At 32.9% G+C, this 71,841-nt stretch overlaps 5 protein-coding genes across 7 annotated transcripts; 2 read left to right on the forward strand and 3 right to left on the reverse strand.

Moving 5' to 3' along the window:
- Positions 1-1,880: 1,880 nt before the first annotated feature.
- LOC114422017 (callose synthase 2-like) lies at positions 1,881-32,023 on the reverse strand. Its single transcript, XM_028388186.1, has 47 exons — positions 31,892-32,023; positions 31,740-31,792; positions 31,523-31,626; positions 31,140-31,192; positions 30,926-31,026; positions 30,160-30,395; positions 29,348-29,448; positions 28,970-29,088; positions 28,732-28,825; positions 28,499-28,609; positions 27,981-28,097; positions 27,802-27,894; positions 27,611-27,702; positions 26,869-26,995; positions 26,223-26,360; positions 26,043-26,119; positions 25,862-25,961; positions 25,240-25,362; positions 25,026-25,143; positions 24,062-24,396; positions 23,755-23,807; positions 23,601-23,661; positions 23,127-23,208; positions 22,992-23,041; positions 22,818-22,904; positions 20,919-21,056; positions 20,343-20,437; positions 20,101-20,185; positions 19,852-20,012; positions 19,635-19,758; positions 19,455-19,552; positions 19,254-19,383; positions 18,928-19,079; positions 18,558-18,667; positions 18,225-18,344; positions 18,030-18,098; positions 17,756-17,945; positions 17,512-17,668; positions 17,024-17,143; positions 16,823-16,941; positions 16,633-16,716; positions 4,861-4,973; positions 4,540-4,769; positions 3,668-4,465; positions 3,505-3,555; positions 2,809-2,994; positions 1,881-2,129 (listed from the first exon to the last, which is right to left on the reverse strand). Exons 6-47 carry the CDS (start codon positions 30,344-30,346, stop codon positions 1,881-1,883), a joined length of 5,844 nt encoding a protein of 1,947 aa, XP_028243987.1. The 5' UTR covers positions 30,347-30,395; positions 30,926-31,026; positions 31,140-31,192; positions 31,523-31,626; positions 31,740-31,792; positions 31,892-32,023.
- Positions 32,024-37,711: 5,688 nt separating this feature from the next.
- Positions 37,712-43,827, forward strand: LOC114422018 (DAR GTPase 2, mitochondrial). The gene is made up of 8 exons (XM_028388188.1): positions 37,712-38,022; positions 38,121-38,225; positions 39,422-39,499; positions 40,217-40,373; positions 40,479-40,549; positions 41,646-41,742; positions 42,701-42,906; positions 43,387-43,827. The coding sequence occupies exons 1-8, from the start codon at positions 37,858-37,860 to the stop codon at positions 43,639-43,641; spliced, it is 1,134 nt and encodes a 377-aa protein (XP_028243989.1). The 5' UTR covers positions 37,712-37,857; the 3' UTR covers positions 43,642-43,827.
- A 1,488-nt stretch (positions 43,828-45,315) lies between these two features.
- LOC114422896 lies at positions 45,316-47,323 on the reverse strand. Its single transcript, XM_028389457.1, has 2 exons — positions 47,154-47,323; positions 45,316-45,814 (listed from the first exon to the last, which is right to left on the reverse strand). The coding sequence occupies exons 1-2, from the start codon at positions 47,273-47,275 to the stop codon at positions 45,568-45,570; spliced, it is 369 nt and encodes a 122-aa protein (XP_028245258.1). The 5' UTR covers positions 47,276-47,323; the 3' UTR covers positions 45,316-45,567.
- A 4,896-nt stretch (positions 47,324-52,219) lies between these two features.
- Positions 52,220-60,494, reverse strand: LOC114422019 (citrate synthase, mitochondrial-like). Of its 2 annotated transcripts, XM_028388189.1 has the most exons (20): positions 60,328-60,494; positions 60,065-60,133; positions 59,894-59,956; positions 59,564-59,605; positions 59,046-59,111; positions 58,853-58,918; positions 58,574-58,687; positions 58,355-58,418; positions 57,796-57,878; positions 56,026-56,075; positions 55,876-55,953; positions 55,620-55,748; positions 55,388-55,430; positions 55,191-55,277; positions 54,842-54,946; positions 54,227-54,334; positions 54,059-54,109; positions 53,242-53,315; positions 53,087-53,138; positions 52,670-52,762 (listed from the first exon to the last, which is right to left on the reverse strand). In XM_028388189.1, the coding sequence occupies exons 2-20, from the start codon at positions 60,113-60,115 to the stop codon at positions 52,670-52,672; spliced, it is 1,419 nt and encodes a 472-aa protein (XP_028243990.1). In that variant the 5' UTR covers positions 60,116-60,133; positions 60,328-60,494. The 2 variants fall into 2 exon arrangements, with proteins under 2 accessions (XP_028243991.1, XP_028243990.1); XM_028388190.1 differs by lacking the exon at positions 60,328-60,494 and having other exon boundaries at positions 52,220-52,762; positions 60,065-60,115.
- A 4,831-nt stretch (positions 60,495-65,325) lies between these two features.
- On the forward strand, positions 65,326-69,943 carry LOC114422021 (GTP 3',8-cyclase, mitochondrial-like). Of its 2 annotated transcripts, none has more exons than XM_028388192.1 (7): positions 65,326-65,585; positions 66,895-67,518; positions 67,735-67,902; positions 67,997-68,188; positions 68,827-68,895; positions 69,439-69,523; positions 69,613-69,943. In XM_028388192.1, exons 1-6 carry the CDS (start codon positions 65,520-65,522, stop codon positions 69,520-69,522), a joined length of 1,203 nt encoding a protein of 400 aa, XP_028243993.1. In that variant the 5' UTR covers positions 65,326-65,519; the 3' UTR covers position 69,523; positions 69,613-69,943. The 2 variants fall into 2 exon arrangements, with proteins under 2 accessions (XP_028243993.1, XP_028243994.1); XM_028388193.1 differs by lacking the exon at positions 65,326-65,585 and adding an exon at positions 65,616-66,022.
- The last annotated feature ends 1,898 nt before the right edge of the window (positions 69,944-71,841 follow it).

Genomic DNA, 71,841 nt, shown 5'->3' on the forward strand with positions numbered 1-71,841 from the left:
TTTAATTTCAATTATTTGTTCTAATAATAAAATAAAATTAAAATACAAAGGATTTCAACTCTAGATAATTCCTTATATATTAATTATGATTTTTTTTAGTTTATTTAGTCTTTTGACTCTATTTCTTTAAAAAAAAATTGGTATCAAAATATTCTATAATTTTTATGCTAGTAATTTTTATGAGTTTTTAGTCACTACTGTGTTTTTGGTAAAACTACAACAAAATTAAGATATAAGGAATAAAAACATGCTTATTTTCATACTCATATTTTTTTAAAATAAGTGATTTTAATCTTTCTATTTTATAATTTAGATATTTCATCACTCACGTTTAAAAAGAATTTCAATAATACAAAGGATTTCAACTCTTCAAAAAACAATAAAACAAAAAATATGCAAAAAAATAACAACATATAAAAAATAATATTATTTTCAATTTAAACAAAACATAAATATAAATAATTAAAAAATAACATAAATAAATAAAAAGCCTTAAAAAATACAAAAAAAATTTAGAAACAAATAAAAAATAAAAAAAAACTTAGTTAAAATTTTTTTTCTAAACTGAGTTTTAAAAAAAAACGTTTAAAAATTAGTTTCCTAGGAACCGATTTCTAAAGTGAAAAAAAAACCTTAGTATACAATACTATTTTGTATTATTTGTGTAAATAATTTGCATTTTTATTATTTGGATAAGTTTTTATTTTTTTATTAAATGGGTAAAAACCTCTTAATTCCTGCTATTTTCTAACATTATTATAAAGGAAATATAAAAGATTAATTAAAGGGTAGAGAAAAGTACATAAGCTTTTTATATCAGTTCGTCTTACAATCGATCTAAAGCTATGTTCAATCCTTTTTTTTCACCATGACTTTCACTATCAAATAGAATTACAAAAAGATAAAAATTAGCTCCTCTCTCTCCAAGTATTCTTTATACTTGCTCCTCATGAAACTTTTCCAAAAGTATTCTTTATAATAAGTCTCTTTAGTCTCAACACTCTCAAATTGTACAAAAAGAAATAAGATAGAAGTTACTGTCTGTTTAGGATCAACTATAAAAGCAAGTGTTAAAAGCTTTTTATAGAGAGCTCAATCAAAGAATAATTACAATAAATGTAGATAATATCCACCCAATTGATTGAGAATAAATGTTAGCATTAACTCTATCATCATAATAAATTGTTGACTACTTATCAGCACTAGAAAATAGTCGTTGGAGGGAACATATACTTAAATGATATTCCATTTTGTTAGATAATAATCAGGAGCCAAAGTATAGTTTACCTAGGGTTTTTTTCCTTACTCTAGTTGCATAGTAGGTGAAAATAATAAAAATTAAAAAAAAGGAAAAATAGAGAGAAAAAATCTCAGTAAAATGAAAGAAAACAAATGAATAATATCAAAATTCGAAATAGAATTACACAACATAAAATTATAAGATTATAACGCTCTTAGCATTTAAAAATACCAGTACAAAATTTCTAACCACGTAATCATCAACATACATTCTACATTCTCACCCTGCTCAAGTGAGTTAAACCCCTTTCTCATCATCACAAAACGAAGAAAGATAGAAGGAAGGATTCATCAAAAAATGGGTAATTAAAAGGCATTTAAACGCTATATAAAATTATAAAACCTAGCACAATTTACAGAATAGAGAGCCTAGCTGTTCTGATACAACTTTTAAACTGTAATCCATACTAAAGCATGTACAAAATCGCAAGTATATATGAATAAGCATCTTATTATCTTTCATTATCATCCAATCTATGTGGTCACATTATTTAAAGAGTATATGAACCTCTTAAAATAATGTAACGACACATGGTCGAAACGTTTGATAAAAGATAATCGATGAAAATGAAATTTCAGTGTCACTCTTTGTGGTTAGAGGAGCGTTCATTACTTTGTCCACCAAGAATACGAGAAATCTGCAAACCTCTGCTAAAAGCTTGGTTGAAAAGCATTCTAGTTTGAAACTCTGAAACAAATGGGAACCATGCCAAGAAAGCAACTGGTGTGAAGAGAAGCAAGCCCATTATTACTTCATATCCGCGTGCAAGTGCTCGAACAGACCCCCAAAACCAAGTTTTTTTAATGAGAGGCTTGCAAGCTTGTGCAATCTTTTAGCGGAAAAACAAAAAGACAAGATAATGTAATGAGTAAATGCTCAAACTGGACCGTGAGAAGAAATATTGAGGTGTCACTTTGTTATATTTTGACAATGAAATCTCAAGTTTGTAGAGGATGTGACGAAAGAGAGATACCATGAAAAGAATAAAGGGTGTATACAAATCATAAAGGCTTTGATCCCTAAAGGCTTTTGTGTATACAAATTAGTCCATTGTGAGAATAAAGGGTCCATTTGTTATAGCTTTTTTTTAATACACATACCTTTGTTTCTGCTTTTCAAAATAATCAGAAGCTAAAAAAATATCTTAAATCGAATTAAAATCAGAAGGTATAGTGAACAGTCTTTCATAAAAACAATTGTTTTTCTTAGAAGTGATTTTTATTATTGCAAACAAACATAAAATAGCTTTTTCTTTTTTTAAAAATCTCTACAAAATAATTACTAGATTATTTTACATCAAAATTACTTTTTTTAAGACTGTACGCCAAAAATTGTTAGGAACTTGACAACTTGATAGGGTAAATTAATTAGTTAGCATGTAAACACATTTAGAGACCAATTTGTTTTAGCCTTAGGGATCAAAGCAACACATTGTTACTTTCGGGGATCAAATTATATGTTGAATTGAAAGAAAATGTGAGCAAAGAGAGAAAAAAATATTCACTGACCAGCAGAATTCCCCAGCCCGTTGGCATGACTGCAAGAATGCAGACTATTATGTCCTTAATTGTCATCTTGGCAACTGCTATTAGGATTATGAAGATGGCAAGGAATGTTAAGAAAATAGAACCCACGATCAATCGAAATAGAAGTTGGTAGTCTGCACTGAGGCGGCGCCTGCCAACAGATACACCCTACAAAATCCAATAGAAAGGGATGTGTGAAGGTGTAAGAGAAAAGGAGAGTATGGAGATGATGACTGTTCATCTCTTGCCTGTACCTCAGAAATATTGTTAGCCATTATGCAGCGAAAAAAGATGCACATAAATATGTCTAGTCATGATTAAAAACAAGAGTGGCCTTAGAAGTTAAAAGAAAAGATGGCATATTATGTGGACATGAACTTTTAATACTCTATTTTAGCAAATAATATTTAACTAAACCAAACACAAGGTCACAATAGTAGAAGTTTCTCAATTTATTTTTATGCAGTTAAAACTTCTACATAGGCGAATCTTGGTTTTATCTTATTGTGTCTTTATTTGTTAATTTTTCAACATAATGCTGAAAACTCATTAATGGTGTTCAAAGCAAAACATCATTTCAGCTATTGCATGTGGAGGCAGTGAGCACTCAGTAGCATTCCCTGAACAAAGAATACACCAAATCTTAACGATACAAAATATAATAATGTGAATTCTCACCTTCATTAAACCCAATATTACAAAGATTATCATCCAAGAAAGACCATAAACCTGTAAGCCAATAGCAACTAAAATTAAATCGATATCCTAGTTACTAAGATCATAAGCAATTAAGCAGTCAAAAGAGTACTCTTGTGGAGAGCCATGTGAGAAAAGCACTTACCAAAACACTTTGAGTCTTATCAGTGATTGAAAGGTGATAAACAAGGCCATATTGATAAATGAAAAAGCGGAGGGATAATATTATCTCAGTAGCGATACCACGCTTTCCGGAGTGCCGGAGATGCTCATGTTCCTTTTCCCACCAGGATTCCCAACTTTTTTCAGGAGATACACCAATGCCTCCACGGTTGCTTATCCATTTTTGCCAATCTGTGTAGTCATCAACTATCTTCTGCCACTCAAAACCTGATGGATTGAAAAGGAAGGGAGCAAAAAGCCATGTCCCTACCATGAACCACATTGTTACGGTAATTAAAATATAGGCAAGCACTCCTCTGTATTCATGGCCAAATATATGGTAGACCACAAGCAGAATCATCAATTCAATCCCTTTAACAAAATGGCTGCGGGAATAAAGCCTATAGTTATCAGCAAATTTGGCATGAAACACAACAAAACCGCGACCAGTGCTTTTGTACTCTGCACCTCCATGAAGCAATGTCCTTCCATAATAGTGTGTTTTTGTTCCAAGAGAAAATGTGAAAAATACAGGAGCCAACTGTAGTTGCATCAGTACAAATTCACTTAAAGCCTCACGAAATCCCCTCTCCAAGCCAATTTCCATCAACATAGGCAAGGCTAACAAAAATCCAATTTGCACAACTGACTGAGAAGCAAGAGCTACTTGAAGAGCTTTGTTGTCTCGAATAGCTCTTTTTTGGTTCAAACCTTCTTCGAGTCCACTAAGGGCAAGATAGAGGCGTCCATAAAGGAATACATAAACTGTGAGGACAGTTATCTGTTAAAATCAAAGTCAGTATTTGCGATGGATCATATTTATATATGCCACAATAAGGTAGGTTCCGGGTATACCAAGGTACTGAAATAGAAGCCAATGGTAGTGTAATAACAAGATAGCATTCGGAAGAAATCAAAACGGTGTCCAAGCCTGTATATGTCTCTACTCATTGTTTGCTCACCATTCCCAGCAGCGATTTTTGCTTCAAACATTGATATCTGGTTAAGACCCACATCCCTTCCTTTACCCACTTGTATGTACTCGTGATGAGTGACATTGCCTTCACGTAATGTAGAGTTGTAACCTGCAGATCATAAGTAAACTTTTACTATTTGATACCTCCATGAAAGAAATAGAAACAAATTAAATACAGGAAGAGAAACTAAAATACATGCCTGCAAATATATCCTCACTCAAGTTGATGACCTTAGAAGCCTTGCTTACCCCCCCTCTTGTCAGGTGGAAAAGTCTATCAAACACATCTGGATGGCCATAATGGAACCGCACTCTGAATGAAAGGCAACAAAACATCACTAAGATCATCAAACAATAATTGACACAGCCAGTGGAGACATGAAACTAAATATTTCTACTGGACAGCATCTGAATTCTGACTAGCACCTTGACTGAACTTAACATAAAGAAAGAAAGAATATATCAGAAAATAAAAGGAGGGAAATATAACTAATATCATTCTGGCTATTTTTGGCATGGGTTTAAATATTTATATAAACAAATTCCTTTTGCTAAAAGTTTTTTTTTCTTTTTCTGGTATCCATTTTCACTTTCATAAAGGCTAAACTCCTCATTTATCGTATTTCTCTCTCTCTCTCCAAATATATATATATATGTGTGTAGAGAGAGAGAGAGAAAAATCACTCTTTATATAGGGGACATATCTAATGAGAACAGTTATCATTTTAGAAATGTGAAAATTATAAATCTAGGTCATACAATCATACATGGATGGTTAAGATTGATAGTTTATCCTACATCAGCTGCTAGTTTAGTTGGGTACTAATATTGAGTTTGTTTATAAATCCATCCTTGCAACCAGAAGACACTATATAAAATATAAATTTGAGCAATTTAGGAACCATTTGACCATTAGTACCTGAATTTACGACATATGGATTTTGGAATCATCTATGGCTAACAATATCTCTCTTTCCTTTGATCCAAAATTGAATAAACAACTGGAAACCAAGTTCGGGTATCACTAATATTTCAGGCTCAGGAATTTATTATAACTTAGTAACAGAAATAGGGCTCTCTGAAAAGTTCATAAGTGCAATATTCTACTTACATATAAATCAAGACATTATTTTCACACGTAACCTAACAGTAGAAAAATACCCAAAAGTGTTGTGTTTAAAGGAGAACATGAGAGAGAGTGAAGGTGAGACTGAGAGAGAGAGAGGGAGTGGGAGAGAGAGAGAGAGAGAGAGGGAGTGAGTGAGTGGATCACCGTGAGAAACAGGAGGGGAGGCAAACCAAGAAGAGAACATCTGAGTGATAGAGAGGATCCCAGGCAACTCTACAGAGGAAACGGGCTCGGACAACATGCTAATTACCAACATCAAAATTGGAGGAACAGAACGGACATTACCTCTTACTATTTCACGAGGTTCCCTGATGATGCCTCAGAGAAGGACCTTTGGACCCCTTTCAAACTATGGGGGGACGTCAAGGAAGTCTTCATATCTAAGCAGAGAAATATGAGAGGTCGGAGGTATGGGTTTGTGAGGTTCAAGGGAGTGTCTGACAAGAACAGATTGGAAAAGCAGCTTGATAGCATCATTTTCGGCGGCCTGAAGATGTACGTCAACTTACCAAGGTACGGGAGAGCAAAAGCAATACCTCGCAATCGTACACCTGATAACGGTAGGCAAGGGCAACAACAGAAACAGAAAGGTGGAGCAGCAGTAGCCCCAAGTTCGACACTACGCAATGATGCATCCAACAGGACATATGCAGAGATAGTGGCTACAAACAAACAGAAGGAAGGACACCGAAGGTACTCCAGCTCTGAACATGGCGGTCAAGGAAGATCACACTCTACGGTCACCCTCAATATTCCACATGGTCCCAAAAGGTGGTATACGGACGCCTGGGTGGGAAGGTTAAAAAAGATAGATACGTTCGAAAGAGCTGAAGACGAAATCACCTGGACGTTAGGATCTGACGTAACGCTTAAGTATTTAGGAGACGATATGGTCATCCTACTCGGACTCACGGACATGAAGGCAGAAGAGTTAGTTAACGAAGAAGCTGATAAGGGCACGTCGCTGTTTTATTCCCTGGAGAAGTGGAAGCCAGAGATGAAACCGGGAGTTAGGCTGGTGTGGATTCAATGTTGGGGCTTACCGTTAGATGCATGGGATATCCAGTACCTTTGAAAAATCATGGCACCTATCAGAGATCTGGTGGACGTAGATGACGATGTAGAAGAAAAGCGAAGGCTTGACAGAGCTAGGGTGTTCGTCAGAACCCCGTGGAAGCCATTAATCCACCATTCAGTGGTAGTTAAAGTCGGAGAGGAGATTCACTCAGCTTATCTGGTGGAAGAGAACGCCAACTTTGAAGGCACGAACGTGCGCCATCACCGGAGGGACATGGGGTCGTCGGAAGATATCCCGTCCGATGATAGCGACCCCGACACTCCATACTCGCGATGGAGTGCCCGCTCGACGGGGTTCCAACATTCCGGCAGCGCGCTGGCTCGGTGGACCGACAACGCCTCAACGGAGGACCAGGGGTTCTTCGACCCATTGGGTAAAGACCAGGGTGGTTTGGCGCAATCCTCAAGGGCTGACAGGTTTGTCACAGCGGTGGGTAGGTGTCACCTACCTGATAGTGCAGCCCAACCTAGGGGAGACGAGGATGCAGTTTGTTAAAAAGAACAATGACATACAAGTTTTAGAGAGAATGCTCTTTTTCTTAATCTTCAAAAATACCATTACTGCAGTTACAAAGTTACAATATATAGACTACTGCAATTACAATATATTTAAAATGACTCCACATAACTACTCCATATAACTACTTCACATAACTCCTATTTACAAGAAACTACCACTAACTTCTTAACTTCTATTAACTTCTATTCACATCAACATTCCCTCCCTTAAACTAAAAAGAAAAACAAACATTTAGTTTATAACTGACGCATCAACCATTCCCAGCATACTCCGTAATTTCAAGAATTGTTCTAACTTGAGAGGTTTTGTCATTATGTCTGCAACTTGTTCTTGAGAATTACAGTAACTCAACTCCACAATTTTGTCTCTGGTCAAATCTCTAAGAAAATGAAACCTTATATCAATATGTTTGCTTCTGCCATGAAAAACAGAATTCTTTGATAGCTGTATAGTAGAATTATTGTCACATTGAATCAAAGTACTATTTTCCTCCTTATGACCAAGTTTCTCTAAAACTCTTCTCAACCAATTGACTGGCACAAAACGCAGTAGCTATGTACTCAGCCTCAGTAGTAGACAATGTCACTATAGGCTGTTTTTTAGAAGACCATGAAACTGCTCCAGAACCAAGTAAGAATGCAAAGCCAGAAGTGCTCCTACGATCATCCAAATCACCAGCAAAATCACTGTCGATGTAAGCCACCAAATTTGTGCAACCATTCTTTTTGTAGAAAATTCTAAGCTCAGTTGTACCTTTCAAATACCTTAATATTCTTTTTGCTGCAAGCCAATGAGATTCAGTTGGGCAAGACATGAATCTACTAATAAGACTCACTCCATACATCAAATCAGGTCGAGTTGCAGTCAAGTACATCAGATTGCCAACCACCTGTTTGAACAAAGTTTCATCAACTTTGGTTCCTGCTTCATCCTTTGACAATTTCGTGCCTGGAACAATAGGATTCTTCACTGGATTGCTTTTATCCATTCCAAACCTTCCTAGAATTTCATGAGCATACTTTCTTTGACACACAAAAATCCCATCTAAACTTTGTATTACTTCAATCCCGAGAAAATATCTCATCCTCCCCAAATCAGTCATGTCAAATTCCAACATCATGGAATTCTTAAAATCATCATACATACTTTTATCATTTCCAGTATATATTAAATCATCAACATAAAGACTTACTATTAAAATTTTACCTACTTCCTTCGACTTTGTGAACAGTGTGTGTTCACATAAACACCTTTCAAAGCCTTCTCGAACAAAGTAAGCCTCTATCTTGCTATACCACGCCCTTGGTGCTTGCTTCAAGCCATACAATGCCTTTCTTAGCTTGTAAACTTTGCCTTCTTCACCTTTCTTCTCATATCCCAATGGTTGTTGCACAAAGATTTCTTCATTGAGTTCACCGTGAAGAAATGCACTCTTTACATCTAGTTGAAAAACATCCCAATTGTTTTGTGCTGCCAAAGCAAGTATTAATCGAATGGTGTCAAGTCTAGCAACTGGAGCAAAAACTTCAGTATAATTAACTCCATATTGTTGTGCATACCCCTTCGCCACTAGCCTTGCTTTGTACTTGTCTACCTCTCCTTTCTCATTAAGTTTGGTTTTGAAAACCCACTTAACTCCAATTGGCTTCACCCCTTTCGGTAAAATAGTTAACTCCCAAGTCTTGTTCTTTTCTATTGACTCTATCTCTGCCATCATTGCATCCCTCCACTTCTTACTCTTGACAGCTTGTTCAAATGTAAGTGGGTCATCTTCAGTGAGCATTATCATTGCATTCAGACCATCTTCATCTGACAAACCTTCACCTGTTACATAGTCTATTGTCCAAAATGGTGGTCCTCTTACCCTCCCTTCATTCAAAATTGGTGAATCATTTTCAGTTGATTCACTAGAAGAAACACCAGTTTCACTTGTGTTTCTTGTATCAACATCACTGCCTTCTCCTTCAATGTTACCTTCTTCTTCATTGTTTTCTATTCCTTCTTCCATGTTATTCTCATCACCATCATCGTTCCACTTTAAAACATCTGATCTGCATTCTTCATTGCTTTTGCCCCAATTCCAGCATTCATCTTCTTGAAAAATCACATCCTTGCTAATGATGATTTTCTTGGAAACTGGATCATATAATCTGTATGCCTTTGATTCATCACTTACTCCCAAGAAAACACACTTCTTGCTTTTTTCATCTAATTTGCTTCTCTTCTGGTCTGGGACATGTGCATGAGCTACACACCCAAAAACTCGAAAATAATCAACCATTGGCTTCACATTGCTCCATGCCTCTTCTGGAGTTTTGTTCTGCACAGCCACAGTAGGACATCTATTGAGGATATGCACACTCCATTTTACAGCTTCGGGCCAAAACATTTTAGGAACCTGCTTCTCCGCTAACATAGAACGCACCATGTTCATTATCGTTCTATTTTTCCTCTCTGCAACTCCGTTTTGTTGAAGAGTATAGGTTGCAGTCAATTGTCTACTAATGCCTTGATTTTTGCAAAATTCTACAAACTCATTTGAGGTAAATTCACCACCTCTATCTGTTCTCAAAGAAGCAATATATGCACCAATCTCCTTTTCAACATGAGCTTTAAAATTTCTAAACATGGAAAAAGCTTCTGATTTTTCATGTAAGAAATAAATCCAAGTTTTACGAGTGAAATCATCAATAAAACTTAGGATGTACCTCTTGTTGCTATTTGATTCTTGTTTAATAGGCCCGCATATGTCTGCATGCACAAGTTGTAACTTGTTTTATGCTCTCCATAAACTCTTCTTAGGCATAGAGTTTCTGTGTTGCTTTCCAGTTAAACATTCTATGCATATCTTCTTTGGAATCTTGACTGAAGGCAACCCAATTACCATCTTCTTATCAAAAAGTGTCCTCAATCCGTTATAGCCTAAGTGACCAAAGCGGCAATGCCAAAGATGAGATTCATTTTCTGATACAATTTGGAAACACGAGGAAGCTTTTGGTATCATGGTAGCCAACACAGAAAACATTCAATTTCCACTCATATCTGACTGCATAATTAATCCTTTCTCAGAATGATATACCCTACACTTCCCATGTTGAATCAAAATAGTTAAGCCTTTTTCTTGAAGTTGCCCTATGCTCAATAGATTATTCTTAAGTTCAGGAACATAATAGACACCAGAAATTTCCTGAGTAAATCCATTCACTTGCATACGAATGATACCTTTTCCCACAACAGCCATTCTGGTATTATTGCCAAGTTTTACAGTTTGGCTAAAGCTTTCATCCAGTTCTGAGAACCACTCCTTGTTTCCAGTCATATGATTGCTGCAACCGGAGTCAAGGAACCACACTTCTTCCATTTTGTCTTGTTCCAATTCAACATAAGACATTAATAACAATTCTTCATCTTTTTCCTTCTCTAATTCAACATAATTGGCATTTTTCTCCCAATCAGGACATTCATATTGATAGTGTCCTAACTTGTGACATTTGAAACATTCAATAACAGCTTTATTGAATGATTGTCTTCCCCTTCCTCGACCTCCTCTGAATGAACCATTACCTCTACCTCTACCTCTACTTGCTTTGTCTTCATGGGAGATCTTCAGAACCTGCTCTTCTTCTCCACGACTTCTCATCCTCTACTCATGAACAAGAAGACTACTTTGCAACTCATCAATAGTCATCACGTCTAAGTTGTTGGATTCTTCAATTGAGCATACCACATAATCAAATTTTGAGATCATTGATCTCAAAATCTTTGCAGTAATGACTGTTTCACTCATACTTTCACCATGAGCCTTCATTTTGTTGGCTATGGTTAAAGTACGAGAAAAATATGCATTCACTGTTTCTCCTTCCTTCATTTGAAGAATCTCAAAATCTTTGCGTAAAGCTTGCAATTGAGCCCTTTTGACCCTGGTTGAACCTTGGAATTTTTGCTTCATTGAATCCCATATATTTTTTGCCGTGTCCCTCTTGAGGATTGTTTCAAGGACTTCACGATCTATTGCCTGGAAAAGGTAATTCTTTACCTTTAAGTCCTTCAACTTCTGCTCCTCGATCAATTTGCATTGTGCCTCCGTAGGCTCTATTCCATCTGCCACCATCAATATCTCATTCTCAATGAGATCCCAATATTCTTTGGAGCGGAGAAAATTCTCCATCAACATTGCCCAATGATCATAATGACCATTAAACCTTGGAATTGCAGGCTGCACGAAACTGCTACTCCCACCTTCTGCCATTCTTCTCAACTCGTTCTACTCGAAAGAAAAACTGTAGTTTCTTTCTTGACTCACACTCACTGTTTTCCTCACACACTCACTGTTTTCCTCACATGCACTCAATATCAGGCCCCTACAATGGAGCTCTGATACCAATTGTAAGGGCCAAGAACCTGAAAGGCATGATACGGAGGAGATAGCTATTGTCAGAACACCAAAGGGGAGAGTGGATTGGAGTCTGGTGGAGGGTCAGTCAATGAGCCATGCACAGGGTCAAAAGGAGAAAGGCATTAAATGCCTCAACGGGTCTCAGCAGATTCTAAGGAAAGAAGACCCCCCGTGTTTATTAGCTGTGGAACCTGATGGGCCTAACATCAAATTGGGCCATGCTGGTAACACCCCCGTGAACGATTTTTTAGATACCTGCAACCACATGGGCCTAGTAAACAACATTCAGGGAGATGATTCAAAAGGCCCACTCACTACTTACTATCAGAACCTTGCAGAAAATGGAAGTGCTCTGAAGGTGTACGTTAGGGGTAAGGGGTGTAGAAAGGAGAAGGCCCAAAACATCAGTTTAGCTTCCCCACATGCAGAAACAAGTACCGTGGCAGATTTGAGGATGGACGAGCATAATTTATTAGAAACATTCCAGCAGTGTGATGTTGGATCACAGACCCAATTGGACCATGATCTAAGTGAGCTCGAAATCAACCAGGCATCAAGTTCAACAGACTCTTTGATCCGGGATGAGGCTAATGCTCAATGGGAAGTGGCAAAAGGGTTGGGGCTGACCTATGGGGCAGAGCAATCTTTAATCATAGGAAAAATCGCAGATATGGAGATTAAAGACAGAAAGGAAGCACAAGAATTGGGAATCAGAACCAGTTCATCATGAATATTATCTCTTATAATATTAGGGGGCTGGGGAGAGGGGTGAAATGGTCATCAATTCGTAGATTGGTAACCAAATACCAGGTTGATCTGTTATGTATCCAGGAGACAAAGAGAGAGCAGATAGACAGGGGTGTTTGTCAAGCTTTGTGGGGGGACACAGATCTGAATTGGGAGACTCAGCCGGCGTCAAATATAGCTGGTGGATTGCTTTGTATTTGGAATGACAAGGTCTTTAAAATGGAAAGGAGGGTCAATGGCAGAGGCCTTATTTTGCTGGAGGGTGTTTGGCATCAAGACATGCAGAAAATGTTTATCGTCAATGTATATGCTCCGTGTGACATAGATGGCAAGCGAGCTCTGTGGGACTCTATCAGGCAGTTGAAAAACCCTCAGAATGAGGGCCTGTGGTGTGTTTTGGGAGACTTCAACAGTATCAGGCATCCATCTGAGAGGGTAAGCTTGTCCCAAAGGAAGGGGGACCTTAACAGCATCACAGAATTCAATGAGTGGATATCTGACCTAGCGGTAGAAGAAGTATCTTGCTTGGGCAGGAAACATACTTGGATCAGACCAAATGGGACCGCAAAGAGTAAGCCGGATAGGTTCTTTGTATCTGACGAATGGGTATCTAAATGGCCTGACAGCACTCAATTTATCCTAGATAGAGATTTTTCTGATCACTGCCTTATCTTACTGAGATCTAAAACCATTGATTGGGGACCCAAACCTTTTAGGGTCCTTGACTGTTGGTTGAAGAACAAGCAGTTCCAAAACATGGTCAAGGAAACCTGGGCAAACACTCACCCAGGAGGTTGGGGGGGATTCTCTTTGAAAGAGAAACTTAAGATCCTGAAGCAAAAGATAAAGCTTTGGAACAAAGACCACTTCGGAGACATATCTGAGAAGATAAAACAAATTCAGCTGGAGCTAAACCACCTGGAAGTGAGCAGCAATATCAGCCTTTTATCTCCTGACACAGCGGCAGCACGTAAAAAATTACAGGAGGACCTGTGGACAGCGGCCCAAGCCCATGAGTCCTTGCTTAGACAAAAGGCAAGGACAAAGTGGATCAAGGAGGGGGACTGTAATTCAAAATACTTCCACAGGCTCATAAATTATAACCGCAGGGTCAACGCAGTAAAAGGAGTGCAGATTGGAGGGTCATGGGTCGAGGAGCCAACTAGAGTAAAAGAAGAAGTCCGCAATTTATTCCAAAACAGATTCAATGAGCCTGATTATGATAGACCAGAAATTAACGGGGCATATTTCCGAAGTATCGGACATCAACAAAACGAAATACTGGTTGGCCGCTTCCATGAGGAGGAAATTAAGGCAGCTGTATGGCAGTGCGGGAGTGATAAGAGTCCAGGACCCGACGGCTTGAACTTTAAGTCTATTAAGCAATTTTGGGAGCTGCTTAAACCTGACATCTCCAGATTCCTTGACGAGTTCCATGTCAATGGAGTTTTTCCGAAGGGTGGAAATGCTTCTTTTATCACCCTTATCCCCAAGGTTAAGCATCCCCAGTCTCTCAATGATATCAGGCCTATTTCTCTTATTGGGTGTGTCTACAAGATTGTGGCGAAAATTTTGGCAAACAGATTGAAAACAGTGCTGCCGGATTTAATTGATGAGAGGCAAACTGCATTTTTGAAGGGCAGGCATCTGCTGCATGGTGTGCTGATTGCTAATGAAGTTTTGGAGGAGGCAAAAAGGTGTAAAAAACCTTGCTTGGTGTTTAAGGTTGACTACGAAAAAGCCTATGATTCCCTGTCATGGAAATTCCTGATTTTATGATGACATGACTAGGTTTCTGCTCCAAATGGTTAAAATGGATCACAGGCTGTCTCAGTTCAGCTTCAGTATCTATTTTGGTTAATGGAAGCCCTTCTGCAGAATTTTCTCCTCATAGAGGTATCCGACAAGGTGACCCCCTTGCACCTCTGCTGTTCAATATAGCTGCTGAAGGCCTCACTGGCTTAATGAGAGAAGCTGTGGCCAGAAACCTTTATAACAGCTTTCTAGTGGGCAAACATAAGGAGCCCGTCAGTATTTTACAATATGCCGACGACACCATCTTCTTCGGGGAAGCGACAATGGAGAATGTGAGGGTTTTGAAAGCAATTCTCAGAGGTTTTGAATTAGCTTCTGGTTTTAAAATTAATTTCGCAAAAAGTCGATTTGGGGCAGTCTCGGTATCAGACCAGTGGTGTTTGGAAGCTGCACAGTTCTTGAACTGCAGTATGCTGTCTTTGCCTTTTTCCTACCTTGGTATCCCCATTGGGGCAAATCCAAGACGTAGAGAGACCTAGGACCCGATTATTAGGAAGTGTGAGGCAAAACTTACGAGATGAAAACAAAAACACATTTCCTTGGGAGGGAGAGTCACTCTAATCAATGCAATCTTAACAGTGCTTCCTATCTATTTTTTCTCCTTTTTCAGGGTACCCGGCAAAGTAGTAGACAAGTTAGTCAAGATTCAGCGTAATTTCCTTTGGGGTGGAGGTGTGGAGCAAAGGAGGATCGCATGGGTAAAGTGGGGCACAGTTTGTTTACCTAAGGAGAGAGGAGGTTTAGGCGTTAAAGACTTGCGGAAATTTAATTTAGTTCTGCTTGGTAAGTGGAGATGGGAGATGTTCCATCAGAATGGACAGCTGTGGACCAGAATCTTGAACTCAAAGTATGGGGGATGGAGAAATTTAGATGAGGAAAGAAACAGCAGCCTTCATTCCCATTGGTGGAAGGACCTTCGGAAGCTCAACCAACAAGAGGAGCTATTAAATATAAATAATCAAATGGAGTGGAAGGTGCGGAGTGGAGACATGATCAGATTTTGGGAGGACAAATGGCTTGGAGACAACAGATCTTTAAAAGAAAAATTCCCTATGCTGTATCAAGTATCTAACCAACATCAGCAACCTATTAGTCGCTTGGGAAGTCATAAGGAGGAAGTGTGGGAATGGAACTTCAAATGGAGGAGAAACCTATTTGATAGTGAAGCTACAATGGCTGCTGAATTCCTAGAGGAAACAGGAGGGCTAGCAGTACAGCATCAAGGATCAAACTCATGGGTTTGGAAGCATGACTCGAATGGAATGTATTCGACCAGATCTGCATATAAGTTTCTGCTGGGGGAAGTAAGGGGGGAATCAGAGGATGGGAGTTTCTCGCTTCTGTGGAAACTTAAAATACCACCCAAGGAAAAGGTATTTACATGGAGGCTCATCAAAGACCGTCTACCAACGAAGATGAATTTAAGAGGAAGACAAGTGGAGATAGCTGATCCACTATGCCCGTTCTGTAACAACTTCGATGAAGATGCAGCGCACCTTTTTTTCAACTGCAGCAAGGTTCTTCCCTTGTGGTGGGAGACACTCGCATGGGTCAAATCAGTGGGTGCTTTCCCCAAAGATCCGAAAGATCACTTCTTGCATCATTGCAGGTTGAATGCTTCTCGAACAAAGGATATGAGATGGAGTTGTTGGTGGATAGCCCTCACTAGGACCATATGGCATCATAGAAACAAGCTAGTTTTTGATAACCAAGCTTTTAACGCAAGTAAGCTGATGGAAGACGCGCTCTTTTTACTTTGGTCCTGGCTCAAGGTTATGGAAAAAGACTTCGATACTCACTTCAACCAGTGGTCGTCCAATTTGTCAGATGTATTTGTTTAATTAGAAAGGGAGGGTTATTTCTGCCACCTCTTCCAAGAGGTGAAGCATGTATGTTTTTTGAGTTTGGGGTTTAGCTGGGGCTTATTTCTCTGTACCAGCTGTGTTTTAAACATTTATTTGTATCTACAGTACCTCTGGTACTTCTTAATATTTAATATATATATTTTTGCTGAGCAAAAAAAAAAAAAGAAAAATACCCAAAAAATGTAGCTACAGCTCTATTTGGTTTCAAAGTACCTAAGAATATTATAATTCTTATAGCTTTAGAAGCCTAATTATCTCCATAGTGTAACTGTTACTTTGCTGGCTTGAACTAGTTGACTAGTTGTCTTAAATTAGAATTTAACCTAGACTAATAGTATAAATAGGAGATCAGGTTAGTATTCTGCAACACATCTCATCACAAGCCTCCAATAAATACTGAAACCAAAGAACAAAAAAACTTACTTCAAGGGGTAAGCCAACAATCTTTGTCCAATTGTCACAAAACTATGCTCCTGATTAGACATAAACCACGCAAGGGATGAAACACTGCAAGCAACAAAAGGTAGATAAAGATAAACAGAAAACACAAATAGATTTCAGTTTATATCAGAAACGATACCAAGTAAATTGATATTGATACAATAGATCATACCTGCCAGTAAATATATGCTCTCTGAGTCCAAGTATTGTCGGCATTCTTGGACCATCATGTTGTTTGAGAAATTCTTGCAGCAAATTCCTCATTTTGAAAGCTTCTTCCATATAATTATCCTGTTACACATATATTTAGCAATCTGAATTTTTTTAAAAGCTAGCTTTCCCTACTTTTATATATATAAACAATGCTGAAGACCTGATTCATATCAATTGTTTGCAAGCCTTCCCCACGTGTGAAAATTATGGCATGGTTTTGATTTTCTGGCTTCCCCTCACCCAATATTGCAGGTCCTGGAAGCTTTATCTTGTAAATTACCTACACCAAAACAACTAATCAACAAGCTGAAAACCTTTGCAAGTTGCAACTGTAAAGAATATACATAGTGCTGGATATATTTGAGAAGAGTCTATCCATCTAGAATTTTTTCATTACTTTACACAATATCTAATTGCAAAAATACAGGAAAAATCATTTTTCTATTTTTTCAGAAAAGATGCCTCAGGATGTGCCTGATTCTTTTGTTGTAGAAATGGTCTGTCACTTGTGTGACTATATCAATTTTGGTTTTTTACTCAGTATTTAGCTTTCACAACTAGGCTTTACAATATAATAATGTGCAGGACTTTCATCAAATCTAAATCTATTGACTTTTGTTAATTCCAAGAATGGTCTATGAACAGTACCTGGTCTAAACTCTGAACTGCTTCAGATGAATCATTTGATTTTGCTGGTAATGCAGCTTTCACTAGAGCTGAATAATAAACCTTATCTGTTTTTCGGGATGAGCCTTTGCTATGCTCTTCAACCTCATCAATGTAAGCAACTCGAAGAGATGGGTACCTGCAATCATAACATTAGTGCTGAATGTTATAGGACAGTGTTTGCATAAGCTATAACAAAGTGAGCAGGTTAATTTGAGAGACATACTTAATCATAAGCTTTAAAATTTCTTTTGCCCTGGGATCACCAGATCGCTTATGAATACTATATTGTTGACATGAAACTACATAAGTGAACTTCATGTCAGCTAATGATTGACATTGAGTCCACAACGACCGCTCACCGGTTGTACTTTCCTTGCTCTCTAGTTCTGCAGCCTTGTAACCTTTCATTAATTCTGCGAAGTTAAATGACAACATTAAGCTCAGTCAATAATAGATAAGGTAATGATATCTCTTTCAATGAATCTTCCGCAATGTACCTTCATCCTTTGCCATATCAAGAAAAGCCTGTAGCTCCAATGCTTGTCGGATATACATCATTCCTCGGACTTCACTTGGCGAGAATAAAGTGAAAAGGCATAGAGAAAATTCATAATTATACGATGAAAATAGAACCTTAAATCATGCATCTGACATGTAGAAAGGTTGGTGGAGGGTGAGGAAGTCATTTGTACCAGTTTTGGTCAATGTCTGGCCTCTGTATGATGCCCATAAACGAAGTTCTTCTTCATTCTCTACTCTGAGTTTCTCTTCACTTTTATTATCAAAACGTTGAACAAAGTTTTTCCATTCATCTGCAGTGATATTTGAGGAAAAAAGTACACATCATTAGCAAGGATGGACCAAGCAGTTGGTAATGGGGTAATGCCCCCACCAAAATTTACAATATTTCAACCGCCAAGGACTCCTGCATGGTGGCAACCATTTTTGTGCTTTATCTTGATACAACAACGTACGTTTTTAGGTCAAACAGTTCTTTGACAAATATCTTGAGGAAATGGGGAAACCTGGAAATATCTTTTGCAAGTAAAAGAGGATAGAGACTCCATCTTCATTTGGCTCTCCCAGATGACTTAGGGAGAAAAGAACAGGTTCCTTAAAGTAAGGTGTCAAGACACTACAAAATCAAGATATATAATGGCATTAATATAGTGTATATAGAGATTATATCCAAGACATTTTTGTTGTGCATCAAAATGTTCCTTAATCACTATTCTATATATCATAATCATACAGAGCATATGTAAGTCACTATCACTATATAGTATTTGTTGTCCTTTTGACAAAACTTAAGATAATGGAGTGTAATTTACTCAATAATAAATCACAAAATGATGCTCTAATATGCAACATAAGTTGGAGATGGAATGAGCTTACGAGAAGGACATCATATTCCGAACTTTGGGAGCAGGTGGCATATCCATAAACAATGAATTAGAGAAGAAAGAAATACGCCTCCTAGCATCCAAGTTGGATGGAACATCCATAGCCGACTCCTTGACAGTAAGAAGTAAATGAAGCCTTTTTATCTGTCAAAAACAACAAACTAATAAAATGAATAAACCATATCATCACAAGGGATAAGTACACCGACAAACTAGTAATAGAATTACAGACATTCAAAATCTGGGTAAAATGAGGTTGAGAGGAAACATATAATTTTTATGTTCCTTAATAATAACATTTTTTATTTTGAAACTTACTTTCTCTGTCCAAGCATCAATATCTGTTTTGACAGGAAATTGAAGTTTGCCAAAAAATGTATATTGTTTTTCAAGGGGTGTGAACCTTTCATCTTTCCCATAAGACCCACCATGGCTTGAGTCTAGCAAACTACAAGAGAATGATAATGAATCCAAAATTTATCATATTAGCAAAGGATACAAAAATTTCAAAGGTCTTACCCCTCAATGTCTCCATCCATTATGTCTCTGGTCACAATCTCTAGCATGTCAAGCAAGAGAATCACAATTGAATCCTTGTCCTCCTCTTTGTTCTCCAACTGAATAAATAACAAAAAAATTGGTTAAAATTCACACTTGATTAAACAGAAAATGTAACATTACTGGTTACAAAATAATTACCAAACGTTCAATCAGTTTGACAAATCGTTCATATAGACTGGGGACAGCACTCAGATTCAATTCATTCAGCACAGCTTTGTTTTCTATGTGCACATCAACTCTTTGAAAAATATTCTGTATAACCCTGCATTTGTGAAACCATAATGTAACAATGCTGGTGTATCAAACTTTATCAACATTCTCTTTTGATACATATTTCATATAATAAGAAGCTTACATTGTCTCACGCTCTCCAAGAACCAAGAAGTTAATAATACTTTTAAAAGAAGCATAGCATTCCTCAACAGCAGATTTCATGTACTTGTCTCTTGACAATCTTTTCTCCAGTTCTTGTCCTTTCCCTAAACTGTCTTCGGCCATGGACACTGCTATTGGGATCTGTGCACCCAAAAGAGAGTTATAAATGAACTTTAAAAGGATAAGATTATTCTCACACAAACACACAGAACAATTGAAGTAGATGGACCTTGCTAGCAAGTAAGAAAGGTGGCCACTGGATGAGGTTCAAAGAACGGTCGGCCGAATATGGTACAAGCATGAGATCCATCTCCCTAAACGTTTCATTTGAGTCAGACTTATTTGCAACAAAAATTAAATACCTCACATCGAAACATGAAAATCTCAAGATTGTAATAATTCAAGGTTCATCATGAACAAAGAATTAAGAAGATATTGAGAAATGTTCAGCCATAAGCTCATAGCAACTACCTATTATCAATCAGGTCCTCCTCCCTCAGACTAGTGATTATTTTGTTCCATAACTGTGCAAACCTTGCAGATTCCTTATCTTTATTAGAAGCGACCTGAAACAATCGGCTCTCCAAGAATCAAAAATAAAAAATATATTGATGAAAGAAGACTACACATAGAAAGTAAAATACAAGACAGGCAGATCAGGAATGATATCCCAAAAGAAAACATTCAGCTCAAAAGTGTCATATTTGAAAAGGAAGCACCCTTAAAAAATTATCCAAAATTGAATACCTAAAAGTATGATTAAAACTACAAGCTGGTCTCATAAAAGGTGTGTAAGGAAAAATTTGCCATGTTAAATTCTAGAACCTAACCAATTGGACTATACAGAAGGAAAAGCAGCACCAATCTTAGCTACCTTACCATTGTCTTTACACTAAACCACTATAATGGACACAATTTGTTAGGGATACACGTTCTCCAAAGCTCCCAAGCAACTTACTTGTAGGTTGCTCAAGTATGTTTTAATTTAGCTTGCAGGTTAATGATGTGTGTTGAGATAATAGTTATCATGAGGAAAAGTTTCAAAACCTGATCAAATCTCCGAGAAAAAGTGGCCTTTAATCCCCTCTTTTTTTTCTTCTCAGTCTGTTCTGTGGGAATCAAGCAAGCATTAAAAGCACCGGGAATTGAATCAAACCGAGACCTCAGTAATTCCAATGTTCGAATCTGAAATTAAAATGAAAACAATGACTCAAGTATTTCAAGATCCATAACTCTGCAGTTAATGCAGCAGAAAAAATCTGCATGGCTTTTCTTTACCATAGTTTTAAGGATATTGTTAATACAACAAAATAACATAAAGAAAATAAGATCAATTCACATTTGAACATTAAACCCTGGATCATTTCATAACTTTCAATGATATCTTTACTTAGTTAAGATCCAATTGCAAGGTATGGAACTTGAGTCCAACATTGAAAGTATGGTACTCTAGCATGAGGTTCATAAGGTATTGGACTCTAACTATAGCAGATAGGTTTGGTGGTATAGTTCTCCCAAAGTTCTTATCAATTGATATCTGACTGCTTTTTCTCATCAATTTCAACTGCAAATGAGCAGCGCAGGTAAGGAAGTCGTCATTGCAGTGTTTGATTTTGACTAGTCAAAGGACTAGTGCACAACCAACTTGTGTGGGTGTTAGGGATGCAGACTGTGGTGGGATATTAATATCCAATTGCAAGGTATGGGACTTGAGTCCTATATTGGAAGTATGAGATTCTAGTGTGGGGTATATGAGGCTTTGGGTTCTCCTACGGCAATGACTGGCATTTGTGCTGTGTTTCTACTAAGGCTCTTACCATTAGATTTTCAACTATGAAATTCCATTGAGTTTGAAATTCCTTATGTCACCATGCATATGTGCCAAATTCTAGGTTTTATCCATAAAAGTGAGCTATTCATACACCATTCAACCATTGGCTGCTCAGTACTGAAAGTCAGCAGTCAAGCCAGAATTATCATCAAAGAGGGGCAATGTCCAAATGAAATTGGAAAGCTTAGAAATGTTAATATAAGTTAGATATGCAACAGCTATAAATATAAACATAACAGCTATAAATATTAAAATAAGTAGTTATCTCAGAAAAATTGAGATAACTGATATCACATAAATCCTTCCAGCACATAGCACATTTCAAGTCTAATTGTGAAAATTTCCCTTTTGTAAGTATATAAGAAAAATATTTTAGTAACATAACAAATTAAACTTGATAATTTGTTAGGAATTAGGTAGATAGAACAGTTATTGTTTTTGTAGTTATAGTGGAAGGGTTAGTCAGTTAGAGGGGATTTGAGAGGTAAATAATCAGGAGGAAGATGTAAGGGAAGAGGCATTCTAATTTAGTATCATTTGAGAATTGAGGTTTTCTCTTTGTTAAGGGAAAATTCTTTAAGGGGAAACCTTTGGACGAAAGTTATCTCTCCTATTTTATGTTCTTCTGTAATAAAGATATAACATTTTTCTTTTCTTCAATTTTGTAATTTGGGTTCCTAACATAAACATTGGAAAGAGAAATAAAAATACAAAAAAAAAAGCCTTCTTCCACTAGGCAAGGTGGACTGTAGAAAGTCTAATAAGAAAAAAATTAGTAATCTAATAAACTAATATAAAAGAACTGAGAGAATCTATGAAAAGGAAAGTAGGAAGAGTTAATTTGAAAAGAGAGAAATAGTAATATTATTTTTTAATTGAAAAACTGTACATAATCTGAAGGTTGTTAATGTCTCCTAGATATGGAAAAAAGGCTTAGCTACATTAACTACACTAATGTTAAAATCTGAGATATGGAAAAAAATCTCCTAAATATGGAAACTGTCAATCCTAATAATCTGTACAGATAAGCAAATTTCAAAATTACAAGTTACAACGTGGGTCTACAACTAGTTTTCAAACCAGAAAGGAATGCTTAATACACACAATAGACAAACCTCTCCCAAACGTCGAAATGCACCATATATGCCTCCTACTATTGTAGAGAAGATGGCATACCAAATCTGTGTATCCATAAAGTAGACCTGAAAAGGGCACCTAGTTGACTATTAAACTCGTAGAACATGGAAATAATATAATTGGTGAGACATGTGACAGAAAGATAGACGTACAAGTATGATAGGGGACCATATTGCAATCACTACACCAATATTGTTTCTGGCTGCATGTAGTAGAAGATGATATTAAGAGCAATCCTATTATATGAATAATGAACTACATTCATTTTCATTTATTTCCAGTGTTACCATGAGGGAAGAACTCATGCCATCTGTAAACTGATACACGAGCATTCATGATGGCTTTTGTTGGAGCCACAAGAGGCTTAATCTGCATTGTAAAGCAAATGAACCTAATGAATTTAACAAACACATGCATATAAGATGCTATATAAAAACTCTGCACCTTTGCAGATGTAGATACAATCCTAAACTTGTAATGTTGATATGTACATGATGAAATTGGGTGGAAATGAACCAGTTAGTGGATGGAACTCGGATAAAATTAAAGAAAATAGGATCAAAAGGAAATATAAATTGATAAGAAATATATTTTCCTATAATCAGTCAATATAAACCTCCTCCATGCAGGAAGAAATAGAACTTACTGAAAAAAGGGAAAAAGGAAGAAGAAAATAGGATCCAAAAGTAACTATGAAATGATAAGAATTCAATATATCAATAGGCAATCAAAAACGATATATTTCTGGATCAAATCTTTACCTCCAAGTAGTAGCTGAATGCTAATTTAGATAGAATTAGCATAACCCAGAAACAAGTGTACCTAGAAAATTAAGACAGTTACTTTAATCAATCAGAGTTGACCAGTGAAAATGAACATAGATGAGGATTGAAGAAATTAACTTCATTCTCTTACTTCAACAAGGAAATTGGACCCTCCTGCATTCCTCTTCCAACAAAGAGTCGAGGCTGCAAGTTGTGGAAAAGAAAACAAGAGAGAAATAAGAAATACTGAAAAAATTAAATAAAAAAAGACTAAATATATGTTGTTTTTTTATAAACCAGTGTCTCCCTATCATCTTCAAGAAAAACTAGACAGGACAATTAATATTTGTCAGAAGTATTTCTTAAGGAAGATAAATAAAGCCATTGGTTTATGAGAAGATACACATATTATAAAATATATAAGAATAAATACACAAACCAGGTATGCATCTGTTTACCTGAGACCACCACATCATGAGCTTCACAACACCATTATTAGACCTCTCAAGAAACTGGCGAATGAATGGGAACACAAATAACAGTGCAGAGAGTATATTTGGAGATAAGTAGATGAAGACAGCCAAAATGAACAAAGAAGGGGAACCTGTACCATTGCCAAACCAATTCTTTATGGTTTGTGCAAAGCCAGATGGATTTTTCCAAGTGTAAGCATAAGTAACTGGTAAAATTATGACCCAAGCTGCAGCTAAAATTGCCTTAAATATATACCGCAGCTGGACATGAAGCGACATGACTTTCCTTGCTTTCCAACTAAGGAATACGTCCAGAATGGCTGGAAAAGTATAAAAGACAGCATAATCAAGTTGCAACTTCATAAAGTAGAACACATTGTTGTTTGATAATGGAACATATAGATAAAAAGGAATTGGAAATTTTATTAAGTTACAAGCACTAGAGTCCCCAAAAACAACTCTCAGTAACTATTTAAAATGAAACATCAATAAAAAAAAAAAGAGATTTAACATCCTGTGAAGCTTTTGAAAAAGCATTTCATTATCTTATGTGATCTTGCTTCAATACATCTATAATAAGCCTCACTTGGAAGAATAGTTTCTGAATTCTATTGCTCAATTTCTGAATTTGCTGCTATGAAATGAATCCACAAGGCACAGAGAATGAATTACTATCCAATGTTAATTAAATGAAATAATCAGCATCATTCAGCCTGTTTGGCTTCATTTTCATGATCTTGACAGAAGAAATCTCCTGAAATAAATTTTTAACATTTTTCTGCTAAAATGAAGAAAAAAAATTATAGCGGAAAGAAAGACACGTATTTTGATGCCACAAAACTGAGTTATATAGTCCTTTCTCTCCATCTCTGCTTCATAAATTTAAGACAGAAAAACGATATGGAAACAAGAGCTGCAGCCTCTAGAAAAACTACATGTTTCTAACTACCTTGTGCAAGCTTCAATATTGCAGCAGTTATGAAGATGCTGAGAACTTGCTTGAAAATATCACCATCAAATATTGAGCTTAATTTTCCAGAACCATTCCAAGCAATGATTATCATCGCCTTAATTGAAAAACATGATCCGCACACATCATTAGCTTGAATGGATGCAGAATGAAGTTAAGGCTGTACATCAAAAACCAAATCTGAAACGATTACCTGTAAACAGAGTATATAAAAGCTCCACATTCTATCAAAACTTCTAAATATATGCCAAAATGTGCGTATTTCAACAAAATTAGTTTTCCCACTCCACCGGTCTGAAGCAGGACCTCTGTTTTCCTGTTTTCCAAAATCAAGCACAAGTAATTAGGATAAGATCATGGACAGAGGTTGCCTCATTCATATTTCATGTTTTAGGAAACATGTGGATTGTTCGAAAGAAACTCTAAGAGGAAAAACTCAGTTGTATTCATCTCCAATAAGTACCAAGTTCCTATATATACAGTCCTAAATACAAGTGCCAGACTGAAACTCTGTCAACAACAGGAGCCAAAAAGGTAAAAAATGTTTACAGTAGTTTAATATAAATGCACTAGTTATAATTAGAATTACAGTTTAATATAAATGTTTATGGTATCACTGAAGGTCAGGAGCGACATTGAGGATATTAATCAGTTTTCATCAGGATACACACACATACACTCTCCAATCAAGTTTCTTCTTAATGGTAATAGAATGTTTCTTTGGAGTTCCAGCAAAGCATGAAGCCTAAAATGGTTCTTGTTACACAATCTTATTTGTAACTCTAATCACACACCAGACATGAAATATGCCATACCTCGTGTTTGTTAACTTGATGTTGCTGTTGAGGAAAAGGAACAGAGAAGAAATCAGAGTCAACACGCATAGGCCAACCTAGCCGAAAACAATCAACTGACCTACAATTTTGAAACAATAATCTATTTAACAATAAAATTTATTGTTCAGGAAAACAACTTAATCAAAAAGAAGCATAATACCAAAAATATTCATTTAAATCATCATAATTTCTCCAGTGAGAATGCTTTGCTTTTCCCATATTACTTCTCTCAGCTTCCTGCAATACAGAAAAAATCCAAGGAAACAGATAAAAGAAGGCTATCAAATGTTCAAAGTAAATTATAAAAAAATTTCAGCTCATAAAAAAAAAAGAAACTCACCTTGGCTATTACATCATATATTGGTTTTACAACTTTCATAAGAAAAGCCTCATTATCACCACCATAGGCAGGCTTTACAGGTTCACCAGTCAGTGGACTAACATTCCCAGCTAACATCCCATACAACTCAAATGCCATCTAGGTAGATGAAGAAAAATGATGCTTAAGATTTGTTCGAAATTATTTTGACATTCAAATCAAATAACATAAAAAAAGAAAGACTTTACATCATGTATAATAATGGAAGTTACATTAAAATTTGGAACTACCAAAGCACATGCAAGTATGTGTTGGAAAGCTGCCTTAATTGCAGCCACCCCTAATCCACCTTAGTTTCAGCCTCTTTGGGACTTCGGACCCTTAATTGCAACCTCAAGAATGGTGGTTTATTCACACACCCACTAGAGGTATGGCTTAAATAAAGCTTGGACAGTCTTCATCTTACAAGCTGGTTTTGTGGGCTGAGTTAGGCCCTAAACCTAATTTCCAAGACTATGCAATATACATGGAAAATAAATAAAAATGTCTTAGGTATAGTATGTCAAAATGAGTGTACCACCAATGAGGGATGGGTCTAATTCTCGCTTTAGACTGAAGAAAATATTTTCCTTTTTTAATTTTTTATTTAATTTTAAATAATACTTACATGATGGTATATAAAACAAAGGCATTCTGGCATAAATCTCAAATTTGCAGCTTCTCCCCATATGAGAAGATATAGACCCATATATAATAATTTGCGCTGTTGCATTTCCTGCTGAATGGTTGGCAACCTAGCAATCATTTAAAAAAAACATAAAACTTCAAAAGAGTATATTACAAGGTCCAAAAGTATCCATTTATGCATAGCATGTAAATGAGCTAATTCCATCTTGTACCAAAAGAAGGAAAGAACAAAAATATACATAAAAAACCGCCTACTCAACACCAAACTATGCTAGTTTAAGTACCAAAACAACAAAATGAATGTAGGGGCGTACTTAAGCAAAGCTAGAGCCAAGCCAATCCCAATTTTCATCATTGGCTTAACTCCAATAATTATATGTCCATATACAAGTAAACTTTAATAATATTATTAATACAAATTTACAATACTATCATGTATCCAGGATTAAATACACCTTTTATATATATATTATATATATATATACACATTTATGTATATAACCTGCTTAAAAGATACAGTCTTACAGAACTAAGCTTGCTTGGTTTCATTTAGGGCACTCAGCTCGCATAGGGCAACAGTTGAGCCTAGCTAAGTGTGGCTCAAAAGCAGATTGACCTCTACCGACAACTCACTAGGTAAATATAAGACCTTAAATTTCAATTTGACACTCAAATAAACTAGCATTTGAAGTAACTACTAGATTAGGACATGCAAATCTCACCAAAGGCTACTTTTGCGACCCAAATACTTGCACCATTTTTTGTAGTTTCTAAAGAGTTTCTTCATCACTTCATTTAAAGCACGATCGTCCAACTAAATAGGGAAGAGTGCAATATATAAGAAACAAGAAAAAAAAAGTATGTCTAAATCAGAAAATGAAGGTCCAAGCCATATCAATACAGAAAAGAAAACCTTGGGTTGTTGATCAGGTTTTGGAACTTGTCGTATATGTACATTTGCAAGCAAAAGAATCAAGTGCTCCCTTTGATTTTCCACATTGTCCTTCTGCACATGAGTACAAGGAAGATAACCTTTGAATGAAGTATAAAATTGAACACCAAACGGTAGACACAGATCAGTTCAGTCACTACCTGGAAACCAAACATCAGCTGAAGCCAATCCAGAATGTCTTCATTTACTTTGTTGCCATGTTCCTTTGGCCAAGGCAAACCCCTGGTATTACGGAGTGCAGAAACAGCAGCTTGAATCTGTAAAACCAAATAAGTACAGCAACCATAGAAACACATTGAACGAAATTCTAGCAGAGGTTATTCATAAGCTAAAAGTAGAAAGTTCATGCCAGACATGAAAAAAGGTGAGAAAATTATTAACAATATATTGTTTCATTTCTAATTATTGGAGTTTTTTAATCTTAACTTCTGCCTGTGTTTGTACGCAGGTAATGCCTAAACCACAAAGACTTGATTTCTAGGCAATCTGTTTTTGATTCAGGTACTCTACAGCCCTTAGTCTTTTTTGTTTTCATTTGCTTAAACAGGAGTTTCCAAGTTCTACTACAGGCAGTACAGGGTGTTACCTCTTGGAACCTCATGTATCAAGCATTAACTCAAATGAAGGGGGGATTAAAACATAATTAAAGAGAACAAACCTCATGATATCTCATTATAGCCTCTTTTCCACTCTCTGGATCAAGTGGCAAAATATTATAAGGGACATATAATTGCTTCTGTTCCTCAACCTTAGTATGAGCTTGTATAATCTGCAATTAAATATAAAAAACAGAATGTTATAATCAAAATAAAAACAAACAAGGAAGAATTAATACATTATTCTCTTTATATGTAAACTCTATTCAATGACCAATAGACATAGTAATTTTACCTCCTCAGATACTGGAATATCTTCTGTTCGATTAACTGCCTTCAATACCTCAAATAAAACTGCAGCAGTTTGGTATGCTTTTGTGAGCTGGGCACTGGGGCAGCATAAGATGTTAATTTCAGTATTTTCCATTGCAATTAAAAAGAAATTAGTACAATTCACACATAATTGTGTAATATAAGAGAGAAATAATCAAGTCAATGACCAAATTGTTGATTCAATTAAATTGTAAACTCACCGGTCCTTATCAGCAGCTTTATCTAACGCTTGAATATACTTTTCATAGTACTGCCTATAAAAAGTCTGCATTTCACGAGCATCACTCTTTTTCCTTCCCTCGTGTGTTGTGACATTTTCCTGTTAAGAATGAAAAATTACTTCAATATCTTATAATTTGCAAAGAAATGTATTCCAATGTATGCTACTCTAAAAGAGCGTTCGTTCTTTGGTTTTTCGCTGCTCCATTAATATACTAAATCAGAAGTCATTAAACAAGCTTTTTCAACTCCTAATTGTGGCATTTATTAGTCGAGGTAGGGAATGAAGCTAAACGGATTGAAAATATTAAGCAAAAAAAAGAATTTAGAAATTCTTAACAAATGAAATCAGGAGTCACCTTCTCCAGGCGCTGAAGAAGAGCAGTTTTGAATTGGCGAACACCACGCCCACTTGATTGGGGATCTAGTCTGTGAGCTAGTTCAAAGGCATAAAACCGACCTAATGACAATAAAGACATGAGCATTTGATAAAGAACATTCACATCAAAGTTCAGAAAGCATATCATTGCAACAGAGTAGTTTCAGATACAAAGAAAGTAAACACAAAATAATTTGTTTTGGTTGCAAACACACAATAATTTAATAGATGTGACAAATTAAGAGCTATATGAAGAGCACTTACCTGATGACTTACCAGTATAAAGGAAAGAAGCAATGAAGTTCAGATATCAAGTAGTTTTGATTCTTTGTGAGTTGTTAAAGAACCAGAAATTACCAATTATTACCATTTGATGCATGTAATAAATTTTAAAGAATTGAGAAAAACACAATGCGTTCTAGTATTATACAAATAAAATTAAGCATTCATGATTCCTGCAAAGACTGGTCTGGAATATAACAATTTCCTACCCCCCCAAAACTAAATTTTTCAATGATCTATAAAACACAAGACCATTTTACCCTTGGGATTGAGAACATTTCCAATCAAACCAAGAATCTGATTAGTCAATTCATCAATGAGAGCTTTGAACAACATTTGTTTTCATTTCTCAATGATTATTAGCAACATGTAGAATCTTCTGAAAACTTAGCTTCTATTGGACTTCGACTTTTGCATATCCTTATAAAACATGAATTTATTCTGCAGTTATCTAACCAAACTTGTCAAATAACATACACCTTACAAAGTACACACACAGCAGCAACTTACAGAGATAAGCAACTCTTTTATTGCTAGCTTCTACTTCATTAGCGACACGGAGGATGGGAGCTATCTCAACAAGTGAGGAAGGCACCACTTCACTGTCCAAGATCGGGTCAGCTCCTAAATTCCCAGCAGTCTGAGTCCGCAGTATCCGCCTTTGCGGAGGCAGATCAGACCCCCTTCTATAAGACATCTTGATACCTCAATTTATCAATCTATATCACTTCTAGTTGTTACCACTCCTGTAAGAAGGGAAAAGGTGAAACATTAAATTAAATAGCAAATACCTTCAGGGAAAAAAAAAGATGAAAATTATAGGAAATGATGGCAAATCAGAAAACTGACCCTTCACAATTCTGTTATAATAATAATCACTTTTCAATAATTGGAAAGGCAAACGCATATTAAGCTTGCTTATTTGGCATAGCCAGAGATCAAAAAAAATTCTTTCATCTCTACCCCTTCTCTCTCGCTATCCCTCTGTGCGTGAGATATTAAGATTGAAGGGAGCAAAAGATGCAAGGTTGAATGTGATTCTTATGATCCTTCATATAGAGAAAATTATATTCCATTTGCAGTGAAAAGTTGAAAATCCATGAAACCCCATATAAACTACATCCAAATGAATTGCAGAAAGGAAACCAGTATGGAAAGAAAATTCCCCAAAACGACCAGTTCATCAGTAATAAACACAAGTAAAACAAACTTTCCAAATTCAAAACTTAAAAGAAAAACCAAAACCCCAATTGCAAGAAAGCGCCAAGAAACACACCTCAAAAGGCCATGGATGAAACTCTGCCACAGAGGCAGTGATATCTTCGCTGCAAGCCACACTAATCAAGCAAGAAAATTTCTTCAGTTTTCCCACTATCTCTGAGCAACCCAACATGCAAAACAGCAAAAAGGATACAATTTTACATGAATCATGCTGTGGACAACTAAGCATGTGGGAGAGAGTGTGAAATTGTGAAAAGGATCAAGATTACCTCTTAAATTATTAAGGTTGATATATAAAAAAGGAAAACTCAAAGGGGGGTCTCTGCAATCAGCACAAGTCCAAGTGACAATAAAATAAGATTAAAAGAAAGCTTCTTTACAAGAAAGTGAAAGGGAAAAAAAACACAGTTAAGAAGGTTACATGGTTGTTAGATAGTGTGAGAGACAGAGAAAGTGAAAGAGTAGTTGAAAATCCATGAAACCACATATAAACTACATCCAAATGAATTGCAGAAAGGAACCAGTATGGAAGGAAAATTCCCCAAAACAATTGGTTCATCAGTAATAAACACAAGTAAAACAAACTTTTCCAAATTCAAAACTTGAAAGAAAAACCAAAACCCCAATAGCAAGAAAGCGCCAAGAAACACACCTCAAAAGGCCATGGATGAAACTCTGCCACAGAGGCAGTGATATCTTCGCTTCTGCAAGACACACTAATCAAGCAAGAAAATTTCTTCAGTTTTCCCACTATCTCTGAGCAACCCAACATGCAGAACAGCAAAAAGGATCAACTTTTACATGAATCATGCTGTGGACAACTAAGCATGTGGGAGAGAGTGTGAAATTGTGAAAAGGATCAAGATTACCTCTTAAATTATTAAGGTTGATATATAAAAAAGGAAAACTCAAAAGGGGGTCTCTGCAATCAGCACAAGTCCAAGTGACAATAAAATAAGATTAAAAGAAAGCTTCTTTACAAGAAAGTGAAAGGGAAAGAAAACACAGTTAAGAAGGTTACATGGTTGTTAGATAGTGTGAGAGACAGAGAAAGTGAAAGAGTAGTTGTAGGTGTCGTTGAGAATGAACACGGATGAGTGAGTGTAACCAACGACTCACAAAATGAGTGAAGAAAGGTATATATGGTAACTGGGAATGATGGGATGATGCCTCATGTATGTATGATATGGTTGTTTAAAGTCAATGCTCTTTAGCGGGTAAAGTTCCCCTAATCAGAGAAAGCCAGGTCAGCACTTGAGGTTCTATGTAGTTTCTACCTTTCTTAAATAAACATTATCCTTAAAACAAGGAAACTGAAATGAAAAGGTGACAAAAAAAAAGTGTCGGGGGAGCTTCTATTAATTGCATTTTAGAAAGAAATTTGAGTTTGATTTCAATGTATAGGGAATTAATCAGAAATTAGGATTGATTTTATTTTTTAAGTATTTACTGTAAAAATCAATTGAATTAATCATAAATTATCATTGATTTGATTTTAAGTATTTATTGTAAAAATAAATTGAATTAATAAGAAATTATTATTGATCTAATTTTTTAAGTATTTATTATAAAAATCAATTAACTTTGTTATTAGATAATAATATCTTTAGACTGTTATTGTATATGCTATCTATTATATTATTTTATGTTCTTATGTTTTAATGAAAATAAGGCAAAATTGATCGATGGTTGTGAATTTGTGAATGTTATTCATTTTTTGTTTTGTTTTCAATAGACAAGATAAAAAGAGAGGGAAAGGGTTAACCACTTGATCATTATCCTGTTGAAAGCATAGAATATCAGAATTATTGTCAGATTTGAATTTAATCTGATTTTGGACGGTGATTTTATCATAGCAGTCAGTCAAGATAGCTTGTTGAATGGATGTTCCTTTGGCCATCCCATCTTTTATAAATCTGTGGATCCTCTTTATACTTCTTTTTCTTATCTTTATTTTTTGTATCTTTATGCAGCTTCATGTGCTACCTTAAACCTCACCTCTAAATATTAGTGGTTTGACACATCCTTTAAAATATACAATAGTTTTTATATAATTACAAGTATCAGGTCTTCTGTCATGAGGTGAGTAAACTCAGACTCAAATAATAGGTGTGAATTCACTTAGCAAATGAAGTATTAAAAATTGGAAATCCTTTTTTCTAAAGCGCATATATATATATAAAAGATACATAATAAATAATCCAATTTTATTTTCGATCCTAATAAACTTTTTCATTGTTACAAGTTCATCGTATATTAACTAGTGACATGATACCATAACAATTGATAGTGTTACAAAGATTAATTTATAAGATAACACATATCATCACTTAATCGATTATAGAAATTTAAAATAAAAAATAATAATATATCAAGAAATTAAAAAAAAAATTATTAAGGATCCAAAATAAAATTCATTTATCATGAACCTTCAAAATATTTATAAAAAAAATTCTATATGACATGGTATCTTTCAATCTTTGTCATTTTTTTTGATGAACTTTTATTTCTTGTAAATGTGGTCACTCATGATTAAAGTATTTCGTGCTGATGTTTGTTTCCAAAAGTCAGAAAATATAATAATTTTTTTAGTTTAATGACACTTTGGAAATTAGGAACTAATTATATAATAATTAGAATTAATAAAATATGATATTCGTATAAGATTTCTTTAAATTATATATATATATATATATATATATATATATATATATATTATTGATTTTATAATTTAAAAAGGTAAGAGGTAAAAATTGATTGTGTAATAAATAAAATTAATAGAATATAATATTCATATAAGATTTCTTTTAAAAAGAGATAAGTTATAAATTTTTTTATAATTTAAAAAAGGCATGAATAAAAATTAATTGTATAATAATTAAAATTTGATAACATATGATATTAAATAAGTTTTTCTAAAAAAAATAGCATTGTTATTGATTTGGTATATAGTTTATAAGAAATAAAATCAATCAAATATAATTTTTAGATCAGATTTTAATAATAATAATAATAATAATGATATGTGTTTTTATAGGAAAATTGGATGTCACCGATCGTGATTCTACAAATCATATAACAAGTCCAATCTAAAATCATGTTTACATGTTCCTGATTCTATAATCCATAACCACCGTATAAAGAAAGTTCTGTAAATAAAAAACATATAAAGAAAGTTTGTCTAAAAACAAAAAACAAAAACAATGACAATACACACGTTACATCTTCCAGATGCGTACCGTGCTATACTTGTTAATAATTTATCCGTTCGTTTACTTCAACTTCAAGCATTTACTCCGAAAGTATGATGCACACCTCCTGCTTCTTCATCAATTAATAAATCATTTACTACGGACTTCAAATCTCTCATGTCATGAGACTTGACTAACTAACCAATCAAGTTTTTTTCTTTCTTAAATACTATTCAAAATACTTTTTCTTTTATTATTTAAAATATTATCAAAAATATTTTAACAACAAAAAATAAAACAAATACATACTATAAGGACTAAAACAAAAAATAAAATTTACAATAACAAACAAAAAAACAATCAATTATGCAGACAAAAAAAATATTTAAATCTTTTTATAATAATCATGTTATTAGTATGAATAGATTTTGCTTATAATTAATATCCGTCAAAAAATCTTATTAATCATTTTAATGAGATTTTCTTTTCTTAATTATATTTTTCCATCTATAACCCACCAAGTGTATTTGTTATTAAGTTAATTAGTTCATAAATTATAAGATATTCTTTTATCCAAAAATAACTCTATGAAATAATACTAAACCATTAATTTAATGTCAATACTTTTCTTTAGAAATTTAATGGTGATAAAAAAAATTGAAATTTCATGTTAATAACTAATTACTACAAAATCAGTTTTGCATATTTATTACCAAATTGTAATTATCCTTTTATTTTTATAAAAGGAAGTTGTCAGATCACATCATATATTTTAATGAATCATTAACAAATATCGATTTGTTTTATAAAATAAAATAAAACAAATATCAATTTATTTTTTCTAGTCTTTTTTAAGAAAAAACTTTGTGATTAAAAGTCCTTTTGAGGTTGCGATAGCCTAAAATTAAAAAAAAAAAAAACACATACGTATCAAATGTTGATATGAATTTATAAGATATTTTTCTATTAAAAAATAACTCATTAAGTAAATTAGTTCTTTTGCAATAAATTATAAGATATTTTTTATTCAAAAATAACTCAATATGAAATAAGACTAAAACATTAATTTAATGTCGATACTTTATTTTATAAATTTAATGGTGATAAAAAATTGAAATTTCGTGTTAATAATTAATTACACAAAATCAATTTTGCATACTTATTATCAAATTGTAATTACCCTTTTATTTTTATAAAATGAAGTTGTTGCACCACATTATATATTTTAATGATTCATTAACAAATATCGACTTATTATATAAAAGAAAAAAAAGGAAAAACAAATATCAATTTGTTTTATCTAGTCAAGATAAAACTTTGTGATTAAAAGTCTTTTTTGGGTAGCGGTAGGGTCAGGGTAAACGCAGGTTGATAAAAGTACATCAACATCAATAATGCTAATCGATTAAGTGTTATTTTACTCAAATAATAGCATTAAATTCATTAAAGCATCTTACAAAAAAGGCTTAAGTATCAATTTGTTATCCAAATTATTTTAAATTGTTTAATTTAGTTTTTAAATTTTTAAAAGATTTAATTTGATTCTCAAATTCTTTAAAATAAATTAATTTGATTCTTAAATTTTTAAAAAGTCCAACTTAATAATTAAATTCTTAAAAATGAATCAATTTAATCTTTAAATCTTTTAAAATTTGAGAACCAAATTCAACCATTTAAAATAATTTGAAAATCAAATTGATTTACTTTTTTAAAAACTTGAGAATTAAATTAAATTTTTAAAAATTGAGAATCAAATTGATTCAGTTTTAATAACTTGAGAACTAAATTAAAATTTAAAAAATTTGAATATGAAATTAAATAATTTAAAATAATTTATGGGGACTTTTGTTTGTTTGCCGGAATCTTTTTAAGGAAACGTTGTTTGGCAAAATCTTTTTACATTTACAACAATATATTATTTAAAAATATAACATGGAAATATCATTTTTGGATATTTAAAAAAATTAATTACATTTTAATTTTAATATGTCTGGAATAGTTTTAAAATTAATTATAAAAATTCTGCTAATTTTGCAAACACCAAAGCTGTTGAAACTTTCCAAAGATTCATACGATGACTCAAACCTGTGCAAGGGAGGTTTTGGAATTGTGTTTGTCTCGTCTCGGGAGTGCACTGAGGTAAGCTAAAATTGCTTTTGTTTCTTTCTAACTAGTGTTTGACCCTTGTTATGCAAGGAGCATATATTATTACATTTGTATATATATGTATATATATATATATATTTTAGACTTATAAAATTATATTAGAAATTTAAATTTTAAAAAGACTTAAGTTTTGTTAACGCTAATTATGTTCTATTATGTAATGTTGATATAAAATAATTTAACAAGTTAGGTTTTGTAACAATAATTTAAAAAGGACGCGTGTTATATGAGAAACACTTAAGTTTTGTAACAATAATTTTAGCCAATTTTATATTTTAGAGTTTGGCTTAGTAGTATAAGAGGAGAAGGAAGGAAAATGTGGTAAATTTAATCTTCCGCTAACAAAAATATTAACCATCAACAACTAAGGTAAATTGGATTAAGATTTCAAATAATTTTAAAATATTATTTTTTATAAAAAAAATCTTGTGGTATTTAATTAGAATTTTTAAAAAATATAAATAAGTTTTGTGCTATTCAATTAAGATTTTTTTAACAATAACAACAAAATTTGATACTCTTTAATTATGATTTTTTTATAAATTATAAAAAATCTTTTGGTATTTAAAAATATACAAAATTTAATAGATTGTTTTTTAAGAAATATTTTGATGAATTTTATCATATTTTTTAGAATAAAATGTTTATTAATCAAATTCACCCAAATCCTTTGAAATTTTATTAGACTCTTTTTTTTTATTATCATATTTTATTTTCTCTTATCAAATATATTCACCCCTCTATTCTTTTCCATTTGTTTTTTAAGTTAATGTGTATATAATAAGGCTAATCATACTTTTTTTATATTAACTATGTTTTCAATCTAATGTTTCCATAACTATCAAGTTAATTTTGTTGTCTACTTAATCTTCTTATATCAAATTTTCACACTCACCACTTACTTTTACTCCATTTAAACATGTCATTTGATTTATATAATTGTAGTAATAAAAAATTAACATAGGAGGACACATAATTAAAATTAAATTAGTTATTAAAAGATTAAAAAATTATATTGATTTTACTTTTTTTATCCTAATCTTATTATTATTTTTAATAACTCTTATATTTTTGAATGTGTTTTAAAAAAATTAAAAAATTCTTTCAAATCTTATAATATAAATTCATTAAAATTCAAACTATTATAAAAGTTTGGTAAACAAAATATGGTAAATCATAATATTTCAACGTAATCTTTAACATTCATAAAAAATATTATACTAAAATAATTTTTTAAAATTTTAATCCAACACAACCCTAACATCTACCGATAAAAAATATATAATAATTTAATTTATTTTTAATATTATAAATAAATTAAATTTTTATTAATTTTGCAATATTTAAAGTTTATAAGCCATAGTTTGAATATTTTAAAATACAATTATTAATTAAATTAGATGCAAACTATTTAAATTAACTAGCACTTAGAATACATTACTAGTTTAGTATCTAATGGACAGTATATATTTCCCTTTAGAAAATAACAGCACTATCTGCAAACAAAAGTTGAGAGTAACGACATCACAAGTTCACAACGTGTCTGCATCTATGTTTTTATTTCTCCACAGGCAACTGGAATGCGTTTGAGAAGCAAGTTTTGCTGAACAAACGCTGCCTTAATTTGGGCATGTCTGCAGCGGCGCGTTTGGGTAGAAGAGTAGGCACAACAGCAAAGGAAGAACTGAGAAGAAACAAAGGAGCATGGCGCGATCCTCTTCCGGCCGCCGCTTCTCGCGCAATCGCGGAGAGAATCCCGTTGGCGGATCTCGTTGTCCAAGTCAGAGACGCAAGGGTCTGTTTGTTATGCATTTTAACGAATCACCATTCATTCCCTTTTGTTTCTTTCACTTGTTTATTTTCACTTATTTCACCTATTGTTTTCGTTTTCAGATTCCTTTGTCCTCTGAATGTGAGATACTCAGAAACTACCCTCCTTCCCTGAAACAAATCGTAGCGCTCAACAAAATGGACCTCGTGGGCACATCGAATGTGAAGGTGTGGGGGCTTCTTCTCGCTTTATTCTTTTTTCTTTTACCATTTTTAAGCTTTCTGGAATTTTCATATACATGTGCAAGACATCAAAGGTCGGTCCTGTTGATAAGGAATGAAGTCATATCTCGAAAGTCACTTAAAACTTTTTTATTCACCAAAAAAAAAAATACAAGTGAAAGATTGAGTGTTTTGTGAATATTTAATTAAGTCCCTAAACTGAAAAATATTGTTATTAGGTCCTTGATTTTTTTACTATTTTCGAAACTGGGGTTCCTGAAATTAGTTTATGGGGGTTTCAAATGTAATCGTTCTATTAACTTTTTTTTTTTTTTATCAGCAAAGGATAATATATATATTGAATAAGTACCAGAGGTACCAAAAGTTACAAATTACAGTTTTGTGCCACAGATAATAGGATCCGCAGCATACTTTGTATAGTATGACAATGAATCAGTTTCAGTCTACATGTGGAAGACTGATGTGTAGGATTAGTCTATTAGCCTATCCAACATTACTGAATGAAAGCTATGCTAAGATTGCTAGACCACTGATTGTAATGGGTGATGAAATCCTTCTCCAAAGTCCTGAGCCATGTCCATAATAAGAAAAGCGCATCATCCACCATTTTGTTGGCATTAAAGGATTCATTTGAGAAAATGATGCTATTTCTGTGCTTCCATATAGTCCATGTCAATGCTAGCCACCACCACTTCCATCTGTTAGGTCGTATGCAATAACATAAAATAAATAATGCATGCATTGAGTGTAAAGGTCTTTTACACTATCATCCAATCACAAATTGTAATATATGATAAGTTTGTTGACATGGGTGATTTTGGAATGTGATTACTGATTAGCAGTCTATTTGTTGCAAATCATGGTAACAGAGAAATTTGAGAGAAAGTAGGGAGAGTAGAAAAAGAAATTAGATGAGAAAAGTTGTGTCTAAACAATATAGTTATGGGCTTCTACAGAGAAGCTCTTGAGGGAGCTAAGCTAACTAGAGTAATCAACAATGCCTGGTTGGCTAGCTTCGTAACCAAATTAGGAACTAACTGATAAATGATTTTAACAAATTCACTTATGGAATTTAACCAAACTTGACCAAATAACCATGTCGGGTGATGAGAGAAATTGTATTTCTTTTAGATTTATTATTTAATGTTTTTTTAAAATAATAATAAATGCTTTGTGAATAGGCATGGATGGGATATTTTAGGGAAAGGAACTGCATATCTTGTGGGGTCAATGCTCATAACAAGGAGAACATCAAACAGGTAAACTGTATGTTCCCTCTAAAGAGCCTCAGGAATGAATGATCTTATTTTAAATATCATGATGTTTGGCCTTGTCTATAAATTGTTAAATGGCATGGAACCAAGTAACTAACTTTGAATCTTACTGTTGTTGTCGTTCTGTGTACATGTTTAAATTGATTTGAATTAATTTTTAGCTCACATTTGATATCACTTAAATATAAGGAATTTATATACGTCTGTAAGATGCATATGCAGTTTTGTCTGAAGCTCTCATCAATAGTAGTGAGAATTTTTGTAACTATTTTTAGCACAACCTATCAGTTAGAGATTCTGAAAAATGTTAGTATTATATTGCTTCTATTCCTTTTGGCTTTTTCACATTTTTTGTTTCTTTTTTCTTCCTTTCTTTTTTGTTTCTTCTATTGTTTTCCTTTGCTTTGTTTCTCTGGGCAATGCATCTTTTAGTCTGTGAAAATAAGATCTAAGCAAATGATTTGACTTGTGAGCTTTTATATTTGGTATTGGATGTCCTGGTTGCGAAGTATTTTTGTAGTAAAATTAGACAAAAGTTTTGTTCCCTATGAACTAGAAAAGTAAAAGGTTTTCCACGGAATAAGACAACAACAATAATCTGCAGTGTTATATTGAGTTTTTTATTTTTTTATTTCATTATGATTTTGTAATTGTTCATGAACATTGAACGGATTTTCTAATTCAGTTGTTGCTTTTAGATAGCTTCTTAGCCTTATACAACGCCGGGTGAGTGAATTGAAGGGAGCTGATCAATGTGACAATAATTATACCGCTACAGTCATGTTAGTCGGGATTCCAAATGTTGGAAAGTCGGCACTTGTCAATGCTTTGCATCAAGTGGGGAGAATCAGTGCAGCAGGTATTCAAATTATTATTACAATTCTAATGAAACAGGCTAAATGACATGCTCAAGTTTTGAGCAACACCTTATAATATTTTTTCTTGTTCAATTTTTATTTTTTAGAAAAAGGAAAGTTAAAGCATGCAACTGTGAGTCCAGAGCCAGGGGAGACTAAAGACATACGAAGTTTTAAGGTTAGCCCTTTGTTTTCTTTATATATTAGTATATAGTTTTGGTAGGAAAAAATATTTATGGCCCACCAAATTTTCATGTTTCCTTAATGTGGGCTATCAGTTTTATAATTTTGATGTTGTGCTGAAGGATACCAGAACTCTTAATTAGCCCCTAATATGATTTTGGAAAATCATATTCTCATTCTCCTTTTGGTTATTCTGTTTTTTCTTAATAATCTCCTTTATTTGGCTTAATTAAACATATGACCATCATGTTGAACAGAACAAGACTTGATCAATGATAGTTTTAACTCTTGGTAGATGCTTGGTGCATAGACATGCTCCATCTAGGCATCTTACATTACCATTTATCAGATATCTAATATGCTGGTGAAAGATGCTCATGTTTGGTAAGCTGGTAAGATTCTTCTATTAAGAGAAGAAATTTCACTAGAGAATTGACAGAAAAAAAAAAAAAACAAAAGCAGGGGACGGAATATCCACTTAAACCACCCAACACAAGATCTAGAATGCGTATACTGAAAATTATCAATTGTACAAAACTAACTAATCACTTTGTATGTCAAACCAAGAAAACACTAGTATACTACCAGGTTACTTTTTTTTCATAGATTGCCAACTTTACCCATTTGTCATGCATGTTTTGGAATGTATGGTGGATTTTAATTGGAATACATTGAATACACACATTTGTGCATGATAAAAAAAAAATAGTTGGGAATGTAAGTTGCCAGTGTACTAATCATCTCCTAGGTATTCCAACATGCAAATTATTTATAGCCAAATGCTGTATACTTTTAAGAATATACTTTAAAATAAAGTATATATTTTTTTTTGGCATGGTTGCTATTTCATTTAATCAGATTACTTGCACCTTGGAAAAACAGTTTTGAACGGGAGAAGTTTCCAGTTGAAGAAAATAGTTATTTATTTAAATGTTTAGACAAGGTTGATGTCCATTGTGTACTTTGTTAGCCTATCTATGCTACTATGATCTCCATACTATCTTTCCCTATTGTGCTTCCTGTCCACATATTCGTGTATTAGTGCATCCTTTGTGCTTTTCTCACTTTTGAAACTTCTGCTTTCTATTCAGATTGGTAGCCATCCCAATATCTATGTGTTAGACACTCCAGCTATTTTATCTCCCAAGGTTCCTAATGTTGATATTTTATCTAAATTAATTTTAACAGGTATGTTTAATTGGCTATCTTTTTCCTTTGATTTGTTTTTTTTTCATAGCTTAAATGAATGTTATTGAAACCTTGGCATAAAATTTGTTATTTGTTTGAAACAGAAGACAAAATTAGTTAGCAATCAACAATGAACCAATTGTTTTTATTTCCTTAGGTGGCAGTTTAAGTATCTTGCATCAATCATATAATGAGGAGGAAATAGAGGGTGATGTAAATCATAAGATTCAAACAAGGTGGATGAGATGGAAGAATGCTTAAGGTGTCATTTGCTATAGAAAAGCATCACTCAAGCTTAAGGAAAATTTCACCACTCAAATATAAGACCTAGAATGTTGGGTGGTCAAGAGCCAACAAGAAAATAAACTTAATACCACAAATATGAAAATATTACGGTGGATTTGGAGACACACAAGACAAGAGAAAATTGGGGTAGCATCTAATTCCTAAAAGATGGTAGAATCATGCCTTCAATAGTTTGGGCATGTGTGGAGACAACTTGTAGAAGTCCTAGTAAAATGAATTGATCAAATGGGGGGTAGTCCAACAGTTAGCAGTAGAGGAGGCCAAGAAAAGTTTTAAGTCAAACCAATAAGGATTTAGATATAAATGGCATGTCATTGCACGTGATATATCATGGGACATTATGACATCATTTGATCCATGCAATTGGTAAGTTCTAGAAGGAGTATTTTGTGATGGTAGTCAATGAAGTAATTATAGAAAAGGAGGCTAAACTTTTGTGATCATTGTGATGCTCACATTTTTATGGGTGTCTCTGTACCTCCTAAACTTGTTCTGTTCATGGATGTCTCTGTACCTCATAACTTCCAAGTGAACCAAAGAACAAAAACAATTTTCATAAAGGGAAATATGTTGTTAAAACTTTCAGATAATCTCTTCTTATTCTTGACTTCTTGTTTTTCTGGTTCATACCTTCATTTTAATCTTCATTCAGGAGCAATTGGGGATTGTTTAGTCAGGAGAAAAGAAGTTGCTCAACATTTTCTAGCTATTCACAACTCTAGTGAGCAATACAAGAAATGGGAAAAATTGTCTATGAAGGATAATGATAGATTATTCCTTAACGGGACAACAGAACAGTTGACTAGCTCTGGGTTGCATATGAAGCATAAAAACCAAATCCCTACAGATCACACACAGGTATCTGTAATTTATTTTGTGCATTATCTTAAAGCTCGTCTAATGTTTTTTAGTGTGTGGTTAAAAAATATTAATTGTATTCTCATAAAAATAACACAGCAAGAAAAAGAACGAAAGGACAATGAAAGAATTGAACCCAAACAAATGGACTGGTTCCCAGTTAAAATATGTAACTACAAAAATTTGGAAACTAATAAAGGAGCCAAAAATTTTAAAGAAATTGTTTGCATTTCTTTGGAAGTTGACTTGCATTGCTATTGGAGCACCAGTGAAGAATCAGTCAGCATGAGGATTTTCAGTTTGACGATAGGCATTGAAATGTCGAGTTGGATGACAGTTCCATATGTGCATTTATTTTCTTCATTTCCCATGATTCATGTGATTGATGAAGACTGGTTAAAACAAATCGCATAGTTGATCAGTGTCTTTGCTCTTTTATTCTTTAAAAGTTCGGATGCATTTTAACTTTTGGTTTCACAGGACTCCATAGTGCAGGATGTTCGACGAACACTGTTTGAAACAATTTCATCATTCGAAGGTGATGTGAGATGTGAAGACGAAATGGAAGCACTTATTGCAAGGCAGTTTACTGCCTTGCAGGAAGCTTTCCATGTTTCAATTGAATCTGAAGAAGATGATGCTCATGACAAGGTTGCTGGGAAGTTGCTTAATCTTTTCCGTACTGGTCGTCTTGGACATTATATTTTAGATAATCTTCCCGGATATATTCAATGATCATTGTTGTCCAATTGATACTAGTACTTCCATGGAGGTGGTTTTTGTGACAAGTCATTGCTTGCCTTTTTATTGTATCTGTCTGCTAGTTTTTTGTAACCTTTTTAGGTTGACCCAGTTAGGAATAATGAAGTGTATATTAATATCAGAATCGCATATATATATATATATATATATGTGTGTGTGTGTGTGTGGAAGAGAATAGATATTTTATCTCAAAGTTTTAGATCTTGAAAAAAGTAAATAAATAAAATTGAAGTTTAAGGATAAAATATTAAGAAAAATTATCATGAATTCAGTGTAAATTTTTTTACATATTATCAAATTACAACTCATCATATTAATATTTAAAATAATTATCTTAAAATAATTTAAACGATGATTTATGATTGAATGGCATTGTCAGTACTTAAACATTAAATTCGCATATTAAATAATCTTTATATTTTTGGCTAAAATAATGATCCTTTAACTTTTAAAAGTTCTAAAATGATCCTCTTATTTAATTCATGATAAGTTTGTCCTTTTGAAAAATTGATCATTTTTTATATTTGAACACGATTTTGAACATTTTTTTTATTGATTTAAGATGTAAAATTTGTCTTATTAAATTTATTTACATGAAAAAAATGAAAATCAATTAATGTAAGGACAAAAAAGGCATAAATGAGATAAAAAATACATAAAAAGTAAGTCTCATATCCAACAAAAGACATAAAAATATAATGTCATATTTTTTCTTATTATTCACTAGACTCATTTTTCATACAATTTTTACTGCATGTATGATCTTTTTGTTTCAAACATTTGTTGGTTCTTATAATTTTTATGTAGATAAATCTAATGAAATAAATTTCACGTCTTGAATCCATTAGAAAAAAGTTCAAAATCATGTTCTAAAATAAAAAAATAATTAATTATTCAAAAAGACTAATTTGCCACAAATCAAATAAGAGGGTCATTTTAGTACTTTTAAAAGTTAGAGACCAATTTTGAACCACAAAATCAGGTAAAATTCCCAATTCTTGACACCTAACTAGATTATTTTGGGTTCATTTATTTTATAATTGATTTATTCTGTTAACCCAACTTAACCTAATATTTCAAACTTGGGTTGGGATGCTATAATAAGACTGAGTTTTTGTTTAATCTATAGCTACGAAATATTTGGAGTACTTGAATCAGTAACAATACACAATGGAGCTACAATAGCTAGCAATGGAGTTCGCTGTTTTTGAAAAGCCTAAGCAACTCAGTAACTTTAGCCGAAATACAAAAAAAAAAAAAAAAAAAAAAGTTGGGAGTTGGAATATGTGTGGATTATAGGGACTGAACAAGATGACAGTGAGAAGAAGCCATTTCCTTATTCCACTAGCAGAAGATTTATTAGATGAATTGGAGCATGCTAGTGTTTTCAAGCTTAAGATCTTAAACAGGGATACCACCAGATTCAGATCAGAACAGAAGACACAGTCAATTGTTTTCTATTCTGTGACACCCCGAGACACAAATCTTAAACTAAAGGTCTAATTAAGAAAATTAAGTTCATTAGTTTAGGAAAACAATAATTAAACTTTTTGAAAAGACTGAATTAGAAATATCAAAATCTGACACATGTCATAGTATGGGCTGATAGCAAGTCTAGAAGACACCCATGTTAATATGCACACAAAGTAAGCGCAAATATATGTTAACTTTAGTTACCCAAAATAAAAGGAGGGTTACCATAAGCTCTCCCAGAACAAATATATTAGGCTTTGCCAATTCCTCAGGGCTCAGGTTTTTTATCCTGCTTTTGGCTCACTTCAGAATTTTTACCACTCAAATATACTATCAAGTCCAAATGCATAAAAAGAAAACTATGACCAAGAGCACAAGGACTAGTGCAGTGGCTTAAAATACAAACAAACATTACAATAAAATTTATTATGGAGCAGGTACATTAACTATTAAACTTATCAGCCACGTTATAATGGACCAAATGCTCCAACAAACAACAAAAAGGACAAAGAATCCAGCCAGAATAGTAAGGAGAGGAGGTCCTTGAGCAGCATTGCTAGTTTCATTTACATCTGATCCTTCTGTGGGTGATTTTTCACCTACAGAGTTGGGATTTGTTGCAAAAACAGTCACCAGCCTCTGATTCACTATCAATCTACTAAAACCTTTGCACCTGGACACAACCAAAAGCAGAAGATACACAGCCTGATCTCATATTACTACAAATAAGATAAAGTATTTGTGATTAAAAAAGGATGCAAGTAACAACTATGTACAATACACACACTATCATTCATTCGAGTAACATGTTGGAATTGAAGAGGGCAGATGTATTTCATTTTAGATAACATTTCTCATACTTTTGAAATTTTAAAAATAAGAGAAATGGAAAGCAGAATTAACAAGTAACCTTCCTATCATTCATTGTTAGTTTTTACTTTTATCATTCTCTGAATTTAAAAATGAAAATTAACCCTCTCCTCCATTCCCCTCCAAGCATAGCCACCCATGTGCAACTAAGGTCCATTTTCTTTTAATCCATAGGAATCAAAGACAGGTACCAAGGGTTTACAAAAACTCATACATCCTGATCAACCAGTTGAGCTAAACTTCCTTGGAAACTAAGGTCCATTTTGAAAAGTTTATTTACAACTTAACTAATTTAGATTTATCATATGAGTAGTGACATAAGCACTTGTGTACGGGTTTTTAAGAGCTTATGAAAATTTTCAACTTATTTTAAAACTCTCCAGTTAGTTTTTGAAATCAACTTAGATTATACAAATAACTTATATATAAGTGCTTATATACTATGTATTTATTCAATAACTTCAAAGTTCAAAAGCCTCCAGTTGTTTAACAAACAAACACTAGGATAAATGAGAAACCTTTTTTAAAAAAAAATACGAAAAAGATTTTAAAAAAATTAAGCAAACAAAAGTCCTAGATTCTATAATTTGTCCAATGAAAATTGAAGAATGATGAATCCAAGCTTTTACACTTATTTATTTACCATCAGACCCACAATTTTTATCATTGCAAAACAACAAAATTTAAAGAAAAAACTTAATTCAATTCCTTAAGAGCTTTTGATACTGTTCTCTAATCAAAATTGGGATTTCACCTAGCTAATTTGCATAATAATGGTTTACATTAAAAATCAATGTAGGTTATTGAGGTAAAACTCCAATTCTGATCCAAGAATAACACTAAAAACATCTAAGAAACTGCATCTAAGTTTTATCCAAACTTTAAATTAAAAAAAGCAAGGTTTATTATAACGATTTAAACCAACAATTCTGCTAGTTCAGCACACCACAAAAACAAACACTGGTATCCACCACGATATAGATTTTGAAATTAAAATATAAAATCAGTAAAAAGTGATGAGAATTTTGAAACCCAGCAAACGAGCAAATACAAAAATAAAAATGTACAGAAAAATACAGAACTAAGATGTAAAGATTAAGAGCAAATAAATATAAAAATGAAAAAACGAAAAAAGTGTGAACCTGATGGTAGAAGACGAGGGAGAGAATTTTGGAGCAGCAATAGAGAGAAATTGAGGTGGTGAAGGAAACCCTAGTGTGAGGTGTGGCTGTGGTGCTGCGTGTGAGAATCTCAGATACGCCATATCACTGTCTCAGTCTCTCAGACACCCGCAAACAAAGGACCATGAAATTCAATAAATAATAATATCTATCATATTTATTTCCAAGGTTCTTTTTTATCTGTTAATTCATTAATCATTGTATTCTTTTTATAAGATTTTTTTTATGCTTATAAGAATTTAATTTGAATTTATTGATAGTATATATTTTTTTACACGGTCAATTAGTTGTAAATTGTCATTTAAGTTAAGACTATTTAATTTTATAATAATTATTTACAAATTACATCTAAAATCATTTTAATTGATTGAAAAATTAAACATTTATATTTTCAGAAACATCCTTAAATGAAAAAAAATCTGGATTAAATGAGTTATTAAAGTAACAACAACGGGAGTAAAGTGATTGCATCGGGTGCAAATCTCAAATAAGCCCTCTGGGAAAATGAATAAAGAAAATTGTTAATCAAAGTCTGTTTAGCAGATAATAAATCTATTTTTGATTTTCTCTGTTCTCATAAATAGAGAGGAAAAATATATTCTTTTTCATTACTTATAACTATATACAATAAAAAAAAGAATATTTTGGTGTACATAAGTTTATACGTATTTTATTCCTATAAGTAAATACTTTCATATGTTACTAGTATTTTATTTCTATAATTACATAATATCTATTTGTGTTAAATATTTTGATGAAAAATTTTGTCCTCCACAATTGTTCTACCTGGCTTGAAATAAAAGAAGAAATGGAAAAAAAAAAAAAAAACTCACCTACACTTTCTGAAGAACTCAAGAACACTAATCTCAACTGAAACAAAGAACAAATAATATAGAAAGGTATTTTCAACATAAATATATTTTATAAAAACTAACACGAACAAAACAAGAACAGAACATACAGGTAGGTGTTTGTAAATTAAAAACAGCAACAGAAACAAAGAAAAACGTTTTGATAAAGAGATCTGATATGCAACCATATGTTTAAAGATTTTCCTGTCCCCTTTGCACCATCAAAAAGTCGAGGTGTTGTATTTGCACAATTTAAAGTCTTCAATGTTATCAACATTTACATTTTTCTAGATAAATTTGTTGATTTTTTTAATAATTATCTTAAAAATTATATCAATCGATTGAATGGGAGACTGTGTATGACCATTAAAAAACTCTTTTTTTGTTGTAAAAAAAAGGTGATTTGATCTTTCTATTCTATAATTGCTATGCATGGCAGAAAATGCTCCCATTAGTTGGCTCGCGTATTATATTTTCAATCACCTTGATTATCCAAACATACATTCTCAGATCATTTTCTCCTGAATTTCTAGTTTTCTTGCAGCCATTGGTAAAGGAAAACGTTCTACAGCAAGCATCACTAAATAAAAAGAACAAGGCATCTTTTTTTGGTGGTGTTGGGGGGTAACATCTAAAACCACATTTTGAACGTACGTAAAAACAGAAACCCAGCTTCTATATTCTAAACAAAAACAATTGCCGCATCTATAAACTATTCCAAAGATTGCTACATAAGGATTCCTGACTTACTGATTAAGAAACCTTGGCTTGTTTACAATTTTTTCCAATATTATGTTATTAGTAAGGCAACTTTTCACATGTTAAGCCCTCACAAAACTTGTCCTTGTTAATCTTCTTGCTTGTTGCTTCAGACGGTCCCTCTTGCATTTCCATTTGCAGATTTACAATATATATGGTTGAGTTCCTCAACTAGCAAAGTTGACTTCCCTAAGAAGTTTAACTATGTACTTTATTGGCGGAGAAAGAGGGTTTCATTTGGAAGAATTGGGACCACTGAAACTTAGGGAGATATTCACATCAAACATCTGGGGAAAGTGAAAATTGTAATGGATGCTAAAGAAACCAAGATGTCAAGTAACAATTGAATAAGTTGAAGTTGTTATGGGATATAGATGATTGAAGAATCCGAATTACCAGAAAATGTAAAGGAGATTCTTGAAGTGCTTCAACCTGATACCCGAAAACTTGAGAGTCTAAAGGTGGTAGGATATAAAAAGGTACTCATTTTTCACAATGGATGTCTAGTCCTTCTCTTAAATATTTAACTCATTTAAGGTTGGAGAATTGCGAAAGGTGTTTACAACTTCCATTGTTGGAGAAACCGTCTTCTTTAAAGAATCTAAACATATCTAAGATGATTAATATAAAATACATATATGATGAGTGCTATGATGGTGGAGTGGTTTTTGTGGCTCTAGAAATTTTGTCCATCTACAGTGAGCCAAACCTAATAAGGTTATCTAGGGAAGATGGGGAAAACATCTTCCCATACCTTTATTTGCCTTGGATTGTTGCATGTCCTAATTTTTTACCAGAAAAAGTCTTGGTGCAAGGGTTGCACTCTCTCAAGACATATTGTGGAAAGTGATAAGTTCAATGTGTCGGCAGGTTTTTAATGCTTGACTCGTCTTATGTATTTGCATATTGGCAACCAAAGAGAGGTGGAAGGTTTGCATGAGGCTTTATAATATATGATTACACTAAACATGTTAAATTTATGGGATCTTCGAAACCTAGAATCCTTGCCTGAATGCTTTGGAAACCTTTCCTTGCTTCGCCACTTGACTATTTCTTACTGTTCCAAGTTGAGGTGTGTTCCATAAAGCCTAAGCCTTAGCAATCTGGAATATTTGTTTATATATGGTTGCCTTGAGTTAGAGAAGCATGTAAAAAGGAAACGGGAGAAGACTAGCCAAAAATATAGCTCACATTCGAGAAATTTATGTGAACGGTCGTTTAATATATATTATTGGTGTGCAGGTACATTCTAGATCTTATTCTTTCCTCAATATAAATATAAATATATATATATATATATATATATATATGTAATTATTGAAATTGAAAGAAAACAATGATAATAATTATTCGGTCAAGACCATGTTACAAAGGTTACAAAGAGTATATGTATACACATATTCTAATGGTCAAATACATAAAATAGGAAACATAATTATGTAGTTAATGATAATATATTTGGTTTGATCCTATGAATAAGGCTATGCATTTAATAAGATTTTCTTCCAAAGATTTAGAATCATTCCATAATTCTTTGCTTGATTTGTTGCTGTAGTTACATGATTCTTGTCACAAATAACGTTCGTTCCTAATATTTTAGATTTCTTTCTCTTTTATTGCTCAAGTAATCAAAACTTAATAATCACTCTATGTCTCAATTAAGAATTCAAAATACTTTTTTCATGGAATAGTTTAAATCGCTATATTTCACGTGTTTTCTACTCACTAGCTTCTCCATAACATCATATCAGTGGTGTTTGAAGCGCCCAACGTTGTTTAATAAGGGAGACAGATTTGGGGAATATTTCATTAATTCTGTGTAGATTTCAGATTTTCATTTGTTGTACTGCACAATTTGTTTTATTCTGAAGCTGAAAATTGCATTCTTCCTTGTGAGCTGTAGTATCTTGGGACTTGGAGATCACCAATTGGATGATTTGTGCAGGTCGTGTTTGAAGATTTGTGTGTCTTCCTTTAAATTAAGTTTACAGTGAACTCTAATTTAAGCTTTGACTAACATGTTGCTGTATAATGTTCAAATATTCGTATTGTTTGCTCCTTTGTTTTTTTTTTTACCTCCTACACTGTTTTTATCAATGTATCAAAAAGTAGATTTGTGTGATTTACTTCTGTATTTATTTGAACTCTCGTGTCTTCTAATCAATGTATTTAAAACTGTATATATATTGAAGTTTGTAAACAACTTATAGGAGCTTTGGGACATGCAAAAAAGTGGCATGGTTTGATCCTCAAAAATGTGTAATTCCTAGGCCTTAGTATTAACATATTTACACACTTGCAACTGGAAGCAGCCTTATTTCAATATTTGCTAAAGGAGAACACCGAGAAATTAATATAATTAATATCTTAGATTTAATTATATTTTTCAAACTTTGATTTTTAATTATGTTAAATAATATTATTTAATTTATGTAACGGACCTCACCTACTAAGATAAAGTTTTATTGTTATTGTATTGTATCTTACGTACAATTGGAGTTCATCTTGCTAATTAGACATTTTTTTCCTTTCTCCTATCTTCCATGAACAACTTAAAATGCATGTATATGCAAACTAATTATATAGCAAAAGAAAACAAAACAGGGAAGAACAACAAAAGAATATTCCTGAGACTCTGAGCCGAAGAAAAAGTTCTTAACTCCAATGACATTGAGCATACGGGAAGCCAAAACTCCTACCATTGCCCCAAATGTCTTCTTATTTGTTATATTTTTTGGGGAACTCATGCTTTAGATACTGAGATCCAAGATTTTAATGCAATGCACCTTTGATACAACATGTTGCATATATCTCTGGGCATAATCAAAAGGCATGTAAGAAGACCAATATTACTGTTGTCAAAAGTCTTGCTGAGGATCCAAAATAAATCAGCAACAAGGAACCTCCATAGGACAGTAGCATCGACTCTCCCTCACAGGCTATTGAATAAACAATAACAGGTTTGCGTCTATTCTATTTATTTACTATATATTACCATTAATAAAAGAATGTCATTGCTGCAGCATGTCATGTTTTGGTGGTTTCATTTCCTGCTCATGGTAATCATGTCTTGGCAGATTGTCATACTATAACCATCTCTCACTATTAGAATCTGAAGCTGGGACTTCATCTTTCAATAAAATCTTAGACTGGGATACTAAGCCTGAGAGCCTAAGGGGCAAAACGAGATATATATGAATTTCATCGATTAATTTTTTTTTAATCAAGAGTGTTAGCAACACTATCTAACTCCAGCACACTCTTTCCATTGATTAAAATTCATGTACACCCCACTGATTTAAGAATGCTACTAACATAATTGGTGAGACTTACATAAATTTCACCCAATGAAATATCAAAAGTATTAAAGATTTTTTTTATTGAATGCAGAAAACATCTAATCAAGAGTTAGTGACATATCACTAGAAATACTGAAATTTATTTAAAAGAACCTCCGATAGATGTAACCATCAAAGAATACAGTGCCAACATTTTTTTTCTTGTGAGAATGTTACATTTATCCACGGGCCGCAAGACACGGTAAATAAATGTTATCGATCATTAGTCTAAGGGAGTAATTCCGAATTTAGAAAGAATACAAGGGGATGATAAACCCCAAAACAATAATGCCTTTATTCTTATGTTCCCTCAAACCTAATTTATGCAGTTCAGAAAAAGTGGGAAAGACCACTGTGAGGGTGAAAAACCACCCTTTACCTAAATACCAAAATCTTCTGAAATAGAAACCATGGGGGAGGGTAGTGAATATTCCTCATTACAATGGTACCAAATTTTCAACTCAACACCACCACACATCTACCGCAGTGTGTATTTTAGAAATTATTAACAGAAATGGTGCCTTAAATTTCAGGATGATTTGGCGACCAATTGCTCGAGCTTCTCCAGTGTTACACTTTTCGGCCTTTCGAGTGGCATTCCAAGAGCCCTGTCCCATATCAACTGAAATCCACCAAAAGAGAAATGTTAACCCAAGGTAACAAAAAGAGAAGGCTGTTTCTTCCAGCACCCTATAGTTTCACCTAAACCCCTCTTAAATTCCGGATTAGGCAATCCAGAATGTAAAACCCTGATTCTGGTTTAACTTTTCCATAATAAAAGGTGGCACCCCTTGTAAAATTCCGGATTATTAATCCAGAATGTAAAACTTTCATTCTGGACTAACCTTTCCGTAATGAAAAGGGGTGTAATGTGAGATTTATAGGGTGCAGGAAGAAACAGTCAAAAAGGGAAGTGTTAACAAGGAAACAGTGAGGCATAACAAACCTGAGGGCCAACTCCAAAGCTCCTTGATACACCAAAGAGAACAGTATAATAGCTGTCCACAATGTTAATAGATCATTAGATTAGATTCACCCTAAAAAATAATTGCAAAATGAAAACTGTTTCAAGTGGAACAAGTGAGAGAAGTAACCCCATACTTTTCCTCAGTTAGACCATAATAGTTCAGTAGCACTCCACTGTGAGCATCAACATTAGGCCATGGATTTTTAACCTACACCGTTGAAAACTCAAGTTCAGTTGTATCAGGAATAAATTACAACTAATAGCAAGAGAGCAATGAGTACATCTGTTATCCGGTTTAATGTGTATCAAATTTAATGAAAGACTCAATAGAAAACATCATGTGGTAAAACATCTAGGTGCAAATCATTAAAACAAAACAAAATAAAAATATAAAGCAAACAGAACCAAATTAGAATGTGAAGGACCAGATCCACATTTTTGTTTCTTTTGAATTAAAATTAAAATGCTTTACAAGTGAAATTCACAATGATTTGTATAGATGATTGATGTCGTTAAATTAAAAAAAAAAAAACTATAGTAACTCAAAAGAACTAGAAATTCATTATCTAATGAGAAATGTGAGTATCACTCTTTTCAATACGCCAAGGGAGTTATATGCAGGTCCCATTAAACAGAGTCAACTCTGGTTATTTTCTGAAATCTACTAGAAGTTGAAGTTTACCAAACAATAGAGTGCACCAAATACTATATTGCTAGCATTTCTCTATTCTAACATCAAGCCCTATGTCAACTTCCTTGCGTAGTGTTTAATTCAATGCCTGTGCCCAACCTTAAAATCCTATAATCTTACGCAAATAAATTTTCATAAAATACTGGCATTTGGCAGGAAATTTATTAAGCATAAACCATTCGATATTAAAAAAAAAAAGTGAGTATAGAATAAATAACTTCATAGAAACGTATATTGAAAAATAAAAACATAAACAATACCTTGCCTAACTTGGTAAGAATGGGAGGCACAACCTCTTTTATCTTAGACACCTGAAAGGGTCAGTTGCATTAGAACATGAAGAAATTAAATTACAAGTGAGCTTTGGCTGTGTCGCAAGAAAGCACTCCAAAGAAAACACAATCTTGAATTAGGAAATAAGTGATTACCAACTGGAAATATGGATCATTAGGCAAATGCTTCAAAGCAAACTCCCTCTGACATGTGTATCTTGGATCTGTCTGGCGTAAAACCCCATGTCCATATCCAGGCACAACCTGCAAATCCAAAAAGTGCAACAGCCAAAGCCCATAATACATTGAAAAGATATGTATATTAAATTATTAATACATTGAAAACCCCATAGTAAAACATAATATATTCATATGTCCCGCATGTAATGTTCTCTAGTTACATATACCACTCCTTTATTTTGAAAATCTACAAAAACCTATGTTAAGTTTACTAGTAAAAACTTCCTGTAAGGGAAGGCTTGTATTGTAAAGAAAAAATTTGTGGGTAGGGAATTAAAGAACCATAATGCCCTCCAGCCAATATATTATTTTCCTCATCAAGAAAAGATTCGAACATAACACATTGGACACAGTGACATGCTTTGCTCAATGGAGTTTTTCCCCTATAAGTGTAATTCTCATCCTCTTCTCTTCCATAACAAATGTCATTACTTAAAAAAAGTAAAGACAAAACAAAAAAGCTAAAGTAAAAAATAAAAGGCTTCAAAAACTTCATTTGGCATCATAGATTCATATTAGTTATGATATTACCTGGCCTCTACTCAATGTTTTATTAATGTAGTCAGCCAATTGTTCAGTACTTATGTTAGGAGTTCCAAATTCTGCAACTATTGATCTGATCCATCGTAGAACCTCCTGTGGCAACATAAAAGAAGTGAACAAAACTAAAAATATAGGTATTTAATAGTATCTGACTATGTCAGGACAGAGTATACTAGTAAAGCAAAACAGTTTTATTTATGAAAAATAATACAAATGTAGGTCTGATTAAACATTATAGCCAAACATGATTTCTCAACCGAAAGATGAACTATAGCAAATTTAATACAAGAGAAACAGAAAACTGAAAAAAAAAGGAAAAACCAAATAACAAAATAACCTGATTGGCCAGACCATGCAGGGGCCCAGCTAACCCATTCAAAGCAGCCGCAAATGCAAGATAAGGATCTGATAGCGGGCTAGCAACCTGACGGGAACACATTACACAATACATTAAAAAAAATCTATATATATATATAATAAAAACGCAGCCATTTACCACAAGTGGAGAGAGCTTGATTAAAGGAAGTAACTTACTAGGTGTGCTGTGTGTGAACTAACATTGCCACCTTCATGATCACTGCAAAGAAAATTTAACAAAAAAAAATTAGAAACTGGGGTTGCTGGTAATTAAAAGAGAAATATACAACTCATCATGATCATAGTATGTGTCATCATTAACAATAACTGGGGTCAGTGGTAATTACAGGGCACACATACAACTCATCCTGATCATAGTACATGTCATCATTGGCAATGAAATGCAAACCTGTGGATGGAAATATACAGCCTCATAAACTCCAGCATTTCCGGATCATCAAACCCCAACATGTGAGCATAGTTTGCGCCATAATCCAAAGAATCGTCCAACGGTATGATTTTTCCATCCTTGTATTTCCTTTAAAATAGGCTAACAAGTCAATCCAAATGTAAGATGGTAAAAATCTGTCAAACACTTTTGATCACTGTCATCCCCCAATATATATAAATGTGTAATTTTGATTAGGATGATATGCTTTGCATACCGTCGATAAATATAAGCAGCAATGGCTGGCAAACGAGCAATTAAATTCATTGTATCCTCATAAGTTGGCTCCCAGTACCTAAATCCAAGCAAAACCAGCTAGAGTAACATATAAAGTTGCAAATAACACAAACACCATTTAGAATTTTACCTTGCCTTAGTTATCCCACCCTCATATGCCTTCTGAAACTCACTCTGCACCTGAAAATGTAATGAATTGATTGTGAATCATTTGTTTCTATTTACAAAAACATTAACAATATAAATGTTAGGCAATCAAATCAGTTTACTATAAGTTTCAGGTCAGATTCAAAAAAAGATGATGAGAAATAATATTGAGGAAATAGGATTAGGGGCTTTTTAATCTTGTAAAGTGTGTGGGTATAATAGGTGGAAAATCCTCTGATCTGTCCAGCTTAGCAATGAACAGATAAAGCTCTAACGGTGTCCAAAGAGGAATGAAGTTAGGAAAACCCATAATGTCCAGGATACAGGATTTGTGTTCCCCTTGTTTAACAGATCCATGCAATCTGGTTTTATGAAACAAGGTGTTGGTTCTCTGATTCTAGACTTAGCATCTTTTATTGAGCATTGCAGTCATAGATTCTGAGATGTTAAATGTGGCAGGCCACTTTAGCCATTTCTGGATGGTACTAAAAGAATCAGAGTTCATAGCAAAGGAATATAGGTTATTCAGTGCAAGTCATTTACGGAGTAGAATAAGTGGATAAGAAAATTTTTTTTTACAGTATCCGGGCACAACATGGAATTTGCACCCCATATACAGTTATCATGTCTCCAATCTCAAATCTTGAGATACCTCAAGATTATCCTGTCCCAAAGTCAGTCAAGCTGCTCATTGATTCAAATTTGTCACCCTTCAAGCCTTCTCATTATGTGTAGGCATCATCCCAGCACATTGAACATACCCTAAGTCTGCAGTTCTGTTACTGCTTTATTTTATTGGTTTAGTATTTTTGTTTATTTCAAATGTAACTAGGTCTCAAGCACCATCATGCTTAGTGACAACATATTGTAGACTAAATCCATTTCCATCTTCCTTTTTTTAAAAATCTAAATCTAGATGGATATTGAGATCATGTTTAGATTAGATTCCTTTTAAAGGTTATTATCGATAGAAAGTTTTTGGGATTGGTAATTTAAACAATAAGCAAAGATTATAATCTCGTGTCTCAACAAAGGAAATAGGTTTTTGATGATATAGAAAATTTTGGAGCTTTCGATTCAAACTTAAAAGCTAATGGTTTACTTTTTAGCTAACTTTTGTTTTCCCATTGTATTCACAACAATTGATTAATTTAATACAAATAACTTCATAGCCATTTTTTTAATTTTACTATAAAAAATTGTTATTTCTGACAATCAAAACAAAATAGATTATCATAAAACAACTTTTCACCAAACATAAAACTTGTTTCATATAATTGTTCATGCCAAAAGTCAATTAATAATTGATGGTTGACATAATCTATTTTTGCACAACTATTCCAAACACACACTAAGAGTAGAAAGAAACAGTATAAAAAGGAAATAGCAAAAGAGGAAAAAAAAACTATAAAACTACCTATATGTTTTCCCTAAAATTATGAGCATATTTCAATTTTGCTTCTTGTGCAACTGCAACCCAGTTAATTCTCTTTCTTTATTGACTGGGTTTAAGCCTTTGTGTTAGAAAACAAGCAGGAATTGCCAAATCAGTCTTTCACATATAATATAATAACATAATATACACAAAATAACAACAAATGCTGATATAATGCAACTAGACCACAGAAACTGGATGCATCCGATCAACAAAAAATTATTTGATTATTATATTTTAAAGATTTATGCCACAACCCAATAATTTTATGATACCCCTCAATTACTTAAAAGTTCATCAAAGAATCTGCTATTCAACCTGAAGGGCCATGACACCAGTTGTGAATTGAGTCATTGGATGAGCAGAAACAGGCAATGCATCAATTGCCTTATAAGCATAATCTGCAATAAAAAAAGTAGTAATGATAAGTTCAAGAATAAACTGAGACTAAAGTGCATCAGAAACAAGCTAGGAAAAATTATGTAAAAAACTTCTAGACACACCATGTCTGAAATTCAAAACAAGAGCAAGATTAAAGAGTGAAAGTTTTCAACACAGACACAATGCAACCAAGCATGTCCATATATTTTAAGCATCAAGCACTTGCATACATATGTGAAATTCCTCAGACAAGAATCATACACATAAAAAAAGAAAAGTTGAGATGCAAGCCATAAAGTTCCTATGCAACAATGGTTTTAAACAAAACACGAGCTACCATTAGAGACTAGCAATTATAATCACATCTGTGGTCTTGAAAAACTTGTCATGCACTATCTATATTGTGGCAATCCACTTTAATGAGTCAATCCATTAACAAGCAAAGTATTGCTTCAAGATAATTATAACCAAGGTATAACATGAAAAGCAACAGAACCTGGGATAGTTGCACGACTTCGCAATTCCTGGGATAATGAGTCAACTTGTGCTTTGCTTGGTATCTGTGACCAAGTGTATGAATCAAAGATTATACAACAAAATCTAAACAGAGTGTAGATATTAAAACACCTTTGTACAAGGATTATATATATGCATTATTAAGTAAGCAATATTCAAAATAATTAATTCAATTTGATTTTCTAAAACTATTGCATACCTTTCCTGTCAATAGAAGCCACAGTACAGCCTCAGGCAAAGGCTCCCCACCAGGAAAAGCACCTGGAAGCTTTTTCTGGCATTCAGGAATTGACATGCCCCTAAAGCGAATTCCCTATAAGACGTAACATGCTGATCTCAGAGATCCATTCAGTAAATATTAACAAACAAAAGCTACATCAGAGATTCTATCAATTAATCAAAATAGTCATAAGCAAGAGTTAATTCACTTTGATAGTCACAAAAATCTGAAAAGTGAAGACTGAGTTAATTTATATACCTCATCCGGGTCAACAGCTGAGCCTAGCCATACTAAAGCTGTCATTCCTCTCATTCCACCAAGTACCTTTAAATTGTAACGGAAGTTACTCAAAATAAAAGTTAAATCACAAGCTTATTGACCAAAGAAGACAGCTTTTAATTACCACTAGTAATTTAAAAGATATATATCCACAAAGGGATGATATAATTACCATATCAACAGTGATTTTTCCTAATTCAACACTTCCATGATCTTTCTTCAGCTTCTTAACACGTTCCTGCAACCAGGTTTTATGTATAGATTAAAACACAAGATATACATATAACAATTTTTTATAAGTCTTAATCAATGATCAATTTTTGCAAGTTACAAGCTAACATGAAGTAACAATGAAATGAAGGAAACATTGTTTAAGGACCAATCATCGCTGATAATTACAAATCAGGTAAGGAATTAACCAAGAATCTCAGACTCATAACAGCATGTGCACAGCACAAAACACTGCAACTAAATTGTGCATTGCAAGTTGATCCCAAGTAAATACTTAATTCACACTGGCTATCACCCATTATGCCCAATTATTATACTAAATCAAGAACACAACAACGAAGCCACACTCTGTATAGACATCACAAAACTATCACTTGCTTTAATTAGAAACACGGATTATACATTAATGCATCCAACATAAACAGTTTTCACAACGGATGCTTAAAATCGCAGACAAACCTGATACTCTGGAACCAGTTCCTTCAACTCAGAATAAAGATCCTGCAGAACAGAAAAATAAGCAAATCAACAAAAATATAAAAAAGAAAGTTATTGCAATACATACAACCAACTTCACGCAATAATAAACAAAGACCAATCAGTCTCAGATACCCTCCATATCCAAAGTCCAACAAAGACAAACCAAACTACAATATCCAATTCCAAACTCCACCACAATAACAGTAATAGAAACACCCTCCTCAGAGAAAAAATAGCATCTAATAGTATTCACTGAACACTTTCATCAAACACCAACGACACAATGTTAAGGGTAGAGCAAGAGAATACAGTGTTACTGGAGCTCGGAGTTTGGAGCCATCTAACTGAATTCGCCAGATTAGATTGTTGGCCCTAAAACATTGGGGGAAAAAATTAAAAACAAAAATCAGCAAGCCACATAAACAGTAATCAAACACAAACAAATACTCAAATTTAAAAGTTTGTGTTTATCTCAGTTACCACGCGAGAGCGAAGTCGAGAAAGTGCAGAAACGCTTCTGAAGAATGCCATTTGCGCCAACGCAACAACCTGTACCAGCTAGTCAGTGTTAGGGACTCGGAAATTAAATCAAGCATTAAAAAAATTATTAATTAAAAGAATCCGATGAACAAAAAAAGGTACAAGGTGGCGAAGGGATCGTGAATCGGAACAGAGCGATGATGAATGAAGAATGAAATGGAAATGGAACTAGTTAGGGTTTTGGAATCGAAAGAAGAGCTTACCGGTAAAAGGTCAAAGAAAGAAAAAGGAAGATGGCGGATCCAGAAAAGTTGGGAACTGAATTGGTCTTTATATGGACAATGATGCTATGCAATGTGGTTTCTCAATGTAATGTAGACGGTGACAAAGTTACTCAAGTTTCCCACCGTGGGAAAGTAATTTTCCACCGTTAGATCTTATAAATTAAAAATCAATGGTTCCAATTTTTTTACTTTTTTTTGCTGTTTTTCTTTCTCTGTTTCCTCTTTTACCCCATTCTTCTTTCTTTCTCTGTTTGCACTGCTCCGGCGAAGTACCGTGTCTATATCCCAATGCATGATTTTATTTCATCTGATCGCTCTCTCACCTGCGATATCCTCTTTCTTTTTTATTTTGCTGCTACGTTGTTAAGGAGGGTAAATAAGGAAAGATTAGGAAAAATAATAAATAAATAAATAAATTTTCGGCCATCGATCTAAAAATAAAAAACCCCGTGATATCTCCTCTTTCTTTTATTTTTGCTGCTTATGTTGTTAAGAGGGTAAATAAGGAAAAATAACAGAAAAAAATGAATTTTCAACCATAGATCTAAAAATAAAAAAATCTAACGGTTAAAAGTTACTTTCCCACGGTGGGAAACTTGAGTAACTTTCCTACCGTGTAGACCCGTCTGTAATGTAAATGTGGTGCTGCATTAGGCGTGAAAATTGGCGGTTTAGAGGAGGATTCACACTTGCAATATTTATATGCTAATGGTCAATGATGGTAGTGACACTGACAGATCAACCTTTGGCTGTTTTTATTTTTATAATAATAGTAATAATTAACATTTTCACTTTTATTTAAATAATAATAATAGTAACAATAATTAAATTTATACTTTCATTCATATAAACTATGTTTAACGTTGTTGTAGTCTTAAAAGTGAAAAGTATTATATTTATATAACATTCAAATAATATTCTTCACGACAGATTTATCTCATGAAGAAAAAACTCGTCAAAAAAATATGGCTGCAGCTTTGTTTCTAGTTCTAACCTCAATTTTCCTTCAAAGTTCCAAAAAGATGGCAAATAATGTAAGAAAGTTAGTTAGTTAGGTCACGCGAAATTGGACAAGGGATTTTGACCTGTCTAAAATGGTTGGCTCCTAAAAGAAAACCACACGTGCCTAGAAATGACTAAAATAACAAATGAATACAAAAACTTTTTTTCTTCTTTTTCTCTGCCATGAATTATTTTTTCTCTCGAGTGTACATTGTGTTCTTGTTATGCTTTTAAAATTGTTTTTGTTAATCTTGTACATCAAGTTTTTATGTTACTGCGTCTATAGATATTCTCTCGTGAAAGTAAGAACCAAAGCTGGCCATTCTTTAAATTGTAGAGGCTGTCAGGATCTGATTCGTTTGGCTTTCAGGTATTCTCAGTTCTCAATTTCGCTTCTTGTGGTTTACACTTTGCAGTTTGTTTATGAAAATTACAAAAAAAAAAAAGAGTCAGAAAGATGAATAAAATAACATATATATATACTTGCATTGATTTAAATTAAAATATTGTGAGAATACCACACTTCAAACTAACGTAGATATATTTTTATTTTACATATTTAATTACAATAGAAAAACTAAATAAAAAAAATATGATATCACTTATCTTTAAGATGATCATAATATGAATTGCTTGATTTTATATCAATAAGGATTACGATTCCATTAATTCATTTTCATAATATTTTTCTCAATTGTGTAACTATTATCTCTTTAATTTATTTTTATCTAACTATAAAACATTCATTATTAATTTTTGGGAGGTTCAGGAAGGAAAAAGGGAGATGCGGGAAGAAATTGCCCAAAAGCACATGAGACAAACAATGCCAAGAAAGCCCAACTTAGTCCACGAAGACTTCGACACAACACATAAAACAAGAGACACAAAAAGGGGAAGGGCAAAAATGAACATAACTATTGACTCAGTCGTAAAATGGAACTTGGAAGACACGTATACGAGTGTTAAGTTATAAATATTATACTTAAGTCCCAAAGACCTTTTTTTTTTTACTGAATTCATAAAAACCTATTAGCAAGTTTTAATATATTTCTTATTTTTACTTTTCCTTTCTAATTTTTTATTGAACATGTCTATATTTTTATGACCATAATTAATATGATTATGTTATTTTATCAATAAAAATATTTTTAGCAATATTTATTAATTACATTAATTAAACAATAAATTATATACATTGATTACAAGTAATTACATTAATCTTTATTTCTTCGCCAAAAAAAACATTAATCTTTATTTTCTAAATTGTATTAATCAATACTCAAAAATTTTAAATTCAAACATACATAATAGTTACAGGTAATTACCCTAATTGTATATAATTAATAAATAAATTAATTAGTTTGATTATATAATTAAAAAAATATATTTATCTTGCTGAAAATATTTTTTATTACCATAACTAAAATATATATTGATCATAATTATTTTAATTAACTTAAATCATAATATATATTAGTCATAATTACAATAATTAATATAATTATGTAATTTTATCAATAAAAATAGAAATTTTTAGCAATGTGTAATAATTATATTTAATAAAAAATAAATATTATACATTAGTTCAATGAAATTACCTCAGTTTTTTATTTTTAAATTTTATGAGTTAATACTCAATTTTTAAATTCAAAAAATTACATTAATTACCTTAATTGTATAAAATTTATCATTATATTAATTACTTTTTAGATACAATTTTTTAAAAAATATAACCACCTTTATTTAAAATAACTTTTATTACCATAACTTAAATATAAATTATGCATAAATATCTTAGTTAATTTAATCACAGTATAAAATTATCTTAATTACTCTATAATATAATAGAGTACTTTTAATATTAAAAATAGAGAAAACCTGGGAGTTTCAAACTTTAAAACTAGATAGACAACATTACATAAAAAAAAATGAAAAAGAAAACTGAAAATGAAAATTATATGAAAACTTTCTAATAGGTCCTTGAGACTGCAATGTTTAAAAACAAGTACTACTATTTTATATGGCAAGTTAAGATTACCTTTCAAAAATATATATGACAAGTCATGACACATGTCGTCCTATTATTGGATCGTGTTAAAGGGAATATTTGAACATGTTGGTTATTTACAACCAAAAAGGAAAAAAAAAAACCCCCTATAATTCTTACTTATTTGTAGTGAAGTTTTATATTAGAAATTTATATATGAAAATAAGAGGAACGCCAACGACCTTTAATTTGATATTCTCTTTCTAATTTATTTCATTGACTAAAATTTATTAAAAATATCAATTTTAGTAGTTTAACTTTTAAGTCATGAGAAAAAAATCATATAATAAAAAATGAGATCTACTCAATTTAATGATTTTTAATAGAATTTTAGTCCATCACATAAAAAATATTATAAAAAAAGTGTAAGAACAAATGTCTCTATCATTTTTCAAAAAGTAATCAATATAAGCTAATCTATCGTGGATATTATAAAGGTTTAAGTACTCTGCAGGTCATTGAACTTTCAGCAAATTTTTATTTAGGTCCTGAACTTTTTGCTTAATTGAATTTAAGAACTTGTATTTATTTTTAATTAGATCCTTTTCAGACCTAAAAATTTTAAAACTAGAGAGACATCATTTGCATAATTTTTTATAAAAGAAAACTGAAAATGAAAAAACTATATAAAAACTTTCTAATAAGCCCATTACTCTTAAGTACAATATTTAAAAAAATACTCCATTTGTTCGTACTTATAATATCTAATTACCTGATAAATCATAATTAAATATAATGATTTATTAAGTTAATAATAACAATTTTTCTCTAAATTTATATTTTTCAAAATTACTCGTGTCATTAATACTTTTCTCTTTTTTTTTTTCGGTAATATGTATCAACTATTCTCTCTTCTATTTATTATTTTAAAGATATTTCAGTTAGTTTTTTTAATTTTTGTTATTATTCTCTTTTTTCCTAAATTTACATTTTTTGTTTTCAAGAACTTATCCGACTTTTGGATAAACAAACTTTTTTTTATAGTAAAAAAACTAAAAACTAACGGAAATATCTTACAAAATATAATTATTATTTCTCTTTTACATTTTTTAAATAAATCATAATTTTATTATTTTTTTTACATTTACCAAGTTCAAGTTAATTAATCATCTTGTTTGGTCAAATATTCATAATTTAATAAGTTAAATTTTTTAATTTTCAAATTTTAACTTTCAACCACCAATTAAATTTTTAATTTTTAAATTTTCAACTAATTTTGTGAAAAATATTCAAAATTGAAATATGCTCATATTCGTTACAAGTTACAACATATTTCTTACTCAGATTATTTTTAGCAAAACTTTAAATTCCAACAATTTGTTTTTTGTATAATCACTGTAACGAGAATCAATTTTTTTTTTCTGTCTTAATCAAATCTAATATCTCTCCTCCTCACTTGGACCACACAAGTGGGTACAATTTTCTAAAAGCATAGGACAAAAAATTAGTAGAGTAGTAGGTACAATTCGAAGAATGTTACTATATTTTATTTTAATACTGTGGATAGAATAATGGAGAGTCGGCTTGATTATGGAATTCTCTATTCGTTTTTATATATGACACTCAATTATATAATTCATTAAAGTTAAAAAAACGTTTTAATTTAATTAATGATAATTAATTTGTCTTAATTTTTTTTAAAACTACCATTGTCACATTGTGAATATATTATCTCTTTTCTTTAATAAAGATATTTTTAATATAAAAATAATTAATATAACAAACATTATTATATATTGAATCTTATACAAAATATTATTTTAAATTTATCTTATAAATGTGTGCGATTAAGATTCACAATAAATATTAATCACCATTTCGAGAACTATTCTACAATAATACAATGATTAGAAAAGGAAAATAAAAATAAAATACTATGCATAAAACAATGGAGAGTCGGCAGTATACGCTGTCAAGTTTCTCTGTCTCAATCTCTCTCAGTCATCTTAATGTTATCTCTACACTTCAGAACCAACACAACAACATCTCTCTCTTTCTATAGATATATGTTCTGAGTCTTTGGTTTTACGCAACCTTCTAGTGTCACTCAAAACAAAGAGAGAAAAACTATTCTCACTTTAAGTGATTGATTGTGTCCATATTCATTGTTTCAGCATCAACAATGAGGCGCTACTTGTCAAAATTCATTCATTACCCAATTGGCTTTAATCCATCAAACTCCTTTCCGGTGAGACCTCTCTCTCTGAGTTTGTCCATGTCAGTGTCTGATTAAATTTCAGTTACGAAGATATAATTCCCCTGTTCTATCAGGAACTAATAAAAACCCATCATTGAACATCAATTGGGTTTTTTATATTATGCTCACTCCAATAATTTGTTTTAGTAATGAATGATGATACCCGTTTACATGCAGATGAGAATTGTAATTTTATTTCTTGTCCAGGGATTATGTCAGAGTATGAATAATATTGGTTAACCTGAGTTAGATTCATGCTGTGTATGTTAAATCTGGAGTGTGATGGTGCTGATATATATGTTCAAACTCAGTTATAAACTTGCAATCCCCATTTTCTATCAAGAAAATGCAAAAAATAATTAGTGAGTTGTGTTGTGCCATCTGAAGCATGGGTACTTCTAAAATTATGCCGTACAGATATGTACCGGGTACGTGCCAAAAAATATTTTTTTTTATAAAAAAAGGGTATTTTATTGGGTAATATGGGTACTTTTTTGGGTACTATTGGTCTGCCTGTTTTGAGAGAAATTAGAACACCTATGTCTTTATCCATTCTATGGAAAAAAATATGTTCAACCCTTTTTAATGCATACAAATCTCCATCTTCTCTTTAGAAAGAGTAAGAGTTATAACGAGGGTAGGGTGAAAGCAAAAAATGGGATATTAGTGGAGATGGATGAGATTCACTCAAAGGGGTTGGCATTCTTAAAGTTGCTACTCTTTCTCTTGACAAACTTGCATAAAGGCTATTTCTTCAGTGACTATGAACAATAAAATAAATGCAACTGAAACTGTTAAAGTGTGATATCATAATCATGCTTAGGTGTTATAATATTTATTGGTGGACATTTTCGTATCATAATTTTCTATATGAAATATTTTTTTGTCATGTTGAATAATTTAATCTCCTTTTATATTATAAATTATGCTTATTAGTATTTTTATCATTTATAAAATTTAATCATGTTTATACTAAATCCTATTTTCATATATGCACATTTTTAAAAAAATTTATATAACGTATCCGTAAGCTAGATTTTCAGAAAATCTCGCATCCTGTACTTGTATCCGATACTGGTACTGCATCCGTATTCATGCAACATAGGTTGTGCCATTGTAATATTCTATTAGTTTCTACTCCCACTTACATGAAGGATTAATTATATTGATACCCATTTGCTTGCAGATGGGAATAGTTACTTTTTGTTCAGGGATTATGTGTGAGAATATTTGGTGCTGATATATGTTCAAATTTTATTTATGAAACTGTCTGGTGGCTTGTGACAAATTTTCTTAACAGTTGAATTGTGAGATGGGGTCCTACTGTGCTGCCAGAAGTACTAACCGTCAAGCTTCATTCAGTGGCAACATGCATGAATATGCCACAAGAGCTTTTGCAACAACATCTTGTGCTTCATTGTCTGAAGATCAACCAAAGGATAACTCTGTCTCTGATATGTTAGTAGATTCATTTGGAAGGCTTCACACTTACTTGAGAATATCTTTAACAGAGAGGTGCAATTTAAGGTGTCAGTATTGTATGCCAGCAGATGGTGTGGAACTCACTCCTAGTCCTCAACTTTTAACAAAGACTGAGATTCTGCGATGCGCAAATCTGTTTGTAAGCTCTGGAGTAAACAAAATACGTTTGACCGGTGGGGAACCAACTATTAGAAAAGATATTGAAGACATATGTTTGGAACTGTCGACCTTGAAGGGACTGAAGACATTGTCAATGACTACCAATGGTATTGCCCTGGCAAGAAAACTTCCAAAGCTGAAAGAATGTGGGCTTAATTCTGTAAACATTAGTTTAGACACTCTAGTACCAGCAAAGTTTGAGTTTATGACAAGACGCAAAGGGCATGAAAAAGTAATGGATTCAATTAATGCAGCCATAGACCTTGGATTTAATCCAGTTAAGGTATTTCTTGGTCTTATATTATTACTTTTTGCAAGTTTTCTTCTTTTATCACCTTCCCATGAGCAGCTACCTTTTTTCCAAATTCATTAAGTTATTCGAATGAATTATACAGCAAGGAATTGTTCTTGAATAAAGGTGCATAACCTCTATGGAAGATTTCATATGCCACTGATGGATGCATTTTAAGGTATCTTGTATGTTTTTGTTGTATTTCAGGTCAATTGTGTTGTAATGCGTGGATTTAATGATGATGAAATCTGTGACTTTGTTGAGTTGACGCGTGAAAAGCCAATTGATATTCGGTTTATAGAGTTCATGCCCTTTGATGGAAATGTTTGGAATGTCAAGAAACTTGTACCCTACTCAGAAATGTTGGATACAGTGGTAAGGTAGAATTCGGACTGAAGACCTAACTTTTATACAGCATTTTTATGTTCTCTTATAGTAGACGCCCTTTATAAACATCATTATCAAACAGATGAAACAGTTTACAAGCTTAAAAAGAGTTCAGGATCACCCTACAGATACAGCCAAGAATTTCACAATAGATGGGCATGCAGGTAGAATTTCATTTATCACATCGATGACTGAGCATTTTTGTGCTGGTTGCAATAGATTGCGACTACTAGCTGATGGAAACTTTAAAGTCTGTTTATTTGGTCCTTCAGAGGTAAGTTACACTCAAATCATCAAAGTTCAGTATATTATGCATTCCACTTAAATTTGGTGATGGCAATTGGGCTAGAATCTGTGATGTTGCATAAATTTGGTGAATCTGTGAGACTACAGTTGAAGACAATAATTGCAGGCTTTCTAAATTCATATGGGTAAATGAATTTTATAATTAGGTGATGTGGGTGAAGAATCTGGGATTAAGGAATTGGCATTTTAGGCCTATAAATGTTTTTGGTGAGTAAAATCATGACTATTGCTATTGCAAACCTTTAGCAGTCAGGTTTTATAAAAAAGTGTGAATGATTCCTTGCAGTCAGCAGTTGCAATTTCTGGTTATGATTCTGGGAGGTGTTTACTTTTATACCAGTGATCATCAGTGTCTTAACGGAATAAAGGGTTAAAGAAAGGGAAGCATCAGATTAGAACTTTGAACCTGTGGTTTGTACTGTCAGATCTGATTTCCTGATATGATGTATGCTCAATTTTGGGAAAAAGGGAAACTATCTGATCAACTCATAATAGACAAGCATAACTACAAATCAGTCATCAAATACATATAGCATCTTTCATATGTAGCTTCACCAAAAGATTTCTGTGATTTTCTCGTATAGGCTCATGCTCATTGTCTTGCAGATTAGCTTAAGAGATCCCCTGAGACGTGGTGCAGAGGATGATGAACTTAGAGAGATAATAGCGGCAGCAGTATGCACTTCTTCTGATTATTATTGCTAAAACTCATTGTGTTATATTGATTTACTATTTTTTTTCTTTGTTAGGATTTGTTTTCCTCTTTATGTTGCAATAGAATTTCGTTCACATGCTATTTTAATTTAGTATATGATAGTGGACCTCTAATAAAAAAGATCTAAACACACCCCACCACCTAACTGAGAAGTTAGGCTTTCTGTATACAAGACCTAGTTAGGAAAGGTTTAGCCTCACTTGTTAGTTGGGAGAGATCAGGGTCTCTCAAATACCCTGAGAAAATAACTATTTGTATTGCCATCTACATTTGAACCAGAGTAACCTGAGTGTTTCCATTGGAAATACAGTACAAACTCATTTCTGTTTTATTATTTCCTTCTGTCTTTGGTCCAGTCCTATCAACATATGCGGTTGTCTTCTGGCAAAATAGTCAACAGTGGGTCATAGACTACTTGAAATTGTATTGCCAACTTTAGTTAAGCTATTTTTATGCGGTCTTGTAATATCATGTTTCTTAATGTTGCCTTTCTTTTGTCCTAGGTGAAGAGGAAGAAAGCTTCACATGCTGGTATGTTCGACATAGCAAAGACTGCAAATAGGCCTATGATACATATTGGTGGATAAGGTCTGTTCATCTTTCCTTCTACTAATAAAGGTTTTTCCTAAAATATTCATCTTACAATAGGGGGATACAATACTTTGTCTCTATTTCAGGTATCATACATTGGAAAAATTGCTTATATATCAGGCAACCAGAGCAGCCCCAGCCAGAAGCACCCTGAATTGAGTGTTGGATGAGAGCCTGAGATCTTCTTTGATAGTCAATTTTACTCTTTGTTGAGTGGTGCAATTTTTTCAGTTGTACCTAGGCATATATTTTGCTAAATGTTTGTGTCTATTGGATACACTACATCACTTGAACTCAGTTGCAGTATCAGCCACTAATGCAAATTTGGACTTAGGTTTTCAGATCTTTTGTAATTCTTTCTCTACTGGTTTATATTTTTAGACAATGTGTTAATCCTTTCTCCATTGGTAGTTTGTTTACCAGCCGAGGTTTAAATCTTAGCATGTCACTATATTTATTTCTTTTATGGCAGACATGACAAAATGAAATTTTGAGAAGGTTGGCTATGCCTATTACGAGGAAGAAAGGATTAACATTTTTTTGTGTGTAGAATAACAATGAGAATAAGTATAACAGCGAGTTTTACGTTGGCTGTCGAGGGCTGTGGAGGGCCTAACACAATCCTCTTCCATAACTCTCAATGTAGCCGACTTTACCTAATGAGATAAGATTTTGTTGTTGTTGTACAATAACAATGAGGTTTGAACCTATGACCAATGCTTAGTTTTTGGCCAGCATTGGAATAGATCATTGAATTTGTATTATGTATGGAACGAGTTGTTGACATAATGCTGCTTCTCAGACTTTACACAGAGAAGCATTGTTCCATTGTATTAGAGAAAAAGCTGAAGTTACGGCTTAAGGAAGAGATGGTACAATTATGCTTAAGATGTTTTGGACATTTGAGAAGATAAATGAAAGACTCAGCTAAAAAAGTAATTTGGATGAAAAATAATCCAATCCATTAATTAGAGAGATAAACCAAGAAAGACCAGTGAAATCGTTAAAAAAGGATCTAAACTAAATTTAGATAAAACACAATAGAAATAACTGTTTTTTTTTTTTTTGTAGTGACAAATTGAGAAGGAGGGAATGATGTTTTAGTCTAAGGTAGGAAAAGTCACAGGACTCAAATAACTCTTGTAGAATACTTACATTTATCTTATCCTAATGGGACAAGTGAGAGCTCAAATCTGTGAACGATCAAGTTTGAAACCTTGTCTTGCTCTACACGATTAACCCCTTGGGCTTGACTTTAAATGATTTTGGTTGCTCTTACACATTTCATAGTACATTAAAAAAAAAGGTTAACATTTTTGCATAACCGTTTACTTTGTGACATTCAGATCGTGGGTGAAGCTATCTTTTGCTAAGGCTTCAAACCTGAAGCAGTTGACCTCACCTTGCTATGTAGTTTCTTTTGAATTATATATTTTTGTACATGAAAAGTGAACTGGTTTAGGAGTTGAGTTTTTGCCCTAAAAAATCAACGCTTTCATCAACTTGAATAAAAGAAGAGAAAGCCAATAAACTCAGCCACGTTTGTTTTCCAAGGTCAACATTGTCATTACCTTGAATAAAAGAAAGCTACAAAAACCTTGCGTTAGTGGTATCCCATTCTAAATAGCCGTGATATGTATACTTTGGACACATCATTATTGTGCCAGTGGATGTTTGCCTGTTCATATCCCCACAAGACACATTTTGATTATATTTTATTTACAAACTCAATTTGACATCATTAGTAATTTTTTTAAAAAAGAATTATTAATTTATTAACAATTTACATTTTGACCTGTAATTATACTTAAATATGATTTTGGTATGCAAAGCCATCATCTAATAGTTTAAGAGAATGCCGCGTTTTTAAACCCCATTTAGTACCTCATTACTGGTAAAGGAATTTTAAAGTTACTTCTAGCTTTCAGTTGATTCTATGCAGAAAACATGTTTAATTTTGATACCCTGTTATTGCAAAGATTACTCAACGAAGTGTATTCTAATTACATTATATTAATATCCAGATCCAACCCAACTTATTTACAGACCTAAAACGAATTTTAAAATGGATCTTTTTTAGTCTAATAATTTTTTTAATAAAAATTAATATTTTTATTGAAAATTTATTTTTCAAACTTTTAAAGATACAAAGTTATTTATTAATTTATTATAATTGATTTTCTTTACTATTTCTTTTTCAATCGATATTAAAGATAAGTTATTCAATCTTTCTTGAGATATTGTTAATCCTAAATAAAATTTAATTAATTTTAGTTTTGAAAAACTTCTTTCGACCGAAGCAACACTTACTGAAA

The sequence above is a fragment of the Glycine soja genome, chromosome 8, assembly GCF_004193775.1.
Source record: "Glycine soja cultivar W05 chromosome 8, ASM419377v2, whole genome shotgun sequence".
Classification (NCBI taxonomy): Eukaryota; Viridiplantae; Streptophyta; class Magnoliopsida; order Fabales; family Fabaceae; genus Glycine; species Glycine soja.

Bases quoted from the DNA above. Each gene is read 5' to 3' on its own strand.
- LOC114422017 (XM_028388186.1), bottom strand. From the start codon at position 30,346: ATGTCTTATAGAAGGGGGTCTGATCTGCCTCCGCAAAGGCGGATACTG. The intron at 26,996-27,610 runs GTGAGATTTGCA...AATGATTGCTAG, and splicing joins GGTCGCAAAAGTAGCCTTTG to GTTGCCAACCATTCAGCAGG. The intron at 3,556-3,667 runs GTAAGTGCTTTT...ATTGGCTTACAG, and splicing joins ATAAGACTCAAAGTGTTTTG to GTTTATGGTCTTTCTTGGAT.
- LOC114422018 (XM_028388188.1), top strand. From the start codon at position 37,858: ATGTCTGCAGCGGCGCGTTTGGGTAGAAGAGTAGGCACAACAGCAAAG. The intron at 40,374-40,478 runs GTATTCAAATTA...TTTATTTTTTAG, and splicing joins GGGGAGAATCAGTGCAGCAG to AAAAAGGAAAGTTAAAGCAT. The intron at 40,550-41,645 runs GTTAGCCCTTTG...CTTTCTATTCAG, and splicing joins AAGACATACGAAGTTTTAAG to ATTGGTAGCCATCCCAATAT.
- LOC114422896 (XM_028389457.1), bottom strand. From the start codon at position 47,275: ATGGCGTATCTGAGATTCTCACACGCAGCACCACAGCCACACCTCACA. The intron at 45,815-47,153 runs GTTCACACTTTT...GGTTGTGTCCAG, and splicing joins CCCTCGTCTTCTACCATCAG to GTGCAAAGGTTTTAGTAGAT.
- LOC114422019 (XM_028388190.1), bottom strand. From the start codon at position 60,115: ATGGCATTCTTCAGAAGCGTTTCTGCACTTTCTCGACTTCGCTCTCGC. The intron at 56,076-57,795 runs GTTGAATAGCAG...TTACATTTTCAG, and splicing joins CTGGTGTCATGGCCCTTCAG to GTGCAGAGTGAGTTTCAGAA. The intron at 53,139-53,241 runs GTATGGGGTTAC...CATTGTGGACAG, and splicing joins TATGGTCTAACTGAGGAAAA to CTATTATACTGTTCTCTTTG.
- LOC114422021 (XM_028388192.1), top strand. From the start codon at position 65,520: ATGAGGCGCTACTTGTCAAAATTCATTCATTACCCAATTGGCTTTAAT. The intron at 67,903-67,996 runs GTAAGGTAGAAT...ATTATCAAACAG, and splicing joins CAGAAATGTTGGATACAGTG to ATGAAACAGTTTACAAGCTT. The intron at 68,189-68,826 runs GTAAGTTACACT...ATTGTCTTGCAG, and splicing joins GTTTATTTGGTCCTTCAGAG to ATTAGCTTAAGAGATCCCCT.